The 71,892-nt window shown below is 40.5% G+C and overlaps 3 protein-coding genes across 4 annotated transcripts; 2 read left to right on the top strand and 1 right to left on the bottom strand.

Annotated features, from left to right (window-relative positions):
* Positions 1–19,771: 19,771 nt before the first annotated feature.
* On the top strand, positions 19,772–39,576 carry LOC134618855 (tyrosine-protein phosphatase non-receptor type 7-like). 2 transcript variants are annotated; one of them, XM_063464442.1, is made up of 11 exons: positions 19,772–19,875; positions 29,457–29,623; positions 29,808–29,988; positions 30,766–30,850; positions 30,942–31,021; positions 33,559–33,696; positions 34,524–34,724; positions 35,506–35,702; positions 37,569–37,682; positions 37,768–37,852; positions 38,918–39,576. In XM_063464442.1, exons 2-11 carry the CDS (start codon positions 29,517–29,519, stop codon positions 39,023–39,025), a joined length of 1,296 nt encoding a protein of 431 aa, XP_063320512.1. In that variant the 5' UTR covers positions 19,772–19,875; positions 29,457–29,516; the 3' UTR covers positions 39,026–39,576. The 2 variants fall into 2 exon arrangements, with proteins under 2 accessions (XP_063320512.1, XP_063320511.1); XM_063464441.1 differs by lacking the exon at positions 19,772–19,875 and adding an exon at positions 27,807–28,123.
* Positions 39,577–41,859: 2,283 nt separating this feature from the next.
* LOC134618375 (ADP-ribosylation factor-like protein 8A) lies at positions 41,860–53,236 on the top strand. Its single transcript, XM_063463742.1, has 7 exons — positions 41,860–42,261; positions 43,596–43,676; positions 44,965–45,038; positions 45,906–45,999; positions 46,348–46,415; positions 46,743–46,813; positions 48,377–53,236. The coding sequence occupies exons 1-7, from the start codon at positions 42,139–42,141 to the stop codon at positions 48,427–48,429; spliced, it is 564 nt and encodes a 187-aa protein (XP_063319812.1). The 5' UTR covers positions 41,860–42,138; the 3' UTR covers positions 48,430–53,236.
* An 8,491-nt stretch (positions 53,237–61,727) lies between these two features.
* LOC134618079 (G-protein coupled receptor 37-like 1) lies at positions 61,728–70,810 on the bottom strand. Its single transcript, XM_063463316.1, has 4 exons — positions 69,456–70,810; positions 66,758–67,066; positions 65,841–66,209; positions 61,728–65,617 (listed from the first exon to the last, which is right to left on the bottom strand). The coding sequence occupies exons 1-4, from the start codon at positions 70,155–70,157 to the stop codon at positions 65,444–65,446; spliced, it is 1,554 nt and encodes a 517-aa protein (XP_063319386.1). The 5' UTR covers positions 70,158–70,810; the 3' UTR covers positions 61,728–65,443.
* Positions 70,811–71,892: the final 1,082 nt, after the last annotated feature.

Below are 71,892 nucleotides of genomic sequence, written 5' to 3'. Positions count from 1 at the left end.
CTTCGCTCTCTCCAGGCACTTGGCCCAAGGCATTCCCAGGCCAGCCGAAAAACATTGTCCCTCCAGCATGTCCTGGTTGTTCTGGGTCTCTTCCTGGTGGGACGTGCCCAAAACACCTCACCAGGGAGGCATCCTAACCAGATGCTAGTATCTAATCTGTCCTTTTTGTATGTTCCCCTCAGGTTGTCATGGTAGCAGATACAGGGGGAACAAGTGTAGACGATGCCACAAGAAGGATGATGAAATTCCTCATATCACCTGAGCTGGCTGTGGAGTACAGTATGCTTGGCCGACATGGGAAAAAAAAGTTCAGAGATTTGCGTCTTTTTAATGTTGTGTATGGTAAGTTAGTTTCACTTGAGACATTTGAACTTTAGAAAACTAAACTTTTTTAATAAAGTATTTGAAAGTGTAATTGAGATTGGTTATCATGCAATTTATATATATTTTATTGAGGCAATAAAGTGAAATAAACATTGTTCTTTGCAAATCATCACCAAATTAAGTAAACTAAGATTAACTTTACTTTGGCTTGCCCATTTTTCTTCTTCATTTGCAGAGGCACTGAAGAAGAATTATTTAACATCAGAAGTCAACTTGCAAGAAGCAGAGAAGGCTCTGTCCAAGTGGTTCACTGGAGCTAAAGACAGAGGAGGACCGAGGGCTGCAAGGGTACAAAATAGACTTACGGCTCTGTAAAAAAACAAAAAAGAAACCCTGCTGATTCAAGATAAGCTTTTGAGTTTTCCATCTGACTTTTTCTCACTGTTGCAACAGTTCTGAATATCTAAGGAATTTTGATGTAGTTTGACATTTCTAGTTTTTTTAAAGTTTACGCACTTTGGAATACAGTTACGTAAAATCACAGTTGTTGGACAAAATAAATGTGAAAACTGTTATTTTGTGTACCCTCGTGATTTTTGAAATGGTTTTATTTACAAACTAGTTTTTGTTTGCGGTCAGCTTTAATGTATTTGGTGTCTTTGTGTCACAGAACCCATATTAGCCGTCTGAAAAATTGATTTTGTGACTGTTTTACTACATGGGGCCCATTCAGTGCCAGAAATTAGCCAATTCAAACTAGAAGTAAGATGCAACTACAGAACCCACTGATAATGCCATTCCAACTTTTTAGCTCATGTTTTCCTCATGTTGTACCCACTAAGAACTTGAAAAATGGGGCCCAGGTGGGTTTCTGTGTACTTTGCCCAGTTGGGGCACATTTAGTTCCCAGATTTTACCAATATAACACCGAGATGGGCATTTAATATGGGGCCATTATGGAACCCGCGGACAATCCCACTTGAAACCCACTTTTTAGCCTTTGTGGTACCCACATGGTACCCACAAAAACTTGAAAGATGGGGCCCGGGTGGGTTTCTGTGTACTTTGCCCAGTTGGGGCACATTTAGTTCCCAGATTTTACCAATATAACACCGAGATGGGCTTATAAAATGGGGCCATTATGGAACCCGCGGACAATCCCACTTAAAACCCACTTTTTAGCCTTTGTGGTACCCACATGGTACCCACAAAAACTTGAAAGATGGGGCCCAGGTGGGTTTCTGTGTACTTTGCCCAGTTGGGGCACATTTAGTTCCCAGATTTTACCAATATAACACCGAGATGGGCATTTAATATGGGGCCATTATGGAACCCGCGGACAATCCCACTTAAAACCCACTTTTTAGCCTTTGTGGTACCCACATGGTACCCACAAAAACTTGAAAGATGGGGCCCAGGTGGGTTTCTGTGTACTTTGCCCAGTTGGGGCACATTTAGTTCCCAGATTTTACCAATATAACACCGAGATGGGCTTATAAAATGGGGCCATTATGGAACCCGCAGACAATCCCACTTAAAACCCACTTTTTAGCCTTTGTGGTACCCACATGGTACCCACAAAAACTTGAAAGATGGGGCCCGGGTGGGTTTCTGTGTACTTTGCCCATTTGGGGCACATTTAGTTCCCAGATTTTACCAATATAACACCGAGATGGGCATTTAATATGGGGCCATTACGGAACCCGCGGACAATCCTATATGGGGCCCATTTTTCAGCCCATTTCCAAACCATATGGGCCCCACATATAAATGTTGGCTGGGATGTAACGAATCTTAGTGCACCCATTGATGTCTGTGTATAACTAGGGGTGTGCGCTGTGTGTGTCGCTTAGACAGGTGGAGAGAATACATCACTTGTTCGTAAATAAAGAGAGGGAGAGAGAGAAAAAATGTGTGGCGAGATGCTCCCTGAGTCTGACTATGTGTGTGCATATTTACTAATATGAGTACGCTTGGCTTAAGTGTGTGTATCCTATACGACTGTGTGCGCTGTCTGACTGATGTAAATGTGCTGCCGTTGAGCGCATGGCTGTGCGTGATCGTGCTGTGCGTATGTGTCCAAATAAAGGATGTTGTTTGTGGATGAGTGTGGAGGTGATCGAAGCAGTGAAAGAAAGAAAAAAAGAAAGAAACCAAGGACAAGGGTGAGCAGCATAAAAACAAGAGGGGGAAAAAGAGAGAAGAAAAAAACGAGAAGGAAAAAAACGGAAACATTCCAATCAAACCATTGACGGAGAGTGACGGTGTTAATTCTGCTATGAAATCACACTTAAGATGTGATTTGATACTTGTAAGTTAAACAGATGTTAATGCAAGTTAGTGTGAGTGGGTGGGGAAAGGGTGTAGCGGATTCTTATCTGGTGTGAAGTTAATACAGCCACGGAGTGATGTCGGGGTCGCGGTGGAGCTGTCCGTCCACGTACAGCCGGTCCACAGCGATGACAGCGCGGAAGACCTTCTGGATGAAGCTGCGTCGGATTGGGAAGAGGACCCTGCGTCGTTCCAGGATCTCTTTGGGGAACTGGTCGTTCACGCTGAAGTCCGTTCCTTTTAATTCCCTGCCGCGACTTTTCACCTGTTCCTTTTGTTTGAAGTGGCCGAATTTGGCCACAATAGGACGTGGTCTTCCGGTCGCAGCCCGCATGGGGCCGAGGTGATGTACCCTATCGAAGGTGATGTTCTTCACCGTGTCCTCCGGCAGCTTCAGGTGGGTTTTGATGAAGCTTTTCACCGTGGTCTCCGCGTCTTCTCCAGCGGCTTCTGGAATACCAGAAAATACCAGATTATCACGCATGCTACGAGCTTGTAGATCTATAACTGTTATTTTTTTATTTTCTCTATTTAGCTGGGCAACATTGTCTGTGAGATATTTCACCGACTCCCTTAGCGTGGCATTTTCAGCAGCGAGCATTTCCACTTGTTGCTGGCTGAACTCCAGGAATTCTCGCAAGGATTTAAATTCCCGGTGAAGAATCTCCACCAAGGACAGCCTTGCGTCGAAACTGGACAATCGTTTGTCGATTGACTCCAGTATGTCGGCAATATCTTTACCGGCTGGCGATGTTGTGCCGGGGGAATCTGCCGGGCGAAGTCTTTTCGATGACGGCATCTCAGATTTGGCCGGGGAAGATGCACTCTGAGCCTTCTTCATTACGAGATCCTGGAAGCACTGATCAATGTGTCAGGGTCCTGGGTCTGAGTGACCCTGGACCCTGAGCAGTTATGGACTTGTCTTGTATTGCATGTATATTTGGTGTTGCTGTCCCTCTTCTCCCTGTTTGCGGATGTGTGTATGTGTTTCTGCGGGCGCCTTCAGGCCTGGTGGGTGTGGCTCTGCTGGCGGACTGGCCACACCCGAAGCTCCTGCCACACACCTGCTGTTGATCAGGGCTCGTGGGGGAGCTATTTAGGAGAGTGTTGGAGCTCCCACTGGCGCAGGATCATTACGTTAGACTCCCAAGTCAGTGTGTGTGTTTAGGAAGTGCAGATCGTGTGTGTGTGCCCGCGGGGGTCAGTGTTTAACGGCTGCCTCTATTGTTTTCCTACAGGAGGAACGTGGAGAGGAAGGGCAGCACGCACAGGGTGTGCAGAAACACCGCCACTGCCTAACCCACAGCAGGTCCCGCTTGTTTTGCCGTCCTGCGGGTCGGCCGCCAGAACTGTGTTTGCTGCCACTGGACCGAGGGTTGGACTATTGAACTGTGTTTTTCTTTTGTTGTTTTGTGGTGGCTGTTTAGCGGAGAGCCACCACCAGCATATAATCCTCAATTTGGAACCCATCTACTGACTACCACATAGCAGCTGGGCCAGTCTCCAATGCAGGTCAGTCCACTGCTGCCACCTGTGGCCAAGTACCATAGCCTACTACTAGATTAACCTGTGACACACATCTGCACCTGCTGCTATGATCACATTGAGTAAAGGCTGAGTGGCTGCACTTACCCCTGGTACATCCAAATCTACCCACAAATATGTTGAAAGATGCAATGCCAGCAATGTGGATTGTTAACACTAAAAACAATCAGTAAGCAAAGACAACACGGATCAATTTTTTCTGTTCATTATCCAGCCAGATATACTTAGGACCAGCTGCAGATGTGTGTCATATCACCACGTTTGAATTTGTTTCCTGCACAATACATTTGTGATTGTCAATGTTGTCTTTTCTGTACCATAAACCATGCAACCACATGAAACACAATTGTGTATCCATTTACATCTCATCATACCATGAAGTTTTAGACATCACAACTCCTTTTGTTTATGTTATTACACAACAAAAATATGTACTTCACACATAGATTACATAGAAATATGTCATTAGTGTGCTCACAACACACCTTGTTAGAATAGTCTGCCTATTTCTTTACTGTGATTCTGTATATTTCAATTGTGCAACTGGAGTCACTTGAGGCAATCAAGTGGTGTTTGCTAGGAACACTGGTAGCCAATATAGGTAATTAAGCAGCACAGCTGGAGAGAATTGGTAGTTATATGCAGTCTATATAAGCATAGTGAGTACAACCAACATGTGTGGGTTTTGTGAGGCAATAGCAGTTAGTGAATTTACAGCAGTTAGACAGTGATTAGAAGGCAACTATAGCCAGTGTGGTTGAGAAGAGCTTGTGAGAGAGTGGACTTCTGAAAGTGAGTGACTGAGGTGTGTTAGTTGGTTTGTGGGGTGTGTCTTTGAGTCTGTGTGTTTGTGGTACAGTGGAGTAGGTAGATAGGTGGACAGGTGTAGGTGAGGGAAATGGATCCCAAAATTGTGAGGGAGCTTCTGGAGTTCAAACTCCACAATCACTATCCTGAAGGATCAACCAGCAGGGAAAGATATACAATCAAGAGAAGAGCTGAGACCTTCAGGATAAATGGTGAGTACAATGGATAATGTCATGTAAACCATCAGTGTAGTATTGTGCTGTAATGTGACCATTTCTTTTTTTTCTGTTTGTTCTTGTCTTGCCTTACATGCTTAATGTAGATGGAGACCTGTATTATGTATGCAGGCAGAAGAAGAACAAAACTGAGAACCTGGCGAAAGTGGTCTGCTCTGCCAAAGAGGCAAATGACATTTTTGAGGAATTTCATTCCAGCCACTTTGGTGGACACTGTGGATGGGAGAAGACCCACAGTGCTATCATGGCACGCTATTACTGGCCTGGCATGGAGGGGGACATTAAAAAATGGGTGAGCACATTTTGTCTGAATAAGCCTCAAACTCATTTTGAAAACCCAAACCCCCCCCCCCCCCTTTTTCTGTTTGTTTGTTTGTTTTTCTGTTGTTTGTTTTTGTCTTTTGTTTGTACTTTGTTGCTCCTGACTAACCCATATTACCTACAGCTCTAAGGCATTTTGCTGATTATTAGCATGTAATGTTACTTAATTTGTCAATAGGTTGCTCAGTGCCCACAATGCCAGTATAAGGGGCCAATATTAATGAAAAGAAAGGATACATTCCAATCGAGGTACAGTAACACAGGCAGAATATTTGATACTGTCCAAATACATCAAATGTAACATGTTCCTTTTTTCCCCCCTCACAGGTCACAGAGCCCTTTGAACTCATTAAAATGGATCTTGTTGGTAAACTGACCTTAACGGATGGTGGTAATCAGTATATTTGTGTAATGGTTGACTATTTCACCAAATGGGCAGAGGCCTACCCACTGAAAAACAAAACTGCAGATGAGGTCACTAGTTGTATTCTGGATTTTTTCTACAAATTTGGTGCACCTAAAAGACTGCTAACAGACAAGGGCTCAGAGTTCTGCAACAAGGTAAGGTATTAATAGCTCAAGCAGATATGTAATGTAAGCTTGGATGACTAATGTGATCACCTTTTCAAGGTCAACTATGGCTTGTGTAAAACCCTGGGCATCCAAAGAAGCCTCTGCTCACCATACCATCCCCAAACCAATGGCTTGGTGAAGAGATTAAATGGCACAATCCAGAGGTACAATACTGTCATTTATATTTTGTGCTGTAACTATGTCACAACGCTGGCTATTTAGTATATTGTTCCTATGCATTCACATTCCAGATCCCTCAATAAACTGGTGAGTGACGAGTCCAAGAACTGGGACACATTTCTGAAGTCCACCATGTTTGGACTGAGGACAAAAAAGCAGCTGACGACAAAATACAGCCCATATTTCCTCATGTTCGGCAGAGAGGCAAGGTATCCATCGGAGATCCCAAAGGAATACAAGGTAAAATGGTGTAATTTACAAGAGAGAAAATGTCTCAATCCTAATCCAGTTACTCAGTCATTCTATTTTGGCAGATTACAGAAGACATGGTCACTAAAATCATTTCAAATGAAGACGTGTGTGAGGGCCTACAATCCCAGGAGGTGGTATACGCTTGTTAATTTGGGTTGAACCCAGGACTGTATAGGTGTTGGCTGAATAGCAGTGGTGTTCACCTTGGGGTGTCGATCAGAACACACAGGACGCACAGATAAAGGTTGTACCGTCTTTACTGTGATTCCTTAGCTTAACAGCCCAGTACAGCAATACAGTAATGCAACCACAGGCTTACAGAGTGGTGAGGGGTGTGGGTGTGGTCTGTGAACAGAACATATACAGAATACTGAATGTAATAAACATCTAAGTCATGAATTATGATTCATCAGCTCTCTTCGAATCTCACCTGAACTACAAATGGGAATTCCTATATGAACATCTACATGCACAAGTTTCATACACTACTCCCAAACCCTTACAGTACATGACACTGACTGCCAATACACCCAACAACAATATATCACAAAACATCAAATGGGTTTAGCTTACAGCTAGCAAGTATGTAGCATAACAAGTAGCATTAGTAGCATGAACTAGCCACATAGCGAACAGGTCAATACACATTGTACTTCTACATCCACTAAATGTCTAAATGGCATAAAAGACTAAAACTGTCCTTTCCAGGCAGGGCTCCACAACTACTCACAATTCTTTAGTGACGCACACGACTCACACCGTGTGTAGACATCCCCTGCTAAATCAGTCTGCCAGGTGGCTTTTGCTCCGTGTTAGCTCAAAAACTCTGATCACTGGAACATGTGCTCAATAGTGCAGCTGTGCTCTCTCGCCACAAGGGGGCTCCCCCACACAGCCTTTCCAACATAGCCTTCCCATACCATGGAAAGGCTGTTTATACAGACGAGGGCTCCCCCACCTGGTCATCCTCATCCTTGATCGCCGGAAGCACAATCAGACGTCCTATAGGCCGGGTGTATGTTTTGTCACGTATCTTCACCTCTGCTGTTCGGTGTGGCCATCAGAACCAGTAAGATTCTTCGTCACTCTCCCAATCTGCCATGATGCTCTGGGTAGCTGTGGATCCACCAGCAGAACAACTGCTCCCTCTGTTATGTCCTCCATGGGTCTCTGCCACTTCATGCGAGTTTGGAGATTAGGCAAATAGTGTCTGATGAAAGATGCCCAGAATCTGTCCACCAGGATTTGCAAATGTCTCCATCTTCGCCTCCCTAGCGCTTCTTCTTCGGGATACACTACCTGAAGTAGGGAGCTGTCAGGCCGCCCCATGAGCAAGTAGTTAGGGGTCACTGGATCGATGTCAGCCACATCTGCAGAAACATAACCTAGGGGTTTGGCATTCAGGATACCCTCGATTTCTGTAAGAACGGTCCTGAGTACTTCCTCACTCACTGTTTGAGAGCCAACAGAGGTGTGTAAGGCGTTTTACTAAGTAAAGCTTACTTAAGCTGACTGTTAGGACAACTTATTCATTGCAAGTATGCAGTATTAAGAATAACTTGATATTTCTGACCGTACAATACTAATTGTTTACCTACTGACAAACATTTCAAGTTCAACTAAATGAAAAAAACAATTTGTGGTAATCTGAATATGATTAAAAATAATTAACTACACTTTTTGTAATGATGTTAAAATCAGCCCAACTTTTATTTTCAAACACAACATAAGTTGTGTATGTTTGGACTTGGGGGGGGGCAAGTACAGGCCATTTCACTGCAGGGCAACCTGCATGTAAATGGCCTGTATTTGTATACCGCTTTACTAGTCCCTAAAGAACCCAAAGCGCTTTACATATCCAGTCATCCACTCATTCACACACATTCACACACTGGTGATGGCAAGCTACATTGTAGCCACAGCCACCCTGGGGCGCGCTGACAGAGGCGAGTAAAGCCTTGATTGATTGATTGATTGATTGATATAGGACCACACAGGCTTTTTTCCCCCAATCATTGCTCATTTTGCCTTCTGTGAGTGCCGTATTGAGCACTAATGTACTTTCTTCAAGATAACCAGGCAGTTTTGATTAAACTGCACGGCAGTCACAGGTAGGCCGTATGTTTGTCCTCCTATCCATTTTCTAGATTTAAGCAGTATAGTAGCTTATTCGTGGTCCTGTCTGTGGAGTGGCCTTTTTTTTTTTTATTCCAACTGTTGTGGAGGGGCAGCAGCAGTACTACAGTTCCAACAGTTCTAAGATCTAAGTTCTAAAAGTTCTACTAGGGCTGGGTCTCTGATTTTTTTTTTTTTTTTAATTGATTCAATTTGATTCGAATCGGGGAAAATTTGCCTCAGGCAGTCAGAAATATAATTCTGATCACTTATCAGCAGAGATGGGCAGTAACGCGTTACTTGTAATCTGATTACTTTTTTCAGGTAACGGGTAAAGTAAGGGATTACTATTGCAAAAACGGTAATCAGATTACCGTTACTTTCCCGTAGGAATGCTGCGTTACTGCGTTACTAAAACCGTGATTTTTTTTGCGAGAATGTCTCATGACAGTGACGTAAGCAAGTGCGACGTTCGTGGCAACAGCTGTGTGCAGATCAACAGTGGATCATATATCGGTCGTGTCCAAATTCATGGGCTGCATCCTCCTGAGGACCGAGCCTTCGCAATCTAAGTGGGCCGGGTCCTCAGACGGTCGGGTAGGCCGGAAGTAAACGGCAGTGAAATTGGACGGTCCAGCCTTCTGATTAACGTCACCGCTGTCTCGGTGGAGTTTAATAAACTCGGCCGTCTGCTCCTTGCTATATAAAATATAACAGGACACTGGAGTAAATTCTCGACCGTCTCACACTTCTGTTTAATCAGTTTTCTGTTTGACGTTTAGTCAGCTGTATAAAAACCAAGGAGGAACCCACCCGATGGATTAATAAAGTTTTATTTTATCTAATCTAATCTAATAACTTTAATCTCAGCCAAACCGATTTACTCACGAACAAACAAAACACTGTAAAAGCCCAACAATAGCATTTTTAGGTTGTCTCAGGTACTTATATACTACGTTTAATCCGAGTAGCGAAAGTCCGCGGTGATCTGAAAATGATGTGCCGGGAGTTGTGCCGTTCTCGGCGGCTTCAGTGACCCTCGAGCTCCCGGCTCGCTATCGAGCTGGTGGGTAGCAGGCGTCTCCGAAACCGTCGAAGCACTTTTCCAAATATGCGATATCTTGATAAACCGAGCAGATATTTGATGTTTACACAGCTACTTTCTCGCCTGAAAATATGTTAAAAGTTTATTTTGTGACCCAGAAAAATTAATAAGAGTAATTTTAAAACGTAGTACCGGCCGCCATTACCGGAAACTAGAGTTTGGCTGGGCCGCGCTATGAATTCTGGGATATGGTGGGCAAAGAAGGGGCGTTTCTCAATATGCGTACTTGTGCGTACTTGCGTTCTCGTGTACTCGTGATACGTCATCAGTCGGAGACCAAGTACTGTTCCAATTTGAAGTACGCATCAAGCCGAGAACGCGAAAAAGTCCCGGATGTGTTCTCGCTCCGCCCGTTTTATCGAGCATGCATCGGTGTGGACTTGGTACAGCTAAATATCCCAGAATGCATTTCGTCCAGAACAGCGGACTCCCGGCACATCGTTTTCAACCCCCCCCCCGCGGTCTTTTCGCTACTCAGGTTAAAGAAACCCCAGCAGCTGTCTATTGTATTAAATGTCCACTAAAATAAAAATAAAAGCGTTCCAACATCTCACCTGCTTGTTTTTATTAAGGTATGTACACGTATGTACATGTACACTATTTTTATTAATAGAGGTTTCACTACTGAGGTTAAAAATGATATATAAGTCACTTAGATCACTTCTAAATTTTAATGTTTGGTTTATTTCAGTGTTTTATTTGTTCCTGAGTAAACCGGTTTGGCTGTGATTAAAGTTAAGCTTCATAACATGTTACTCACAGTTAAATTAAGAGGGGACGGCAGTAAAAACTCCGGACCTGTGACATCATCACGTACGCTGGTGTTCCAATTGTACAAATCACGAGTCCGTGCTCGCGTTCTCGGCGAGTCCGTACTCCCGTGCGTTCTTGGCCAGTATGTACTCGCCGAGAACGCGAGTACGTACTCGCGTACTTGAGAATTGAGAAACGGCCAAGGATACATCAGACCCATCCTCAAATTCGGAGAAAATGAGGACCCATTTGTCGGCTGCATTCGGAGCAGCCTATGAATTTGGACAGCCTTCGGCGCGTCGCTGTGACGTAATCGGTCTACAAATGCGGCCTCAGGAGGAGGCAGCCCATGAATTTGGACACGACCAAGTGCGGGAGAGAGTATGAGCGTGCAGCGTTTAAAGCTTGGAAGTACTTACCTTACTTTGAGTTTGATTCCATAAAAAGTGACAAAAACATTAGTGTCCATTGTGCGTGGGAAGAAAACTTCTTTTTACAGCGAAAAAAACCCCTAAACTTCCAAGCAAGCACCGGGAGTGCGCTACCACGTAATGGGAAACTCACAGAGAAACTCGCGGATTCTTCCACTGAACGCTGCGGCACACCTGCACCAGGGCAAACCTCCGCCTACTCCACTCCTGCTTTACAGGTGAAAATAGAGCAACAGGACCGCTGAGTCTTTGATTTTATTTATTTTCTGCTGTGTTTTACTTGCATCTATTTGAAAGACAGAGTGTAAACACCAAAAAACTATTTTATTTTATGTGCTGGAATGTGCAGAAAATAGGTTTAAATGTTAAACAAATTTCTTCCAGTCAGAGAATGTTGCATATAATTACATTTTTGCTTGATGCATAAAGTTAAAAGGTTAAAACTAATAAAAATGTTTTAAAAAGAGACCTTTCCACTTGATTACATTTTGTATGATGGATTATGCAGAAAAAGTAGAACTGGGCTGAAAGATCTATCGCTTTATCACCTATTCAGGTTGTAAATCGTGTTTTTAAAAAGTAACTAAGTAACTAAGTAATTAATTACTTTTGAAAATAAGTAATCAGTAAAGTAACGGGATTACTTTTTTGGGGAAGTAATCGGTAATTAGTTACTGATTACTTTTTTTCAAGTAACTTGACCAACACTGCTTATTGGTACATATCCATATTTATAGCAGTAAAAAGAAAGCTGATACTTGTGAGACTTCATCAGAGGTGTGAGCATCACAGCACATGCCTTTGTGCCTTTATTATCCATTGATTAAAGATCCCTGATCAATGGCCATGAGTGCCATTCAGAGAAATTTGGTTGAATGGCTGCAATCACAGCACTGTAACATAGCGAAAGATGTACCCTTAGGTCCCCTCAGGGAAACAAACAACCTCTGGCGAAGCGGATGGTACAACACAGAAGAGCTACCTCATCAGGCCAGGACTCTGCAGTCTATTTACACCTACAGGCCAGTGGACACTCTTTCAATGATGAGGATGTACACATCCTGGGACAGGGAAGAACGCTGGTTTGAGTCAAGGAGGCCATTTATGTGAAAAGGGAAAGACCATCTCTGAACTGATTGCAACCATTCCCCAACTCTCTGTGAAATGGTACTCATGGCCATTTATCAATGGTCTTGATCAATGATCTTTCATTAATGGTCTTTGATCAGTGGTTGTTGATCAATGGTCATGACAATTTGCATATTAATCATCAAGGAGCTGACCTCACAGCCCATTGTTCATTCAGTGGTGCTAGTTTCAGTTATTGTGCAAATGTTTATAAGATTGGGGAAACCTGCAGTCAGCTGAGACTGAAGAAGTTACTTATACATGGCGCAGATTTTTTGGGGGTTTAAAAGCCACAGAGACGCGGTGTTTAGACAAAATGCGTCTCAACTATCCCGATACTCCTGCCCCATAAGGGATCACTAAGGGTTTTGTTTAGTCAGCGGTTGTCCTTCTCTCCTGGATCGGCTGGAGCTTTCTTTAGGTGCCTTTCCAGCTTTGACAAAAAGTCCAGCCGGGATAACCACATTTACTCAGGGCCATGATGCCACAGTTATGCTTCACAGTACGAGAAACACACATTGAGAATTAGACTAAGACACGCAACTTGCCATGGGAAGACAATAGCACACACGGCAGACAAAGCCAAGAGACAGAGAGTGAGGGGGGGAACAACAGTGGCTGACACAAACAAAGAAAACAAACATGAGACAGCAAAGAAACAAAGAGAACTGACTGAGGACTGACTAAGTTAGACAATAACTGGGAACTAGAACTTAAGTTACAAAACTCAGAGGCAGCGAACATCAGAATCTCAATATTTTGCAAAAAATCACAACAAGCTTAACAAACTCAAAATGATGATGACCCAGGACCATGACAGACGTGGGAAGTAAGTAAGTAGCTAATGAATAATGTCTACTGTTCAGCAGACACTTTTGATTTCTGTACTATCCAGCTTTGTTTCATCAGATGCCCCTTAAAACACATGTTCAAGTGTAAGGTAGTGACTTGAATAGATCACAGGGTGTCACTCTTGACGTGCGTATGCACTGTAAAATTCGAGCAATTTTGGGCATTTGTCCCCACAGGACATGGTAGTTTCTCATTTGCGTGGGCGCCATCTTGACTCAGTGTGATTGCTTTGTAAGAAGGTAAGTACTGTTAGTGGCATCCCCCATGAGTTTTGTTTAAAATAAGTATTATACTTTGTAAAATGGCAATTTTCCAGTCAAATTATGCATAAACTGAGTGTATTCAGATGTTCATGTACTGTCTGATGAGAGTGTGAGGAGTTTGTGGTTTTATGTTTTATTTGGAAATATCTGCTGGGATTTTGTGCTATGTTTCCACGTGTTAACAGAGCACTCATTCATGCAAAGTAATACAAGACAAAGCATCAGCGCTTCAGCTACGGTTTGCTAGTAGTCTTTTTATGTTAATTTTGTCTCACACGTGCACCTGGACCCAGAGATTGTTGTAAACGTTCCTTAATTACATGATTATATTTCGAACAATTTGCTTTTTTGTTGCACTTAACTATATTTTAATTTTTAAGCAAGGTGTTTACTGTAATTGCTTTGCAAGGGCCAGCAGCAGAGATGAAGTGGTTTATGCCCTGGTGTCTAAATAAATGGCGCAATCCCAGCTACAAACTGAAAGCTTGTGTCCGACTGGTCTCTGTGCTGCACACACCAATCCAACACAATACAACACAATGCAGAGTTTGGAGTGCAGGAAGGCTGCTGCACTGGTAGGGTTACACAAGGTATTGTTGTAAAACAGTTTTAAATCCTGATCTCTGCCTCACTACAGTTTTATTAGTTCTACAACATGTTCATTACACTTCATGTCTCAGCCTATTGCCCTTATAGTGTAAAGAGTTTACATACTTTGCTGAAAACCCGCTGTAAAGATGCATTTTAATTATCTAAAGCCTAATTGACAAGACAACTAAAAAACATATGTAATGTAAATTGAGACCACTGGAGGTCACTGCTGTATCACTTTTTCTCTGTAACCTCTTGTTAGGTTGATATTTCCAGTTATTTTCCTTCAGTAGTTCTGTTCAGGCATTTCTTCTTTCTTTTTAATTTTCTTTTCTTTTTCTTTTTTGCTTCTACATCTACATGATGATAACCTTTGCTTAAGTTCACAGTGATTTCCCGGAGGACATTTCGCCATATCTGAGGTATCAGTGGTGGATGTTCATGTTCAAGTTTAAAGTTTCACTATATAAGCAATGCTTCTGAGTCAAAGCTCAAGAGATCCTAATATGGTCATCCCACGTGAGCACAGACACCCCACCCATCTGATGTTCAAGGCTTGTTGTGAGTGGTAGGCAATCAGAAGAAAGTTAATTTAAATGAAACCTGGTCTTAAGGAAGGAGGAGTTAAAACAGCTTGTTTTACACAGAGGATGAACTGAGGGGCTGCACCAAGGCCCGATTTAATATTAATAAAGATCATTCTTCTTAAACTGTGTATCATGCTAGAATAAAAATGTTGAGGTGGAAATGAACATTATAGAATCGTTTAAAGCTATAATATGTAATGTTGATTAAAAATAGTCTTCACAGAATTATATAATTTACATAATACACTCTCAAATTAGTAATGTATTATGATTCTAAAAATTTATAGCCAGGTATGGGCTGCCCATATAATACCACCCTGTACAAGATGAAACAGAGTCAGTGAAGTGTACAGTCAAAACCAACTTTACTGTCAATTCTGTTCAAATAATTCATAGGATCAAAATGTGTGCAATCAAAAGAGATGAGTTGTGAAAAAACAGAAAGCTGTTGAAGGATAACAATATGAGGTTCAGATAATGAAATGGAGTATGCAGGAATTATTAAATCATATACACATTGGTTGCAGTCTAATACAATCTGCCTCAACAGTAAAAACAGTAGCCTGCTTTCAATCATATCGTAGAATAGGCAACCAACAACTGGAGAGCAGAAAGGTCAGGGCTTGCTGTCATCCTACCACATTCTGCTGCACTTACATCCTTACATATCCTCATACACCATATACAGTCTGCGCTCACAGTATTCTCTCGCTGGAACACCTGCATCAGGTGAAGGCTGTGTCGCCCCAACAACCTGGGGTTGTGCAGCAGGCATCATGCATGTTAGTTGCTGGATGGTTTCTTTACTGTAGCGGTATCTAGTGGTCATAGTCATGTCATGATATCCATGTGCTGTAGAGATTAAAGATCACAAGGGATGGAAGTCACTGCAAAATAATCACAACTCCTTCTAAAGTAAGATATTTTACTTATTGTACCTTTAATTGAAAGTGCCAACCTGGTTTCAGATAACACTGGTTCATTTTAACCCCTGAATATAAGAGCTGACTGTGACCTTGACAATACCTACATTACCAGATAATCAATATTCTAAAAATCCAAGAATTAGATGTATTTGAAACTAGTATGACCTGCTATATGGGCACATCAGCTCAGTTTCAGGATAGTCTTGAAAAATCCAGATGATAGAACATTGTTCAAATTCTTAGTAACTTATCCTATAAATACACTATTTTGTTTGTAATGTGCTTCCTGAGATCCTGAGATAAGATGCATAAAACTGCTTCTATAAACCATCAGTGCACTGAGTTTGTTGTCCACTGAGCTCATTCTCCGAGTTCCTATAGAGCTGTATATATATTGATTAGGAGCTTGATATCATCCGTCCACTGATAAAGAATACAATAAGATACCCCGAAACTCTACATCTGTATCACCTGTGCAAACTACAGGATGCTAAACAATTAGATTCTTGTAAATAAAAAACTGCAAACATTTTAAACTTTGACTTAAAATCCAGGACTATGGTCCTCCACATAAGACATCCTTAAATAAATCTGATGTCTTCTTCATCTCGTTGACTTTTATCTCTGTAACATCTTCATCACCACTCTTTTTGTTGTCTCTTCTTTTAAATTGTCTTTTCTCCTCTTACTTACTACCTCTTACTTTAACAAATTTCCCACGTGTGGGACTAATAAAGGTTATCTTATCTTCCAGTCTAATCACAGCCCTCAGCTGCTCTTTCTATTTTCTGCATCCTTTCTGTCTCTCTTTTGTTTCTTCTCTCCATCTTCTCCCCATGTCCCATTATGACACAGATGACAGTATGAGCGCTCCCTGTGTCATTAAGTGAAAGAATTAAAGTATTTTACTTGTGAGCTGAATTGCTTTCCAGCGCTGTGCTGAATTACCATAGAAACTAATGAAACAACTTCACAGGGAGCCGCTGAAGTCAGGAGCGCTGTAGACTCCCCTGTCTGATTCATTCAGTCATTTTGCCTTTATTGTTCATAAGGGAAATTTGGTTTGCAGACAGGTTTTGGAGGTAAACGCACAGCAGCTAATCGTACAGCATGCAGAACATCAGCGAGGTAAACGATGGTGGATAAGAGCAGAGGGGAGAGCAGAGCAATAAGAAGCCACTGATGAAACAGAGAGCCGTTAGAGAGACCTGCGAGGCGGCATCACTGCATGTACAAATGAAGGCGAGTGATTGCAGCGGGGACAAACAAGCCCGGAAGTCTTTTACCAAACAACACGCATGTTTTCAGTCTTTACAGAGGAAAGTCTCTGAGGTGAATCTGATCTGAGCTTTTAGGCTATACAAATAAACTTGACCTCTGACCTGCATTCACGCAGGCTGAGACGTATGATGTGGAGACAGGACTGATGAGGACCAACGTGAAAAGAGCTAAAGGGAAACCAAAAATCCAGCATCTCCTGAGATTCTCGTATTTGAGTTGTTTGTTTAATATTTCTCTTCTTGGCATCTTATCAAATGAACGCTGCCTTAGTTTAACGTCAGCATAACAGGAAAAACCTGAAAAACCACCCGTTACTCTGCCTTCAGAGTAAAAACACTTTATTAAAGGTGGTCTCTGCAGACCTGTTACCAAGACATCTGTCTGCTGTAGTACAATACAAAGCAACATGTTAGCGTACTCAGATTACTTTTTTTGTTATAAACAGTAGCAAAATCATTAGTGTTCAAAAAATGTGTTGCTTTGTTACTTTTATAAATAAAAGGAAATCCCGTCTATATGCAGACAGTGTTCGTCAGGAGCTTCAGGGAACCAAGAACAATGCAAGGTTTTTTACACCAGTGAAGCGAACACTACTTCACTATTGAGCTATACTGGACCACCTTGGAAACATGGAAGCAGTGACTGGGGAGCTCAGTATCTGCACAGACTGCTACCCCTGTGGCTAAGACCCAGACAGACCAACTAGAAAACCAATGAACAGACGGATGAACGTGGCCTTAGAAAATAATTGTCAGGTCAATAAACTAATACAGATGTAACACATGACTATTGGTTGGCATGAAAACTCAAAACTGTAGCTCCACAGTGCCAAATGAGGCTGGCTCCAAAAGCATGTCAGTCCCCATCGACTGTGTTAAAATATCCAAGTTTACAGCATCACAAAGCATATTTACCGCGTGGTACACAAAAGTTTTTCCCCTCTATGTCTCTTCCATCTTTGGACTATTTCCTCCTTCGTAATATTTCAGAGTGATATGTTTTTTAAAAAAATAATTAATCCATCTGGATAATTGAGTTAGGGGCACAAACTGTGTTTGACGCAGGTAGCTAGTGTTGATCGGTTTATGTTAGGCCTCATCCACTAGTTCATGTTGTTAAACTTTTTCTACTGTTGGAACATTTTTGAGTATTTTTGATGAACTGAATAATAGTTTATGGTTTTTCAGGGTGATACAAACCACAAAAGAAGTTTGTGCATCTGGTTTGATGAGCAAAATTCTAGTATTTTAATGCATTAATTAGCACTAATTAATATGTGTGTATGTACCTAGCACCCATAGAGTTTAAAGCACCTGGAAGCGGCTGTTGTGATTTGGCCCTATAAAAATAAAACTGACATGAATATATGAATTCAGCTAGCTCATAAGGCTAACTAACATTAGCTGATAAATTAGCACCACATGCATATAAGGTTGCTAATGGCTCCAAGAAGCATAGCAGCAGTCAGAACACTAATGTCAAAAATTCATAAAGTAGTCCAAAACCACTGGGTGGCATCATGGTTACTACTTTTTAAGGCTACTTTCTATAATACAGCAAAGATTCAGTCTAAAAAGGTGGAGCCATGGAAAGTGACACATATTATTTTAAAATAGGCAGCTGTTAAAAGAGGAAAATAAGAATATAGAAAGACGGACGGGACAAAGTTCCTTTTATAGACACTTGAGGCTACAAAGGCAAGTCAGTGCCACAGACTCCCATGGTAAAATCTCCAGCTTTACAACTGATGATGTGATACTCATAATTTGGATGTTATTCAGGCTTAAAGTCAGCTGTGTGTCAGCTGACATGGGCAGAATCCTGCTAGGTTTTCCCTCTACTAACCTGAGTCGCTGAACTGGACCTCTCTGTGTGGTACAGAGCACTATTCATCAGACATGGAGGTTTGTGAAGTGATCAAGTTTGGGAGTGACTGAGATGGACAGCTCAGGTTGGAAAGTTTGGAGTGCAAGAGGCAAGACTGGGAATGATTTAGCCACATCAGAAGAAACATAATGGATATACTGGGAAAAGTGTGTCGAAACCTTAGCTGCTAAAGAGGAAGACAAAAAAAGGTTACCGGATGTATGAGAGAGGGCATGATGTGTACAGGGTGAGATGGAGGGAGATTATTCATTGTGGAGACCTCTAAAGGGAGCTGAAGAAGAAGGCCTGGGCACCCGTACAGCTTCCTAATCGAGTTGCTAGTTGATAACAGCACTGCGTCCTCGTGTCCAAATATGGTTACTTCTGGTTCCCAAAGATGGTTCCAGACTAAACACCAACACCAAGGCTTAAAAATGCAGAACCAAAACCAGTGAATGATATCGTAGTTGTTGCATAGCTAGCATATTAATGCTAGCGGCAAAGTGCCACAACCAGCTAAAATATGATTAGATATTTAGTTTAAATGCAACATTTGTTTGAGAAACTACAGCAACACATTTCATCAAGTCTGATTATCACTATTATAATTTCATGTTTTATAGGCCTTCTTGTTGTGACTGTGTTTCACTTTCCATTTTGTATTTGCTTCACACGATGACCACAAAAAATCGTTTGGTTGTGAAGTCGTCAGCTTTTTGTTTTTGTCTTTTTTTAATTGACAGTAAACAGCAGACCGCAGCAGCTAACAGCAAACACGGCCATCAGCTTTTCAAATTAGCTTTTTAGCTGCACATAAATGGCGCCTCAGCTCTGAAAAATAACCTACAGCCACATCGCCACATAACCGTCTCCTGATGTGAGAGTCGTGAACACCAGAGTCTGTTTCTGTTCATTTTATTTCTGTGGTGAGTGCTAATAAAGTTAGCGGGGTTAGCCTTCCCGGCTGTGTCCCAATAGGTTTTAATCCTGGTGCTGCTCATCTGACAGCTGGAGAGAAAAAAGATGTGGAAATCAGTTTGTACAGCCCCACTGTGAAACACTGCTGATAGCCTCAAACACACACACCAAATAAATACACAGACAGAGTTAAAGCCTGTGGCGTGCAGTCTAAGGGGGACCCATAACCTTGGACGAGGGGAATAGAAAGCGTATGTGTACGCAAAAAATGTGTGTGTGTGTGTGTGTGTGTGTGTGGTAATGAGTGAGTGGGTGGATGCAGAAAAGGAAGTGGCGGCGAAGGTAGAAGTAAAGAGAGAACAACAGAAAGCAACAGCAACAGATGAGAGAGACGGAAGAAGAGAACAGAGAAGAAGAAAGAAGAGGAGAGGAGGAGGAAGACCAGAAAGGCGGGAAGGAAGGATCGAAGGATACAGGGAATCTCAGAGAGGTGAGGAGGAGGAGGAGGGGGGTGAAAACTTGGCAACCTGAGTGTGGATGCAGTGTGAGATATTTGTGATGGACATACTTATAACAGGAATACAATATGAAAGACAAACTTTTATCATACAAAGTTTATGCAATCATTACTGCTGGATGCTAAAAACGAAGGTAAATCTGTTTCAGTCCACGTAAAGCACTAATATAATATTTTATACATAGATCTACTGAGAATAATATGTGAGTTCAGACTAAATATTACTTTTACATGTATATAAAAAAAAGATATAAATAGGATTCTTATATAAAAATTTTATTCCTATAAATATATTTTACATGCATTGTGGAAAAATCAAGATAATAAAATTAAATGTTATTGTTTATTGTAGATTTATAGAATGTTTAAACAAAACCTGGCAAAATATACTGCAAAAAAAGGTAAATGCATGAATTATTGTTATTATTTACATTGGTTAATTCAATCTGAACAAATTTGTGCCTTAATTTCTGGAACAGCTGTTTGTGAAAACCGTGAGCAGTGAAACTTTCACAAATATGCTTTAGATGTGAAGCGTCTTCTCCTCCCACTTTAAAGTAATTTCAAAATTTTTAATTGCAGGTTGTTTTACAGCAATACTGAGCCCGGCCACGACCGAGTGAATACATATTTCTGCTGATGTTAACTGTTTCAGATAACATGATAAAAATCATAACTGTGATCTCATTGCAAATATTGTTTTCATTGGTAAAATGTGAAGTTGATGGCATAAAGAAGTCACAAAATGTAAATAGATCACTCAAAACTCTTTACAAAAGCTACTGCAGTAAAGTACAGTCAACTACCTATACTAACTATAACTGCACCATTACTGTTTATTCCCAGCAGGCTGTTTTTTATAAATACTGAACAAAATAATATTACTGTATTAAGTGATGTTATCAATGTACCAGGAACCTTTCAAAACCCTTTATGGACCAATCTGGGTTCTAATTAGCTGTAAATAATCTTTCAGTGTTTTCACACTGAGTAAAGTGTTTTGATATTGGGGAGTGTTGCAGTTTGTGGGTGGTTAGTAAATGTGGGAGCATAATGACATGAATGACATGCACCGTGGGTTCAGTATTTGCCCGTGTGATGTGATTCTTGGCCACTCGGCTTTTTATGTCACCTGTAATAAATACAGATAAGTAGCGAAGGGAAAATCTGACCCTGTCCTAATGGGAGTATTCTCTTCCAGCATGTAAGGTGGGTGATTCTTACGCTTTATTCTTACGCTGGCTCTCAGTTACTAAATATCAACTCAAACCAACCTGACATATTAAACCCTGGAAGTCTTTTGGATGAGTTGCGTTCATTTGCTCTGGAAGCGCTCCAGAAACAGAATCATTAGTAAAACTCATTAACAGTTTTGTTTTCTATTGTCACTCATCTTTGTGTTTATTGCAGATTACTTGTTATTATTAAACTTCAGACTTCAGCCCAGTATTTTTTCCAGTAACACATGACTCAGAGTTTGTTGTATAGCACTCTTTCAAAAAACAAAATACTATCTTGTACCATTGGAGGTAAAGAAACTTCTGCTGTGAGACATTTCACACGGAGTATTTGTCGTTGTGAAAAGATAACAGCTGGAAACTGCTGGTGGAAATTTGTACGTTAATGTAACCTGACTTTTTTCTTTTTTTTTAAAATGATGCAAAACTAGAAAAATTTCAAATGGATGGTCATCAGTTTATCACTTTTACAGACTTGCTGACCAATCAGCTTTATTTATCTCACATCTCCACCTACAGCAACCACAAAGATAGATTTAAAGCCAGAACATTATCGCTGTGAGGCAACAGGAACTCATGGAGCTAATCTCTGCATCGCTGTGCTGCTAAAATACAAAACACGTCATTCAAACCTTTTTATATAATTCAAAGGAAGAAGCAGCAAAGTTTATATATTTTTTTAGTATTTGATTATAGACTGCCTTGAAAATTTGCACATTAGCACCCAGAAGAAATGCTGCAAATATTTACCTTTTGCTTCTTGGTAACATGAAGTTTTCAGACATCTAAGAGCAACTTAAAGCCCAGTTATTAATCCTCAGGGGTTCTCCTGTGTAGACTGTTCTCTTATTGTACCTCTGCTCCTGAGTAAGTATGATATGAATATAATATAACATGGCATAGAAATATGGATGGATGGTATAAGACAGTATGAAAATACATAGTGCTTAACTTCTCTTACCAAAACATGATTGAAATTGAGACGACAGTCTTGCATATTTTCATTAGCGCAGTGGTGACTGGCTGTGAGGATTTGGTAATGAAGTCCAGACTCCCCGAGCATTCACCCCTTTAACTTCACTTAAATTCCACTTAGTGAAAGTGAAATTCAAGTCCCTTTTTCTCAAAATTAGGATGAGCATCAGCCCCTATTAGTTAAATGGAAGAATGCATCCATCATTTCTGACGAAAATAAAAGCAGGCCATTTGTTTTTTTAGCCAAAAAGAGAAAAGTTGCTGGAAGCTAAAATGAACTCTTTGATCTGCAACCTACTGAAAAATCTCCAGATGAGTTTTACATGTTTCCAGGTGACTCAAATGTGGAGTTTATGGCTCCATAAATGATTTGAGTAAGATTACAATCGTTTCTGTTACTGTTTTTAATATCCTAATATAGAATATGTAAAGTAATACGGGCAAACTTCTCAGTCTTTGTTAGCAAGCGTGTAAAAGTTCAAGTAAATTTAGCTTCCACTTGTCTTTAGGCTCCAGTGACTATTTAGCCTGTCTGAATGCAGGTTTTAAACGCGTCTGTAAGATTAATGCTAGGTTTGTTTTGCTCTGTTAATTTCACAATATTTTCTAGAAAGCCTGACCTAACCCTTCTACTTGGATGTAGGAAGAATATCTTGAATATTACTAGAGATACAGTCAGGTCCATAAATATTGGGACATCGACACAATTCTAACATTTTTGGCTCTATACACCACCACAATGGATTCCAAATGAAACGAACAAGACATGCTTTAACTGCAGACTGTCTGCTTTTATTTGAGGGTATTTACATCCAAATCAGGTGAACGGTGTAGGAATTACAACAGTTTGCAAATGTGCCTCCCACTTCTTGAGGGACCAAAAGTAATGGGACAGAATAAGAACCATAAATCAAACATTCATTTTTTAATACTTGGTTGCAAATCCTTTACAGTCAATCACAGCCTGAAGTCTGGAACACATAGACATCACCAGACGCCGGGTTTCATCCCTGGTGATGCTCTGCCAGGCCTCTACTGCAACAGTCTTCAGTTCCTGCTTGTTCTTGGGGCATTTTCCCTTCAGTTTTGTCTTCAGCAAGTGAAATACATGCTCAATCGGATTCAGGTCAGGTGATTGACTTGGCCATTGCAAAACAGTCCACTTCTTTCCCTTCAAAAACTCTTTGGTTGCTTTTGCAGTATGCTTTGGGTCGCTGTCCACCTGCACTGTGAAGCGCCGTCCAATGAGTTTTGAAGCATTTGTCTGAATATGAGCAGATAATATTGCACGAAACACTTCAGAATTCATTGTGCTGCTTTTGTCAGCAGTCACATCATCAATAAATACAAGAGAACCAGTTCCACTGGCAGCCATACATGCCCACGCCATGACACTTCCACCCCAATGCTTCACTAATGAGGTGGTATGCTTAGGATCATGAGCAGTTCCTTTCCTTCTCCATATTCTTCTCTTCCCATCACTCTGGTACAAGTTGATGTTGGTCTCATCTGTCCATAGGATGTTGTTCCAGAACTGCGACGGCTTTTTCAGATGTCGTTTGGCAAACTCTAATCTGGCCTGCCTGTTTTTGGGGCTCACCAAAGGTTTACATCTTGTGGTGAACCCTCTGTATTCACACTGGTGGAGTCTTCTCTTGATTGTTGACTCTGACGCACATACACCTGCCTCCTAGAGAGTGTTCTTGATCTGGCCAACTGTTGTGAAGGGTGTTTTCTTCACCAGGGAAAGGATTCTTTGGTCATCCACCACAGTTGTGTCCCGTGGTCTTCCGGGTCTTTTGGTGTTGCTGAGCTCACCAGTGCGTTCCTTCTTTTTGGGAATGTTCTAAACAGTTGTTTTGGCCACGCCTGATGTTTTTGCAATCTCTCTGATGGGTTTGTTTTGTTTTTTTCAGCCTAATGATGGCTTGCTTCACTGGTAGTGACAGCTCTTTGGATCTCATCCTGGCAGTTGACAGCAACAGGTTCAAAAAGCAAACAGCACACTTGAAATGAACTCTGGACCTTTTATTTGTTCATTGTAATTGGGGTAATGAGGGAATAACACACACCTGGCCATGGAACAGCTGAGAAGCCAATTGTCCCATTACTTTTGGTCCCTTAAGAAGTGGGAGGCACATATACAAACTGTCATAATTCCTATACTGTTCACCTGATTTGGATGTAAATACCCTCAAATAAAAGCAGACAGTCTGCAGTTAAAGCACATCTTGTTCGTTTCATTTGGAATCCATTGTGGTTGTGTATAGAGCCAAAAATGTTAGAATTGTGTCGATGTCCCAATATTTATGGACCTGACTGTATATATTTCGGAAAGAAAATCAACATTTTTGTGCTGACTACAGTAAGTGTGGTGCAGCATAGATACATAATTGCTTTTGTAACAAAGCAAACAGTTGCTGCTGATTCCCCTCTGCACTGATCCAGTCCCACATGCTCTCCACTTCAACAGGTGGATTAAAATGCCTAGTATTACATTCTTTATTTCTCCAATTTAAAGTCATATTGAGATTAAAACGAATGACAGCAGCTCATAAGTACAGTGTGCTGCTCTTCGGAAGGCTTCCAGAAAGAGCCCAGTCAAAAGTGAGCTTTTAGGGAGATGGGAGATAAAACAGGTGGCTCAAGTGGAGTTTCACGATAAAACAAAATAAAAATGTTCTAAAGGAGCAGAATGTCCTTTAAACAAAGTCACACATTTGGGGTTCAAAGGTCCAAAGGACAGAATTTTCCATTGTTGAGCGACGAGTGAAAAACAGTGTGGAGGTGTGAGGTTGAGTCAGTGTTTTCTCATAAAAAGGGTTGACTTTTAAGTTTCCTCTGTGGTAAATAGCCATCAGTGTCAGGGGGTGCAGGCTAATATTCCTGTTTGTTATTTTGCTGTTTTATATGAATGCGTGTTATATTAGTGCATGTTCCTGTACTGCTGCTGTTAGCGATGTGCTGTGTGATTTGACATGAATGATTCATGAGCAGCTGTTGCTGGTGTGTTAATAATCAACGCCCGGAGCATTTCACTCTTCCTCTCTTTCATTATCTCTCCATCTCTTTTTTCTTCTTTTTCTTTCTGACTAATTTTCCCTCTCACTCTTTCTCTCTCTCTTTCTCTCTCTTCCCTCAGGTCTCTCTGCCTCTCCCTCTCTACCTGCACACCTTGAACCAAGGTAATAACAGCCAGAAAAACAGGACAAGTCTATTCCTGCTGCTTTTTCTCTCTCTTTTACCGAATGTTCTGTTTTTTCTCCCTCGTTTACTATCACTTTCCCTCTCTGTTCGCTTGTTTCTTCTTGCCCCCGGTGTGTCAGTAAGTAATCTGTTTCATTTGAGGAAGGTGGGAAAGAGAGAGAACAAATGGAGAGCGCCCATTTATTCCAGTGCTAGTTAGTGATTTGTTGAGCTGCTGGTTAGTTTATTAGTTGTGCGAGTAAAGTGAGCAGGAGCTTCAGTATCAGAGACGGATTTACATCTTACAGACCTGAATTACACAGAACATCATGGCTAAGAAACATCTGGTAAGCTTGATCAATTTAAGACATTCTTCTCTTCTTATCTCTGAAAACCTTCGATAACTCTTCGATAACTGTCCCATGTTTTATCTCATGGGACCTAAAAAGATGAGTACTTTTAACTATAAATATAATCCAGAGCAACAAATTGTTTTAAATTTGTTACATGAGTGTAATTAGAAGCTCGAGAGGACGCAGTGTTTCCAGGAAAATGTTGTGCACAACAAGCAACCTCCTGAAGATTTAGCGTTTGCTATGGCCAGGGGTGTGTCCAGGAGGGGAGGGGGGGTGTTCATGTGTGTGTGTGTGTGCATGTGTGTGTGGATTGTAGGACTAACAAACAATTAACCTTACAATCCTCGACATGATTGGATGACAGAATAGATAGGACCAGCAGAGGAATGTAATGTAATACATTAGCATCTTTATGTTATGGCGCGTTGCACTGTACTTCAAATATAAACAAAGTGCTTTGCACTCAATACCATTTATTTTAAAACTGCAGATTTTGAAATGTAAATCAACTCATATGTTATGCTGCATTCAAAATGTACCCAGAAATATGGAAGTAGTAAAATCACCTCCAGCTGCAACATTAATAAAGTTTTCTAGTTAGGTGACAGAAGAATTCCGATGTGTGCACGATTCAGCATAATAAGTTCATTTTGTCAGGAACCTGAAAATATGCAGTGCTGTGAAGTCGCCTCTCTGTTCCTGATTTCTTGCATATTTGTCACACTTACATGTTTCAGATGTTTCCTGACCTCTGTGACCTCGGTTCTTTAAACATTTATAAAAAGCACTTTGCGAGGAACAAACACGTGAATGCTGTCATCAAAGCTAGCTTCTTTCATCTCCAGCTACTCACAAAAATGAAATCTTTCTGCTGTTTCAGAGACTTTGAGAGCGTTACCTGTGCATTCATTTCACCTCGACTGTAAGAGTCTTTATTCAGGTGTCAGTCAGTCACTGCTTAGCCGACTGCAGCTGGTCCAAAACGCTGCGGGACAGTTATTAATTGTCAGATGCAAGCGAGACTAAATGTCCCCCATATTAGAGTTCCTCCACCAACTGCCAGAGTTTGCATGGGTTTGCACCGTCTTACCTCTGTGATCTTTTAAGTTTACACATTATGTCAAGATCCCTGAGGTCTGCCGAACAAATGCCCCCAACTGTCCCGAGGTCCAGATTAAAGCACAGAGGAACAAATAATTCCTCCCTAACATTAAACCCAATTTTTATATCCGTTATTTATTACTGATTATCCTTTATAGCTCTCTTTATTCTTGCCTTTAGATCAGAATGATTCACTTTTATTTGTGTTGTTTTTACTCAGTTTGTCCTCAGTTTCCTTTTCAGATTAATAAAGCAAACATGAACATCTTAACACATCTGGGCTTGATATCAAGTTACAATCAATGGTCACATATTTGAAGATTATCAGGAATTACTTAAACCATAACCAAAGAGATAAGGTGCCTCTGCAGCCAGATAGCGTTAATATGCTTTTTTTTTTATTGTCAGTTTGCACTCTGGGGTTCTTATGACATTTACTGTTTTCTAGGTAAAAGCCCAAATGAGCCGTGCACAAAAAGAAAACAAAAATTCATTACAGCAAGACGAGAATGTTTGACATCCATGAAAATCTGGTGAAACTCGATTGTCCATTTCCATCTAACTCCTATCTTGATTCTCTGTTAAACAGCACTTCTGAGAACTTAAACCAGTTCTGTGAATGCACAGATAATGTACGTGTTGATTTGTAATTCTGGTTTATTCCAGCCTGCTGTGTTTCCCATTAATGTGTCTATTGCGTCTCTGTGAATCATCCAAACTTTGCTAAGCTCGTGGTAGAGTTTTGACTCATGGATCGAGTTGCATAACAACAGCATCGAGCACAACCTCTCTACAGCTTTCTAAAGAAACACATTTTGTGAAGTTCAATTCAGTCTAAAAAATCAAAATAGTAATCTATGTAAGTCTGGCCTTTACGTTTGAGTCTATTGACTGAGGCGTGTGTTTGTATGAGTGTGTTGAGTAAGTGTGGGCGTGCTGACTTCCTGCTATGAGGAAACTCTTCCGATGGAGACACGCTGAAACGTTTCAGGTCCGAACTGATGTGGAAACACACTGAACAGTGACAACACACGCACACAAACACAGACACACTTATTTACACACACTTGTTTTCACTTCATCAGGGTTCAGGCAGGTTGAGTTTGCTACCAGCGCTCATCGGGTCTCGTCTGTCGGGTACTGATGACAGATCTGTGCTGCGTCTGACGAGAGCGCTGCCTCATCATCGCATTAATAATTTGTTCAGCATGTCAGATGACAACAACGAACTGTTGCGATCACGAGGGCTGTCAGCAGCGACACGTGGAGTGTGATCTTCTTATTTTGTTTGGAAACTCCTGAATGACAAAACAGAACAGAAATTTAAGTTAAAGTGAACCTGAGAAGCAACAGAGGAACAGAATGGTGAGTGCAAACACACTTTCTGTTTTTGGAAAACTGGCCAACAAAAAGGCTGAGACTAAAAAATGCAGGAAGTGTGAACTAAAAGAGACAAAAATCTCCAAATGCCGCTTTATTCAGTTTTTTGCACTGTAGCTTCTCTAATTTTATACAGTTAAGTCGTGCAGTTGCAGAGCCACATGTTTCAGCATGGGACTGTAACTGTCATTCATCTTATGCTGCCTGCATTCTGCTATAATAACAATGACAATACAGGTTCTCAGATATTATTGCATGATTTTTCATACAGTGCTTGCACTGTAGGCTGTTATAAAAAGCAGTGGGAAATATCTGTTGTACTACAGGCCCATGAGTCATATTCAGTCATATTCAGTATTTTTTCTCTTATGATGCATTCTGAGATACTGTGACCATAATTACATGATAAAAGCTGCTAATGTCTTCGTATTTCTTCCTGACGTGCCTAGACTTATGTTGTCACTCAACCAGGTTGGGCTAGAGGCAAAATTGACCTGAATCTTTGCCAGACTAGAGCCAAGAATAACTACTGCTGATCCAAAATGCACAGGAGCAGAACACTAACAGGAATACAACAGAAGCAGCACCAGAAGCATGATCATCTATTCAGAAATTCAATTAGTTATCAGGATGCATCAGTCTAATAGTAATAATGCACTAAGAGTGGATGTGAACTCACAGAAAGTCATTTATAAGGAAATTTATGTGAAAATGGGTTCACAGTTTGCATAAAAGTGTAAAAAAACAGCTGAAATTCCAGCAAGGTTTATCTCACTGAGGCTGGTAAAGAGAGCCTCTGTCTTCTTCTTCATGGTTTATATTCTGTGTCTCATATCAAAACAGGCCGTTTTTTCACGCCACGGTCGAAAACAGAGGTTAAAACACTTTGGTGTTGCTTTAAACGTAATTCCCAGTCAGCAATCTTTCTCAATCTTTCTTACGTGTGTTGGCAAGTCACTTAAGCCTGTTTTACATTTTTTGTAGATCTCACTGGCTGATTTTACACTTGAACGTCACCTTTATGACGTCTTAATTTTTTGTGAAGCAGTTTTACACATTTACAGAAAAAACAAGAAAAAACTTCCAAAATCATTTATCTACAGTTTAGACTGCAAATTAACTTCAGAAACAGTGTGTACTTCTTTTCCCAGAGTTCAGCAGACTTGGTGGGTGCAGTGACGCTTGAGCATAGTGGCTGCTGATTGGTCATCAGCAGCTCTGATTCACAGGATCACTCTGCCAGCCTATCCTGCTTCCTGGCTACTGAAAAACTAAATGATGTGGTGATATTAAAGCTCCTTCTCTCTCTGTACTGCAGCATGCTGTGGTGAGGAGCAGATAAGGAGGACCCAACCACTGAAATACACCTATACTCACCATGAGCATGTCAGCAGTGCACTCCGCCTCCCCTCCTGCTGAGGAACCAGTGACACCCCCACCCTTGACCACACCTCCTCGCAAAGCTTCAGTCCGGCTCCAGGAGAGGTGAGTATTAACTAAGCATAATCTTGCTTTCTAAAATCCTCAGTCCTCTAAAAATGTAATTTTTTTAATTTACACTTTTGTGACTAAAATGTGATTTTTAAAACTCTGAATATATGTTTTCTTTAGTTAGTTTAAAATTGCTATCAATCATCTTTTTTCTCTTGAATGTTTTCTTATTTTGCAGGCGGGGCTCTAATTTGTCTCTCCTTTTGGATGTGAACACTTTGGGGGTGGAGACTGTCTGTTCTGTCTCCACCCCAAAGGAGGTGTGGCTTCAGCTGCTTCACACCTCCTCACGACCACTCACACACAAGCTGCTGCAGGAAGCTGCCATTGACACAAATACGCTGAATGTAGAGTACCAGGTACACTCAAAACATTGCAAACATTCAACACATTAAAATTAAGCAAGAACAAAAGGAAAATATGAGGTGAAACAAACTAAATAACTGCAGGACTTTGAACTGTTCCTGCTGTGCATGTAACAGATGCCAGCAGTAACTGCTGATTCTGGATTGAACGTGTTTTTAGGTCTACCTTCAGTAGATTTGTGATTTGCTTCATGTCTTACAAGCAGCACTGTGTCAAAGTCTAAACTGGCCCAACTTTCATGTTGATGATTGTCACTGCTGATGGCAGCCTGTTCTGCAGAAACAAAGCACAGTCCAAATGGCAGAATATTAGTCTTCACTGTAAAAGATAAACACCGCAGATGGCTCATCAGCTCAGGATGATGGGGTTGCATTCTGAAACTAATGTTCAAGTTCAGGTTTTGACACAGTGGAGCATATTCACTTTGTGTTGCACTTTGTACTGTCATGGAGTATGGAAAACCTCTCAAATTGCTCATATTGTGAAGTCTTTATTGGAGTCTTTTGCTCAAAACAGTTGAAAACAAATGTCTATGAAATTTTTTACCTTCCTCCTGTCCTTCCTGTTTGTTTGACTGTATGTACCTGCAGTACAAAAGCAAAGCTAAGATATCTAGAAAACATCAGATCCACCAATTAACTTAAAATCCTGAACATTTACTCCAGAATTAGTGCTTTCTAGCAGGTATGGAATAGCCTTTCTGAGACTGTTAAACTCTCCAACTTTCAGGACAGTTTTAACATTCATTAATATTCCCGTCTCCCCAACAGAAGATCCCTCCGAACTTTGTGAACGCTGCTGACCTTGATGTTCCGGGACACATGATGAAAGACCGATACAAAACCATCCTCCCCAGTCAGTTCCTGTCTGTCTCACCTCAGTAGAAAAGCTCTTGATGTGTTTATTCCCATTTATCACCGTGCGTTATATGTATGTTTGTCTTTAGACCCTGAGAGCCGAGTGATCCTGAGGAACCCGGACGATGAACCTGGGCCTGATCGCTACATCAACGCCAACTACATCAGGGTAAGAGTCTAACATTATTTCTTACCAAGTCAACTAACCCCACAGATTTCTGTCATCTCACACTCTATGTCAGGTGGCCCTTTCCCAGCGACCACATCAGGTCTCTGTAATCTCCTTTTTTGTCTCAGCACAAATGAGCATGTTGTGCTTTTGTGGTTTTAGTTGCTAATTTTAATGGTTTAATGAAAAGTGTGATATATTTTCTGGAACTAATATATTTTGTATTTAAATAAAAATTGATAGTATACATTCATCAGCAAACATCTAAGCCAATCACAGGAAAGAAGCTCAAGGGATCTGGACATGTGGTCAAGATGATCTGGTGAAGTTCACTCTGAGCATCAGAATAGGGAAGAAAGGTCATTTAAGTGAATTTGAATATGGCAGCTATTTCAGGAACTGCTGAGAAATACTGGGATTTTCACACACAGAGTAAAAAAAGTCATAAAAAGAGAAAACATCCAGTGAGTGGAAGTTCTCAGGGTGAAAATCCCCCATTGATGCCAGAGGTCAAAGGTGAATGACCGGACTGGTTTGAGCTGATAGGAAGGCAACAGTAACTCAAATAACCACGTTTCAGCCAAGGTACGCAGAAGAGCATCAGGAAATGCACAACATGTGGAAACCTGAAGCAGGTGGGCTACAGCAGCAGAAGACCACGTTAAGTATTCTGGAAAGCAGAAGGTTGCCTGGTCTAACGAGACCGCCGACATGTTTTCTGCTGCAACAGTCGGATGGTGTGGTCAGAATTTGGCATAAAGAACATAAACATAAACATATTGTTGCTGACTATGTCCATCCTTTCCATCTTCCGATGGCTGCTTCCTATGAAATTTCCATGACTTATTTCCAGTGTTGTTCCTAAAAACAGAAAAAAAGACAGAAAGTGACGGTTAAGAAGCTTTTTAATTCAGGCTCATGGTGGTTTAAAAAAGACGTGTCAGAGGTCCTTATCACATTGATCCTTGCCGTACCGCAGCAGAGAGAAACTGAATCATTTCTCCTAACTCTAACATTATGATTAGGATGATTAGGAGCTTTTAAAGGCTTGCACTGTCAGAGTCTGGGCTGCCATCTTCAGGGCTGCTGCGTCTTCTATGAGTGTATATTTATTATCTATACTTGAAAAAATATACTGCAGATAAAGTTGTTTGAAAATAGCTATTGTCATTGAGATCACAGGTTCAGTAACAATGTCTTTTCTTTCATTTGAGCCGTTTCATTTTATTACTTAGTCCTGGATTAAATGAGTCAAGTGACAGTAAAGAAAATATGTTTCCTTCAGGGTTTTATTAAAAAGGAAACAAGCTGATAGAGTGTGTGACAGCGCTGTCACTCTGCGTGGGTGTCTTCTTGTTTGTGTGTGTCCGTGTGTGTGTGTGTGTGTGTGTGTGTGTGTGTGTGTGTGTGTGTGTGTGTGTGTGTGTGTGTGTGTGTGTGTGTGTGTGTTGGACAGCTAAACAAACAGAAACTCAGATATGAGCCGTCGGTTTGTCAGCGTGGGAGTTTGCAACCAGGAAAACCACAGGAAGTGAGGGAGGAAGTGACATGTCCCCGACTCCCCCTCCCCCTGTCTTCCCTTACGGCCCACGCATCCCTCACACTGTGCAGCCTCAGCTCAATTTGTGTGTGTTTGTGGAGTGTGTGCCTGTGTTGTTAATCACAAGCTTTTTGACAGTTTTCGTAAAGCACCTGCTGCCTCTGCTGATGTGCAACAACAAGTAAAAAGCAGCATTCATTCATTTGCCCGTTCAGTTAAACTCCGGTAATATTTGGTGGCGTGCTGGTTGGACACTTGACAGTTGTTATTGAATCTGAATCATTCACTTCCTGCCCTGTGAGGCCAGGGTGGTTTTAGAAGTCTAGGGCATATGATGAATGTATGTGACAAAAACAACAAGTGACATTTCTTAATCTGCATTTGCATCCATTTATACCAACCTGAGAAATGAAACAACACAAAGAAAACGGTCAGAGTGCATCCAGCTCTGCTGGAAAATACCTCATAGTTGATTTGTGCAAGCCTAAAGGTTTATTGCAAACAAATGAATAAAGAATATACCAAGCACCTCAAACCTGCTCCTGCAGCAGGTTGGAGAGAGAGCTGGTCTGGAAAGGCCCGGTCCACAAGTCAGCAAATGCGCTTGTCAGTCACCTAATCAGAGCTGAGATTGAAACAGAGAACACTAAAATAGAAATTAGGATGTAAAACATGCTTTAAACTGTGGCATCAAGGCTGGGTGAACTGTGCCTTGTCTCAAAGACACAACTGCTGCAGCTACGATGCTGAAAAGGTGTCCCCTAGATGTCGCTACCACAAGTACAGAACTCTGTGGACTTTCTTTTTATTTTATTTGACAACTAAAGTCTCAGTTTCCTCCAAAATATCATTAAATGTTTCTTTCCTATACTTCAATTTTTGACACTAGAACCTCCAGTGGTTCTAGTGTCCTGGTATTGACCTCAGAGTAAAGCATTAAACTGTGAGAAAGTTTACTGACTGATTGTTGTGAGATTTGATGCTCTTTATGTGGCAGGGCTACAAAGGGGCTCCCAGGGCCTACATTGCTACCCAGGGGCCCATGGTGCACACCGTGGGAGACTTCTGGGACATGGTGTGGCAGGAGAGGAGCAGTATCATCGTCATGGTTACGAGGCTGAAGGAGAACAACGAGGTGAGGAGACACAAGTGTTGTTTCCCTGTGTTCATTTCATCCTTTTGTGTAATAGCTGTGCTGCATCGCAAATTTATGGAATAACAATCTGAAGTAGTGACATTATGCAGCGACACACCCTCCTCTGCACTGCTGTCACTCTTGAGACACTCCCTGGTTGTGCTCACTTCATTGCATCTCCTCCATTGTGTCAAAACTTCAACCTGAACTTTATTTTGGGGGAACAGGATGACCTCACAGGGTACCAAATCTGGCAGGTAGGCTGAGTGATGAGCAGCCAAAATTGTTGTGGACTGTCAGTACACTGGGAGCCGTTGCATTCAAGATGGAGCACAGCAGTGCCTTTTCACCAATGTTGAGATTGATTAAAGTGACAACGTTAAATTAGAAGTCGCAGCTGAATTCGCTGTTGCACAACAACACAGATATCGCACAAAATAACAACCACAGTTCTAGTCATGCATGTTTACTCACGCAGCTTCCTCTGTATTAAGAAATTCTGCGTGGGTGATTGGCAGGCCAGCTTTCATCAGTAAACATGATGTTGGAGTTTTGCTGTTGTGACAGATGATTGCAGAATTCAGCGTTGACATTGTTGAGTGTGTAGTACAGAGTCCATTAAAGAAAACTGCTGCTAGCACCTGTTGCATGCTCATGGCCCTGCTGTGACCCCTTTCTGAACTTTTGTGTTTAAATATTTATATTGTATATTTTCTACTCCATTTAATGTGACTTTATTTTTGTATTCTACTGTGCATTGAGCTGTGCATTCATGCTACATCCATCTGATTATGGATCTGAACACTTGGCTGTTTGTCTGTTTGAAGAAATGTGAGGTGTACTGGCCACAGCCGAGAGACAGGACGAAGAGGGTAAAGGAGGAGGACGAAGACCAGGAGGAGAAGGACGGGCAGAGGGAGAAGGAAAATGAAGAGGAAGGAGAGTCGAGACAAATCGGCAGATTCCTTATCAGAGTGAAAGACAGCCGAGAGAAAGACGGATTCACGATCACAGATATGGAGATTCAGGTACAGTAGAGTTCGCAGATTTCACCTCCATGAGCCAGATGAAGCCATGTGTTAAATGTTTGTCATTTCTGAAGATCGCTGTCTAAATGGATGACTGACGTTATTGCAGTCCTGCTCTACAAAGCTGCACTGCTTAACTGCTTTGTGGTTAAACAAAGATTGAACCGATTAGACGTCTGCAGAGGTGTTTGGGGGTTTTTCTGGTGAAACCACTCTGATTACAGACTTATGAAATATTTCTTAAGCTTTTATCAGCTTCTTAAAGCTTCTAGAAGATGTTATTATATTTGTACATTTATAGCAGTGAGTGGAAGCAGCTGAGTGAACTAAAGCAGAACCACGATCAGTGAAAATAAAATTACTTTTGTCATTGCTGTGCGCTGGTTAGGCTTTCAACAAGTGGTACAAATACTAATTCAGAGCGGTGATTATTAAAAATCTTCAATATTAAAAGTACTTTTTCTAAAATGTCTCCACAAACAAAAGTGAAAAGCATCACATTCCTCTGGGTGAAATTTGAACTCTGAGTTTGAACTAATCTAACATTTCCTTGTCAGTCTAACAAAAAAATCTTTGTAACGAATAAAAAAAACAAGATTTATTTATTCACATTTTGCTGATAAGTTTAGTTTACTTAAGCAGGTTTAAAAACTTTTAAAATTTTAGGAAGAAATAAAATAGTGCTTTATTATAAATGCACATTTCCAAAATAAAACCAACAGCAACACCTGTGTCTGTGCACCTGGTTTTGTTTGGTAACTGTGTGTTTGTGTGCTTTCAGCTCCATTCAGAGCGTCGACACGTCAGACACTACTGGTTCACATCTTGGCCTGACCATCATATCCCACAATGCATAGCTCCATATCTAAGGCTGGTGGAAGAGGTGGAGACGTACAGCAAGTCCCTCGTGCCACCCTCTAGCTCTCAGGAAGTCTCTGCGCCCGCCTCCAGCCCTGGACCAATCATCGTCCACTGCAGGTCAGTTTTAGTTTTCCTTCAAAAAAATTGTAATTTCCCAAAATGGATAAAATTGGTTCTGGTTAGTTCACGTTAGCCTGACGAAACACAGACAGGTGTCATATCTTACTCAACTAAAGCGTTGCTTCTCTCGCTTCATTTTGCTCACAGCATTCAGAGAAATAAACAAGTTAGCCAAATAAATAAAATCTGCTGTCATGCTCCAGTGGTTACTACTCAATTCATTTGATTTTTATTTAGTATATAGCACCAAATCACAACAACAGTCCCCTCAAGGTGCTTTACATAGTAAAGTAAAGACTATTTAATAATAGAGTGCAAACTCCAACAATCATATGATCCCCTCCAAGCAAGCACAGTGGGAAGGAAAAACTCCCTTTAACAGGAAGAAACTTCCAGCGGAAACAGGCTCAGGGAGGGGCAGCCATCTGCTGTGACTGGTTAGCAATGAGTGGAGGAAGACAAGACAAAGACAGGCTGGGGAAGAGAGACAGAGATTTATAATCATTTATGATTAAATGCAGAGAGGTGTATAAACACATAGTGAGTGAAGAAGAATCACTCAAAGCATCATGGGAAACCCCAGCAGGTCTATCGCAGTGTAACTAAGGGAGGATTCAGGGTCATCTGATCCAGCCCTAACTATACGCTTCTTAAAAAAGGAAAGTTTTAAGTTTAATCTTTAAAGTAGAGATCGTGTCTGTCTCCTGAATCCAAACTGGGAGCTGGTTCCACAGAAAAGGCCACTGGCCAATTAAATCTCATTATGAAAAAGTCACAAGAGAACAGAACAGCTGTTTATGCTGTTTATGCATTAAAATGAAGAAGTTGATCATTGCACCATGTTTTTATAAACAACGTTGGTAAAAGAGAACTAAGTGCTAACCAGCTACAGTTTCATTTTTCTCCTGCCTGAAATAAACGCAACAAGTCACACCCTGGAAGGGCAAAAGAATTTTCTAAATAAAAGCTTGTGTGCAAAAAATTTTGCTTCAAATGAAGTCACAAAACATAACTGATTTACAAACTAATTTTACAAAAATAACTTTACGTTTACTTATGCTTGATGACAAGGCAGCTGTGTGACCATTCAGGAACATGTTTTTAAACTGAAGTATAGACGTCTTTGCACAAGAAGGTGCTTTGCAATAATCCAAAAAGAAAATAATACAGTAAAAATATAAAATACATTGTGTACATAAAGGAGAGTGAGGACCATAAACATAGTTAAAACATGCATAGCACAGTAACATCAATAAGCCACTTTTGAAATACATCCGCTGAGAGCAGTGTGATGGTTATGGGTGAACAGACTGCGATGTGTCAAACCAGAGCCGCGGCCGATGTGTCGAAAGCTGCTTCCTGCCTGAGAGCAGGGACGGCTGCCTTGACTGAGCAGCCGACCACAGCAGAGAGGACAGATAAAAGTTTAAAGCGATGGGGCTGCGGTGACCTGACACACGTCTTTGAGTACCAATATGCTGCTGCATGCCTGAAGCACACAGAAACCAGAGATTCTGAGCAAAGAGTAAATAAATCTGCTGTGACTGAGTTCAAAGAAAAGTCAGCACAAAGGTCATGGATCGTACCAACTTTTCTAGAAACTTTCCCTATCATTTCCTCCACATTAGCCGCTTTTTAGCTGAATATCGTAGGACTGTCACAAGACAGTCTTTGTAATTGTTCCTGTTCTCAAGTAAGAACTGCATCCAAAGGTGGAGCTCTAAAAACTTTGATTATTATTTGATTGATCAAGATTTTGTTCTTTGTGTTGATGAGACAGATGGATGAGTCGGATGAATACAATACTCATCCTAAATCTACACTGCTGTTCTCCTAACATCTCCCCTGTCCTCCCCTCTACAGTGCAGGTATCGGGCGGACAGGCTGTTTTATAGCCAGCACTATCGGCTGTCAGCAGCTCAGAGAAACTGGGCAAGCTGATGTCCTGGAGACAGTTTGTCAGCTTCGACTCGACAGGTGGGTGTTTTCCTCTCTCTTTCCTTTGCAGTCCGTCTTTAACATGCAGTTGCATGTTTAAAACCTGTGGTCTGCTCGTTTGCAGGGGCGGTATGATCCAGACCTCAGAGCAGTACCAGTTCTTGTACTCCACACTGGCCCAGTACAGCTCCCAGCTGCAGCAGAAACAGGTACACAGCAGCACCCTGCTGAGACTGCTGCCTGTGGCCTTCAGCTCTGAGCCCAGTGGTTTATACAAATGTCTAAAAACAACAAACAGATCATTCAAAAAGTCTAGTTTTCTGATTTTCCTTCTTTAAATGTGTTTGTAGATTTATTGCACATTGAGTGGCAGCAACTATAAATACTCTTTTTGGGGGTCCTGGTGTTGTTGTCGGGCATGTGCCCTATGCGACAAATCATAGACTGTATATAAAAGATGGAGTCAATCGTGGCGGTGTGACCCACTAGTTGTAGTGTGATGTCGTTAAAGGCCTCTGTGTTTTGGGCAGCGCAACGGTGGGTTTTTAGAGACAAACGTGAATGGGAGGGTAAAGAGCTAAATGAGAAGCTAAAGTTAGATTGGAAAGTTAATTTAGAAATTGTTCAGGGTGCAAAGGCACAGTTTTTTTAAACTAGACCTGGGGAGTGTGGCTGAATCTAAGCATGATACTGAGGGACACTATAGGCTCACAGGCTTGTCCATCACAAGCCTGTGAGCATACCCTACTGTGGCCTGTTTTTTAAGTGTAATTGCTACCACAAATTACATGATAAGTTGTACTGAGCTGTATTCAGTAAGTGCAAAGGGAGCCAAAGGGTGTTTTCCCATAGTCTTGTAAACAACCAGAAATGCAGCTTTAAGGCACTTCCACACTGACTCTGTTCATTCAGTCTGTGGGGATTGGCACACTGTTAGAGCCAGCCTCGAGTGGCCATTATTGGCGCTGCAGCCACAGGTTGCTGCCTAGTGTTAATATATGCAGTCATTGCTGCACAGCGCTTTGCACCAAAATAGTTAGAACTTGGTGGGGACTGTTTTCATCAACAGTTGGTGCTGTGGTGCATGTCTGTGGTGGCAGGATGATGTGGTTGGAACTGAATCCAAATAAACAACAGTTTGTGTGTTAGCAATGAAACATGTAACATCAGCCGCACCTTAATCACCTGAACCACAGCAGCCATCAGAGGACAGCTGCGTCTGTAATTTTTGGTTAGAGGTTGTAAACAGTGTACCAATTCTGAATATTTACCAGAACCAGCCTGCCACACTGCCTCAGAGCCAGCAGAGCCCAGAGGACCAGGTCAGCATACAGCTGCAGAACCTCGAGCTACACAGCAAACAGAACAGGAAGATCTCATAGAACCTGGATAACCAGCAGTGTCTTCAGAGAAGTCCAGGAGAAGCAAGGAGAAAGACGCCAGCAGCAGCAGCAGAACTTAAAGAACTGATGCACCAGCAGGGGGACGGCTGGGGGAACGAGGAGGATCCTACAGGGGCCCCAAAGAACTGGTGTTTGGCTCCAATTTGACTGAACAAGCAGAGAATAGGAATAATTAGAAGATCAAAAGCATCATGTTCATGACAGACTGAGACTGAATCAGACTAATTAAATAAAATAAGGCAGGAATATTCAATGGCTTGGCTGTGGTATTTTTCGAGCAGCTATTTACCACACACATTTATTTGTTTAACTCTAAATATGGCCTGCTAAGTATGAAGACATTTTTTAATAGTCAGAACATTTGAGGGTATCAAAACAAATCACATAGATCTCTTCATGAAATGCGACCAGGACAGTTTGTCACATCATGTTTGACAATCAGAAATCATTTGATCACCATGTTTCTCTCTTATTGTTTGACCCATTCTGTTAATTTATGAAACAAAAACACCTCTTGAGCCTTGTTGAAATCTGCTGTTTTTTTTATCTCCTTTAGAGACTAATGTGTATAAAACAACCAGATCAATAAATTATGAATATAAATACTTTTTCACTCAGCAATTTTTAAAGGACACATTCCGCCGACCAGCTCTGCATTAAATTTTTTCAGAAAGTTTAAATATTTTAATTCTATGTTTTAAGCTTCCAACAAAGTCCTGTGAATAAGTAAGTACACCCTATGGAAATATCTGGACAGCAGGTAAACATGTAAGGACCCTTGTGTCCAGAGATGAGGGTGGTATACTGAAGAAAAATGCTTCTTCAGCCCTTCGAGCAAAAATATTAAAAGATGTAACATTCTTCTGTTCAAAAAGTTCAAAAAGCGCACCTCCTGACATCAGAAATGATTTTTCGTTGGTGTTGCTGTCCATTCAAAGTTCCTTCAGCTGCCAGCTGTTCAAAGTGAATCATCAGAAAGCAGATCAAACATTCAGGGCGCTGGTGCTTGTTTCTGGTCCTCTGTGTCATGGACATGAAACTGGGGCAGCTTTGCCTGGAAACAATGATCTGTGCCGTGACCGATGTTCAAAGTCTGTTATAGAAAAAATGGTCTTTTAACAAAATGTGATTCTGGTTTCAGATTCTGCCACGTGTACTATTTGTCCAATTATTTTAGTTAAAAGCCTTAAGTCCTGCACTTGACATAATCAAGGCAAAACATGACCCACCCCATCTACTTTCAGTGCCTGTAAATGGGAAAACACTTTATTAAATTATGACTAATTCAGTCCAGGTTCAGGTTGAACTCTAAGATGAATGGCTTCATATTACTGGAATTATAACTAAGAGCCTACGATTTCACATGCAAGAAAGGAAACATACAATCATTTCAACATTAAATGTAAAAAAGATGAATGTTTAAAGTGTTACTAATAATGCATTTATTGCACAATCAATTATCAATAGCGTGAATATTGCAAAGAAAATTGCTAATAATGCAGACATGCACAGTGAGTAAGTGCTTCATATTAGCTTTAATTATTCCAGAAACAAAAACATTTATTTCATAGTGGTGACTGTCCTCACACATAATGTGAAATAACTTGTACATTGTGTGCAAGTTATTGCACAAAACACATTAAATCATATTTATATGATTTAACACAGAGCAATGAGAGAGAGAGATGGACGAGAGAAGCTGACAGAGAGGTAGGTCAGAAGAAGAGAGAGACACGGATCATCGATGTCTGCTGAGGCCCATCATTGTTATACATCTTAGATTAAAAATTTGTTGAAACCTGTTGTCCTTAATTAGATGGCCCCGTAGCAGCTGCCAGAGGGCAAGAGGTGAAACAGGTTAAATCGAGGATGCGAGGGGTCCTTCTAAACATTTTTGGCCTTCGCGAGGCAGCAAAGGTGTACAAGCCCTGCTGGGAGGGCAGAGAGCAGCCGACAGTCTTCTTTATAGAGGGGATGTAAAAGGTCACCAGCAGCTTTTGACTCAGGGTTTTCTTCCTGAGAACTCTCAGGATGTGCTTAGCAGCCACTGTGGAGTCAGTAGGCCAGGACAGGACATATAGAAAGTTAATGTAAAGGCACAAGGGCACATAAAACTATAAGAAAAACATATACAACAAAATACATATATCTGGTTTGCAGAAAGTCATTTCTAGAGATGTGCCTTAAAATTTGATCTGAAATGACTCGTTATTCGTCATTGATAAGATATTACAATATTTACTTCCCTTTACTGCCAAATGTGTTTCACGAATGACGCACCTCACGGTGTCCTCTAGTGGTGGCCCTAGTGCCATTCCCTAGTCAGTCCTTTATGAATTCATTTAAAGAAAGTGCTCCAAGTTAAATAATTACATAGCAAAGCAAACTTTTTTAAAATGAAAATGTGTGTTTTTCTAACATGATAAACTTCTATTATTATGAAGTTTAAACCAGAAAAAGGAGAAAAATCTGTGTATTTTTTTAGCGTGAACAGCCGAATGAGGGCAGTGTTTCATTCATACGTCTGACTCCTCTTTGCTTTGCTTTCTTCTTCATGTATCAGCCCCACCCAAACAGGAAGCAGCCCCGATAACCCCCTAACACGTTAACTAACGATTTAAACGTACCTAATGAAAATTAAAACTGTAGACTAAAACAGCTTTAATTTTATTTACTGTAGAGACCCTCTTGTATACATGTATACGTGCCCACGCTAAACGTTTGTTTAATTTAAGGTTTGAACATAAGTTTTTTCGTGTACTGTTTTATTTTGAAGGGTGCCACACCGGATGTGATGAGCTGCGTTACTTTCGTATTTGACATAGCTGTGAGTAAAAGGCGTAGCTAGTAAACACCACAGCAGACGTCCGAGGCTGAAAACACCAATTGATTAAACCCGTGCGCCGTTACATGTTAAGTCTACCGGTGTGTTTGGTTCTCTTGGTGCCGTCCGCGGTTGTCATAGTGACTGTCAGCCTCCAAAACAGCAGAACCGTCGGGGCGTTAGCCAGCCAGCTAACAAGCTAGCATAGCAATCAAGACGTAGCAGCATCAGCCGCAGCTAGCATTAGCATTAGCAGCAGAAGACAAAGATGATAGCGCTTATCAACAAGCTGCTGGACTGGTTCAAGGCGCTCTTCTGGAAGGAGGAGATGGAGCTGACCCTAGTTGGGCTGCAGTACTCGGGGAAGACGACCTTCGTTAATGTGATAGCGGTAAGGCTAATTTTTAACTGCTAGCAGATGTGCCAGCTGTCAGTTAGCATCTGGCTGCATCCATTGTTGTCCTGCAGCGGTGAGGTCAGCGTGTCTCCAACAGGAGTCGATAAGGTGGCTGTTAAATCAGTTTCTGCACAGAGCTGCAGCCCGACTTCATGCCCCCCCCCCGGTGATAGAAGCTGCTAACGCTTCGCATGAACCCCATGATCGAGCGATAATTTATGACAACTGCTTTTACATTTGCACCGGTGGGCTTTGGACAGAAGTGAAGGCCACCCTTTGGGACTGGACTGTCATGCTTAGTGCTGTTATCAGGGCCGCTGTTGAGACTTTCATGTCTAGTGATGATGGGCGCCCCCCCAGCCCAACCCGACCCTGCCCAGCTCATGTCAGAGTGACCTTCCCTGTCACACACTAGTCACCCCCCTGTCATACCTCATAAGCCTCCTGTGCTGCCCAGTAACATAGTTAATGATTGAGTGACCCACTAACATATATTGTCCTTAACTCGGTGAGGTTTCCTTGGTTGTGTTTTATTGATTTTGACACCATTATTGATTATTCTTATGGCTCAGATTCTTTTATTGATTCACCATCAGTTTTCTGTGTGACAGATATTAGATCTGCACAGGTTTTCACTTCTATTATCTTTGAGTCTGAAGATGCTTTATAAAATATGCTTTTTTTCTCATAAATGCTCTTCTTTCCCTTAAAAAAACTAGGAGAACAATGTTCTGTTAAGTTTATATTTACAATTTATAGATGTTCTATGTAGTTTCACTGTAGTTTTTTGTTTAGGTTTAGTGTTAGCTATGTTTGTTTGTTTGGGGGGGGGGGGTTCAACTTTTTGGAAGCCAACTTTTTGGCCTTCATGATTTCAGACTTTTCTGTGACCTGTCGATATTTTGCAGATTCAGATTTTCTTTCTACGAAACTATAACTGAAAACATATCAAAACAAAAATCAAGCTTCAATGGTGTTTTCATAACAACAAAAATGATTAAACTTTATAATGGCCATGCTGCTGTAGCTGGCTCTGAGCTGTGGATATCCTTATTTTTCATATATATAGGTTCAAAGTAAGTGTTAAAATACAAAAGTAACACTTAGGATACTTCCTGTATGTTTTATTTTAGTGAGAACTCAATATTGTTTTTGGCTTTTCCAAAAGTCTTATTTTTATTGTGGTTATCTGAACGGTTGATTCACACAAAGTGAGTAGCTAAACTTTCCAAATGAACTTTACCAGCCAGTGGATGATGTCAGAGTTACTCTCTGCACCTTTTATGATATAGTCTTTGTATAACTGTACGTTTCTTTGTGTTTTTCAGTCTGGTCAGTTCAGTGAAGACATGATTCCCACAGTCGGATTCAACATGAGGAAGATCACTAAAGGCAACGTCACCATCAAGGTCGGTAGCTCCGTTTGCTGCCTTTGTCATGTGTGCTTTGTGGATTCTTTTTTTTTTTTTTCAAATTATTTTGAAACAATAATCCATAAAACATGTATTTAGCATTATAAGGGATTAAATGAGATATTTAAGGTAATCTGTGGTTTACAATGCCAAAAATAATTTACATTAAAAAAGATTTTTATTTTTTTTTGCCGCCTGTCCCGTTTGGTTCTTTTGCCATCAGATTATTGTCTGAAGGCAAAGAGAGAAGCCCAATGGAATTACTTTACCAAGTGGACCATCCCTGCCTTGCCGTATTGGTCCATTTGATTGACCTTTGTTGTTATTATTTATTTTATTTTATTTTCAGTTGTTACAGACGGGACTGACATGACCGGGGGGAGGGAGGGGAACAAAGACAGCGGGGAAGAGGAATAGTGATGAAGGGCAAAGAAAAGGGGGGGGGGGGGCAAAAAAACCCCAACATATTTTTATATATATCACCTGGATCACCTGTTGAGAGAAAAAAAGAAAACAAGCAAACAAAAACAGCAATATAATAAACACAACACCATCGCGATACTCTATGTGTATATAGCAGTAAATATTAAATATTGAATATTATTATGCTGCATGTAAGCGCACAGTGTTCTTTGAGGTAGGAGCCAAAAAGGGTGTAGTTTGTGTGTGTGTGCACCCGTGTGTACACCTGTGAGCGTGAGCGCGCTTGTTTTTAAAAGGTTCCTTCATGTAATGATCTGCTAGAGGGTGTGGGGGGGCCGTAGCCCCATCCTCCAGGGCATGAAGCAGGTATGGAGGAGATCCAGGCCCCAGACATCCAGAGGCCCCCAGAGCACGAGAGACCAAGGAAGACCAACAGAGGGGCAGACGTGCCACTCTCCCGGAAAGAGCTGAGGAGAGCCCCAGATGAGGGGTCACTCAGCAGCCGCGGAGCAGAAGCCAGGGGGGGTTGCAGTGACGTGCCCGTGAGCTCCGCCGGCAGCCAGCTGTGCCTGAGTGACCGAGCCTTTAAAAAACCATTAAAACAATTTAAAAAAGATTTTACAAAACAGCTGGGGATTTTTGTTGTTTCTTTTGGGGGGGTTTCTTTTCTCCTCAATTTATAAATCATAGCAATCATTCTGGTACTTAGCATTATACACCTTTAAAAACAGCAATTTTAACAAAAATAATAATATTGGCATTATTTTTACTTTTTTATCAATATTATTGCTTTTGCCTTTTAATTTGTAGTTTATGTTAAATTTGTAGTTCTCACTTGGTTTCTTCTTCCTTGTGTTTGTAGCTGTGGGATATCGGCGGTCAGCCTCGGTTCAGGAGCATGTGGGAGCGTTACTGTCGAGGAGTCAGCGCTATCGTGTAAGTCCTGGTTTCATTAACTGAGATATTCCTGACTATAGAACCTCCTAAATGTAAAAAGAAAAAGTGCAAGCCCTGAGCTGTAAAACTGCTGTGGGTATGAGTGGTCAGATTAATGAACACATGTTAGAAAAACCCTTGAAACTGATCTTTAGAAATGCAGGCTTCTCATATTAACCCAGTTGTGTTGTTGAGATGTGACAGGAGCGCTGCAGTGAATGTGGGTCAGATTTATGTAACAAGAAGCACCAACGTTGGTTTGCAAATGCAGCTGAGATGCAGTAACAGTGATGCTGAAAGGCTCCCAAACATTTTCATCAACCTTGATATCTTAAAATGTGAAGTGAAGCAAATTTTATTTGTGAAGTTGATGACTTTTTACACAGGTTTTCCATATACTGTATATTAACCATGGACATTCTTAGCAATTAGTAGAGTGTTTTAGTGGCCGTGTTTAGATGAGACAATGGAGTTCTTAGTTACCAGCTAATGCAAGCAATACATAAACTGTCACATTTAACACAAAGATACCCGAGATGCCCGCTGTCCTGTATTATTAGCAGATCAATGAAATAATAGAATTACTGCTGAACAGATTTTTAGACGCTTAACTTCACATCAAGTCATGATATATGTCAAATAATTTCATTAAGGGCTGCTATAGGCACAGACTACAAAACATGGTCAAGAGGCTCATTTCAGTCATTGGAATCAGTTGAAGCCCCTAATTATTCTTTCTGGACCTTGATTTTCCTCTAGTGGACCTTAGAGGAACAAGAATTTTTCTCCCAATATTGTGTTGACTATTTTTCAGCCCTCGACCTTCCCACTTAATTTTGTCTTGCTTTTTGTTTTTTCCTGTTGCAGTTACATGGTGGATGCAGCAGACCCAGAGAAGATTGAAGCCTCCAAGAATGAACTCCACAACCTGCTGGACAAACCGCAGCTGCAGGGGATTCCTGTAAGAACAACAAACCCAACTGACCCAAGCAGAGCCGAGCTGTCCCACTGAGCCCGACTTACACAAACACAAAGCTGATAGCGACACATGACATTGATGCACAACATGAAATGGGAACCAGCTGAACCTAGCAGAAGCTAAACAGACAGAAGAGCAGTTATCAAGCCACTAGAGGAAATGAGGGGAGAGCACATTTAAGAAATAACCAGAGTTAACTGTTTGAATTAGATAAAGCTCAGGCCTTTTCCATATTTATGCAGATAGTCTGCTGTTTACAGCTGCCATTTAACAAGTAAAACTAAATATTGCAATATGTTCAGCTGATTTTTCTTCCACCTGCGTCTCCAGGTTTTGGTTCTGGGGAATAAGAGAGACCTACCAGGAGCTTTGGATGAGAAGGAGCTCATAGAGAGGATGTAAGTCAACGCCAACACGCTGAGTCTCACTTCTGACTCAGACCTGATGCTCCCCTGTGGAGTCGTTTGGTGCATGGGCTGTAGTATCATCACACTCAGTGTCCAAAATTAACTTTTTCACTGAATGCCTAAAAAACATCCAGTGAGCAAACATTTTTTTCTAAAGGCAAAACAACCTTTTGACGTCACATATTTTTTTCTATTTCTGTACACTTTCATACATCAATTTTTGATGAATTCTAGCTCGAAAAACGAAGTTAAATTCAAAATTCTTCTGAATGGAATACATTTTTCTTTGACCTTGTGTGTGTTTGTGTTTTTGATCAGGAATCTGTCGGCAATCCAGGACAGAGAGATCTGCTGCTACTCCATCTCCTGCAAAGAGAAAGACAACATTGGTACAACACAAACACACACACACGCTCATAAATTAAAAAAAATGTATGTTCTTTGTGCATTAAACTATAAAGTTATGTTCAGAACAGTATTGTTATTTTGTGGAAACAAAACAAACATATCGTTACATTTCCATGCCAAATTGAAGTTTCTGGCAAATAAGTTAAAACCAGCATAAACCTAAAAGTCAACCAGCAAAACACTCAGTGTCTGTTAAATTGCACAAACACGTGTACGTGTGTTTGGCTGATAACTTTTGTCTCTGCTGAACGCAGTGAAATCCCTGAGAAACATTAATGAGACCACAGAGACAGGAGGTTTGTTCAGATCTTTAACTTTGGTTTCCATTAAGACACGTGCTATGTATGCGTAAACCACAGAAACAAAGCTTGTGATGGTAAGTTGTTAAAAAATGTTTTCATTTTGTCACTTTAAATGAACGAGTAAATTTCATTCATCATTTAACATGAATTTATGTGGACATCAAAGGATGTTGCAGTTACTTTCATAGTGCTGTCGGGCTATTGAAAAAAAGCACTATGAAAGAGTTTGTATAGACAATTATTACCAAAAAAAAACTGTCAGTATTAATGAATATAATATATTAATTATAGATCTTCTTATTTATTTTATCCATCCATCAATCGCTTCTGTTACGTTTATCCAGTTCAGGGTCGCGGGGCCACTGGAGCCCATCTCAACTGTGTGAATGTGAGAAAAAGAAAGCTTTGACTTTTTATGAAAGCACATTGGGGACCTTATTTCTCACAGTCCCATTATCATCCCTGTAATATGTCTGGCACAAGTTTTTACATCTCAGTTATTAACTACGAAACATCAAGTGCTGAGAAGTATCATGAAACCAGTTATTTCTTACTCATTTTGTAAGTTATATAGCAGTTGATGATGAGTCTGTGTTTATCAGGCTAAGAGTCAAAACAACAAAAGAAAACACATGTAGGAAGAAAGCGACTGTGCAACAATGACATCAGTGACAAGACAGGAAAACTGGTGAACAGCACTCAGAGAGCACTGGTGACTTCAGGCTGTAGGTGTTCAAAGACTCCAATATATTATAATCAAATATAATATATATTTGCACATTACCATGTTCAGTACAAAGTTTGCCCCCTTTAACTTCAGATTAAACACCATTATAATCAAAAGAAGATTGATGGTCCCATCCACAGTCATGTATTTTTACCAGTATGGCTCATTTATGGGACATCCACACCCTTTCTAGCAACGGCCTGAATGGAGGAACTGGGGATGTAAAGTGGCTTGCAGATGAGCAGCTGTGGGCAGGCTGAAGCAGCTTAACCAGCTCACTCTGTATATGAGATTTGTCAGCTTAGAAGAGCTGAGCCATCAACAGTCTGAGCTTACATCATGGCCAGCCTGAAAAGTACACGGTTTTCAATTAGTGTTTACACATATAAAACATGTTAAAGAAACGAGCTTCAAGCCAAAAGCTAAGACTGAAAGTTGCTCTTTACTTTTTTTTTCTTCTCTGATTTCTGTTCACGCGCCTCTATGCAATGCTGACGTCACACCTCTCTCTGCAGACATCACTCTTCAGTGGTTGATCCAACACTCCAGGACTAAGAGGAGTTCCTGAGAAATGACACATTCCCAACAGTACAGGCCAAGCCCACCTACCCCAATACCCCCATCTATCCTCTCTGTCATCTACCCCTCTTAATACCGCCTAACCCCAGTTACCTGATCCCTCTACACCTTTGGATGCACTGATACCTCTTTGTTTTTTGATGAAGTATCATAGCAGGTTGAACACATAAGAAACCAAAGCAAAGCCATGGCTACAGAACTTCCCCGTGTGCACTGATGCAGCCAAAATCAGCACAAGCCCAAAATCAGCACTTGCCTGCATCTGCAGAAGGATCTAGATGGTCCATTTCTGGTTCTTCAAAGCATTATTCAAAGAAGCATTATGTAGAGTACCGACCTGTATTGTTCATGTATGAAGGCAGACACATTAAAACCTGTAAGTACTGTGCATGATTGCATGGTAAAAGACGACTGACAGCAGGAAAAGTGGTATCTGTGCATCTTTACAGATTCGCTCAACAGCCGCCATCATTACCTGATTTTAAACGATCAAATGTTTTTCAGCCATTTTTAGTCTTAATGATCAGGAGAAGCTGTTATTATTTTAGATTAATGGCCATAAAGACACATGTTAAGCATTATTAGCTGGTTAATGAGCGGCTGTTGTGTGCATCTTTCCTAAAGATTTCCCATGAGCCTTTTCAGCCCCCTCCAAATGCCATCACCACAAATCATTTATTTCTTCTCGTCTTTCTCCCATTTTCCCGTTCTACCTCCATATCTTCCATCCTTCATATAATCCTGAGAACCTCCTCTTCTTCCTCCTTCGTCTGTTGCAAACTGCTTCTCCTCCTCTGTATTCCCTCTCTGTTCCCTTTCTTTTCTTTTGGATGTTACCTTCGTTCTGTCCTTCCTTGTCACCAAGCCCCGCCCCTCGTCGTCTCCCTCTCTCTCTCTTGCGGAGCGAGGGGTTAAATACCTTTTTATTGCACTGTTAATTTTGTTTTTTGTAAGATATTAATAATGAGAATAATGTTAATAATCTTCTTATTGTGACATAACCTGATCTGTCCAGACTTAAGGAAATGGTACCTTAACTAAAGAAGTGTTTATGTTCATATCTCTGTAATAAGCTTTTTATTTTGTATTTGTTTTTTTTGCTTCTTCTTTTTTTTATTGTCGTTTTTTTGACTTCATAAGTCGAATATGGTTGTCTAACTAGACTTCAGTGTTTACTGCTCTGAAATGTCTGCTGATTGGACAGCGGGGGTCATGTGATCACATGCAGCTATCACGTCATGTTGGCCAAAATGACCATGTACCGTGTAGTTTGCTTGACTTGGAGAAACCCTCACGTATCAGATTTTTATACACATATTTATTCACCTTATTAATACCTCACATCAGATTTGACAACGTGTTATTTGTAATCACCACAAGATGGCATCATAAATATCTCCCATATTTGTTCATCTGACTACAAATATGGATTAAAAATTATTTGTCATTTTGTGCACAGAAAGGTCTGAAAATGATCAAATTCCATCGAATGAACATAAACAGAATTGAACTGAAATTGGAAAGAACTAAAGTTTTCACCAGAAACTGGACATAATTGCCAGTTTTTATTATTTTAAAATCAAAACAATATTCCTGTTCACTTTTTTAATATCATGTTCATAATTAGAATTAAGTCATTATACAAATGAACTAAAATCAGGACATGGTTAAGAAAGTTAAAAATTCAGTTTGCTCTTTATTTCCAAGTTTGGATTACATGTTTTGGAAATGAGTCTTTCACATTTACTTGCATAGTTATATTTAAGTGTTTTTGGTCATAGTTTTGCATATTAGGTCTTGAAATCGATGCTTTTTCTACAAATCATGCACACATAAATGCACACATCATTTCTTTTGACACTTGGGAGCCGTGAACGTCTACATAAACTCTCTACAGCAAACGTTTGTATATATATTGAAAACAACAAGAGGACTTTATTTTGGGTGTTGCTGGTATCAAAATGATGCTACACAGAGATATCACTTTACTCTTATTTGTATAATTTATATTTATATGTTCAGTTGGTGCTCAGTTAGCTGGACTTGACCTCCAGGCTAATGTTGAACCTTTAGGTGTCTAGGCACAGTGTTGACAACAAGTTATCATATAATTATGTCAGGTCGCAGAAGGTGGTTGGAAGGTCTCCCTCCCAAAATGGTTTCCATAACGTAGCACTGGAACACCCTTAACATTAATATTGTTTAGGCATGCCACGTCACCTGTTTGTCTCATTTGGATTTCATTTTGGTCAACTCCTGTTGGATCACATGACATCCTGGTCCTGGCAGCAGCTAATCAGACAGGAAAAGGAAGACGCATTACGTGTTTGTTCTGTAATTTGTTTGCTTTGCTTAAATGTGGTCAGACTGTCAGCAGTGCACACACTTACCTGCTTTACACTGTCGCGACAAATAAGGTTAGTCTGCCTTAAAATTTTAGGTAAAGCCTGTGTTCCTGTGACACAAACATATAGATCATTAAATATTGTTGAAATTGAAAAAAAAAACAGGATTCAAACAGCCCACTTTGCTAACATTTTCTTGGAAATCCAGCCAAACCTTTTTTTAGATACCCTGCTAACAACCAACAACACAAACTAATCTCAACACCTCTTGTGGCAGTGCAGTCACAGGAGGTCAAGTGGTTCTGTTAAAAGTGCTTGATTCGTCCAAACATCAGTTTTAATTCAAAATATTCAATTTACAGTCTTAAATATCACCTTAAATAGTGATTGTTAAGAATGCTGTTAGCCCAGCTGAAAATCTCTAAAATGGAAGTTCCAACAATAAAAGATTGTGCTTCCAAGGAACTCCACAGATCACAGATCATGTATGCTTCCGAGAGGTTTGCTTGGTAGACGTATGACACTGAACTCTTAAAAATGCCGACTCAGGAAATCGAGATTGAATGTCAGAGGGTGCAAGATACATGCTCCCACGCCAAAAAACAAAGACTGAACTCTAGTTTTTAGCAACTCTGTTCAAAAGCCCTGAGAAAATTAGCTAAGCGCTACCGCACTGGAGGCTTGAGACAGTGCAGCCCTTTGAAGTTGAAATCCAAGCAACTCCGTGCAAAACTTAGAAGAATGTGAGGTTAAAGTTATACAGATATTATTACCAGTGGTATCGCTAAATCTGCAGTTTGGCCTTCTTTATCCCGACAGTGAAAAGCTGCTTATTTCTTAACAACCGCCCAGAGCCAGCGATCTGAAGGAGCTGTGTTCGTGAGCTGGCAGCCCCAGTAGGTGCAGTATTTTCATAACCAACCAACAGTAAGCACAACCAGCGCTAGAAAAGAGAAAACTGAATCTCCCTCAGCCTCAGAAAGCTCTGTTTGCTCTCCAGCTGCTCCAGGTTTCAGGTTCTGGTGTTTTCTGAACCAGACAACAGTTTCTGACTTTGTCCACTCGAGATCTATCAAGCCAGCAAAGTCTTTTCTTCTTTTTTTTCGGTTTAGTTATTGGAGCCATCAGACAGACTTATCTGCAGAGGGGAATTTACAGTAGAGTCTCTCCGTCTTTTACTTTTTATTTGGGAAAATGGACAGTCTATACCTGAACAGTGGAGATTCATCGTTTCAGTTCCACCTCGGCTCGTAAACTCTGAGATTCACCAGCCACTTTGACTAGTTTACCAGCCTGCCAAGAGTCCATTAAGGCAGATCAGCACCATTCAACAACAGCTGTTGGTTCTTTTTTGTCCTTGTTATTCTGAATGTGTGAAACTTGAAATCCCCCTGCAGGTCTGCTCTGATTGGCTCTGGCCTCTTCTGTTTGCATGCTAAGGACAGGGATTATATATCTGTGGGACCTGATGATGTAAATGCATATTTTGGTGTAACTTTACCATAAAATGGCCTTAATCCAGTGTGTCAACTTGAGTATTACCGTCAGAAAAGTAATGCAAGTGCACAAGGGGAAATGAAGGTAAAACAGTGCAATAAAGTATTGACATGTGCTTAAATATTGTGTTTTTATGACTGAGGAGAATCACACAAAGCTTGCAGTGCTTTTCCTACAGGTGAATACACTGGAATATGGTCACTGGGATAGAAAGTTTGACCTGATTTTTGCTTTTTTGTTTTTTTTATATATGGCAGATAATCTAGTGAAGACCAGTGATCCTGCATGTGCAAAACAATTGTGCAGGATGTGTTGTAAAATGTTTCATGGTCATCCTGTGCGCTTACGTTCAGAAAGCTGTCAGGATTTTTGCATAAATCAGCAGCAAAAACCTGAAAAATCCACACCCTAAAACATGTAACTGGTAACAGTGTTGCACTTTTCAAACCAAGCTTTTTGTTAATCTTTCAAAAATTACTGCAGATACTCTCAATTTTTCATTACGTGTGCACCCAGTACTGCAAATCCTTTTCATCAGGTTTATAATTTTACATTTTTTTGTAACTTATTGATTTATTATAAGTGAAACAGCTTTTACACCACTTCAACCACTTTAAGAGTTAACATTGTAACCTTCAAGAAAGAGAAACGTACCAAAACAAAGTAAACTAAAATTCAGCGATGCCCTAAGGTTTTGGTTTTAAGTGAAGCCGACTCTAAAGAACAAAACCCGAAGCGTCTTAGACTCTGCTCTGATGCTGACTGGATTCTTTGTGCTCATGCTGCTGATGCTGTTGTTTTGTGTGTCAGAGTTTGCACATGCAGGATGATCACAGTGAGACAGCCTGTCATTTTGAACCTGTTTGTACATTATTGGTTAATTAAGTTGATATAATGTGTTTTAATAGAAACATGCTTGTGTATGATACTAATTAAAAACTATGGCGAAACATGTGATACATTGCTTATTTTTTTTTTAACCAGATTTTATTATATTTGTTTGTAGATAGATAGATCCAACTATAAATAAGTATCCATAGAATAAGTAATCCTCTAGGTCTGCCTTGAGTTTCCTCACAGTGTAATCAGACATTGTCTGAGCTAAGGTAATTAAATATCCAGCTTTAAGGGAAGCATTACTTTTTTCTTTATTTTGTAATTATTTATTAGCCTAAACAGGTACAAAGTACGGCGTAACTGTAAAATTAAAAAACTTTTACTACACAGTTGACTGAGAGCTTCAGACTATAAACAAACTGTCAAATCCAGAACTGACTGAGCCAATCAGGGAGCAGTATTGTCTGTGACATGTTGGAAGAAACCAGTATATCTGATGGAAAATCGATATGAAATTGAGTTGCAGTATTACTGATGAGACAGCAGGGGGCAGTGTGTCCTGTCAGTTAATGTGTCTGAAGAGAGTGTGTGTGTGTGTGTGTGTGTGTGTGTGTGTTAGGTCAGCTTTCGGGTCAAATTCAGACTAATTTGTCACTTGAGCAGCAGCAGCTGAGCTCAGCAGTTCAGCTGCTCTATGACAAGCATGATTGCAGTGAGACTGAAGGCTGTGGGCTGCTCTGAGGCTGCAGACCACAGAGAAACAACCGAAAACAGCAGTCAGACAGCAGATGTTGGCACAACTGATGTGAAATGTATCTGCTGCTGTATTTTTACACTGAGACAGTTCCCACGATAAAATAAATGACTTGTGGTCAACACTCATTATAATTCCCAACACATTACAGGGCTGACATACTGGAGGTATCGGAGATTTATAGCAGTTAAGATCTGAAATGATTAAAAAGACATTAATGATTAATCCAGAGGAAAAATGTGATATGGTGTAACTGCCAGAAGATGTTTTGTAGGTTTGCTGTAGTACCCTCTACTGCCACTAGGTGATGCCACTTACTGTTTAATAAGAGGGCATTCCAGGTGTATAAAGGGAATTTTACTGGTAAATAGCTGCTGTCAATGGCAAGCTAAGAAGTTAAACATCTTTATTTTTCTCTGTTTTGGACTTCTCTTTTTTACTTTAGTTTTGAATGATCGAAACTAACTGAAAGTCACTCACTTGACTTTCAGTGGACTAATGACAGCTAACGCTAGCTTTCACATTAGAGCAGATACATTCCTAAATATCTTATGTAGAAAATTCCTGTGTTAAGAGCACAGACAACATAAAACATCTGGGTTGGAAAAATGAAGCCAACGAGGAAGTGCCTTAAACTTGCTTTCTATCCTTAACACTGCATTCTCTGTGATGGCCAGCAGAGGGCGACTCCCCTGGTTGCAGACAGAGTTTTATAGACGTCTATGCTCATTGTCCTAAATAAACACTTTCCTTGCGAGATTATGGGTTCCAGCTCTAGTTTGAACGTGAAGTTCATTTTATAAATTATTGTATGATGGATGGACATTCAACAAAGCTCTTAGTTTGAAGCATGTCGAATCCCTCCAGCACGGCCTCCCGAGGAATGTATGGTTGCATCACGCCAGCAACTCTCTTACCATTCAGGGTTTTATTTTGGTGGGTAAGTGACAGTTTAGAGGAGAGAAAAAGCAGTGTGGAGCTCCGTTTTCTCAGCGATTCAAAAGCAGACGGACAAAAAAAGCAGAAGAAAAGAAGCTGAAAGGGAAAAAAGGAAAACGCTGGTCATTTGGTCATTTGGTTGTGACGTGATCGCACTGATAAAAACTCCCAACTAAGTCTAACCTTATCCTCATTTCTCCTTCTCTGCATCCATCCATTCCTCTCTCCGCAGACCCTCCCTCCATTTTTTTCTCTGAGCTACTTGTCGACAAGTGGGCAAAACTTCTCTTTCATAGTGTGAAGTGTGTGTGTGTGTGTGTGTGTGTGTGTGTGTGTGTGTGTGTGTGTGTGTGTGTAACTACTTTTATACCAATCGACAAAGAAGCAGGCCTCACAGTTTCCTGTCTGCAGTACAAGGTGGTCCCACCAGTGTGTGTGTGTGTATGTGCATGTATTTGTTTCCAGTGAGAGTCAACCTAGCTCTCCATCGGGGGACCCCGTCCTTGTAGCCATGGCAACGGTATCCCCCTCCTCCTCTTAACTCCTTTCCTCATCAGTTTTCCCACAGAACAAAACCAACATTGTGCTCCTGGTTTTCTGTGTGTGTGTGTGTGTGTGTGTGTTTGTGTGTGTGCATGAGACATTCAGGTCAGATTAGTTTGTGTTCATTGAGCTTGGACTCGAAGACACACAAATGCACGCACACATCCTCACACATACACACTTGTTGCTCTTCATTCACTCGGCCTCATCTTGGCGATAAGAGGGCCAAGATTCACACACACTTTTCCAGAGAAGTTCTCCATATCAGTGGATTTCACACGGGGAGCGCGGGGTTGCCTTTTCAGATGCAAAGTAATGAGGACTATAGAGAAACCTTTTTATGTTACAGGCACCAAACCGATCGAGTGTCAAAAAGCATTTTTTGTGTTTGTTTCCAAAACTCTAAATTTATGAGCCAGCTCAATACCTGAGAGTGATTAGTGACCAATAATGAACTGCAGGACATTTATCCTATCATGTGGAGCTTCTGAATTCTGCTGCAAACACTTACTTCACATCAACTGGAATAAAACCTTAATGTTTATGCTGTTTAAAAGGTCCACATGTGAGGGCTCAGAGCTTTATCATAAGCCGTATACACTGCTGGGCCAGAAAAAAAAGCATTGATATTTTATTGGCATGCATTCATGTTGGCATTGTTTAAATAAGCTCATGCAATGTCACAATATTTAATTCTGTCCAGTGTTTCTTTCATTTTTCACTGAGAGCTTGTATTGATAATAGCAGGGGTCAGATCACTGCTTCAAGTTTCTCCAGCGCGTCTCAAAGATTGTCAGCAGGGCTACGGTTACTCTGTCGACTGGTGGCCAGTCACTGTGTAAAAAAACTGATATCTTACTAGCTGTGATAGATGCATCACTTCACCAGTGTTTCTTCTTCTTATCCAAGGATGCCCATCACTCTGGAAGAGAGTAAATCTTATTCATCAGACCTGGTGACCCTTCTGAATTACTCCAGAGTTCAGTCTTTATGCTCCCTGACAAGTCAAAGCCATTTTTTTTTATCATTAGCCATTCTTTGTCACATTATGTGTGAAAATGCTTTTATTTTCACTTTGAGACAGAGCTGTGAGTTCTACTGTTGATTTGTTATCATCTGATTTTCCTCATCCTTCCAGGTTTTAATAATGCTTTGGACCATTCTTAACCCAGCGTTACTAGTGTCAACCATCTGCTTAGTTTTTTACTTTGTGAATAATTTTATGCTCACAAAACACAGTAGCATCTTTTCTGACACCACAAGATGTCTTCCAGCACAGGAAATTAGACGCCTTCAATGGAGTGATGAATTTTGTTGTTTTGGTTTGGATTCATTTAAAATAAATGTGGCCAAGCTAATGGGAGCCTTTGTTTTTGGATTAGAAGACTAAACATTAAGATATAAAGTACCAGGTGTGTGTGTGTGTGTGTGTGTGTGTGTGTGTGTGTGTGTGTGTGTGTGTGTGTGTGTGTGTGTGTGTGTGTGTGTGTGTGTGTGTGTGTGTGGCCCCAACAGTGCTAGCACAGTTGAGAGGTCCAGTTTGGTGGAGCTGAGCCCAGCAGACACTGATCTGCTAAAACTCCCCATCTCAACATCTGGCAACCAAAGAGAACTAATTCCTAACGCCATCATCCAGATGAGTGCGATACAGGAAACCTCCCACAGTTGTTATAAAGAAGGAAACTAGCCATAGTTTTTTAACACTGTAAAGTTGGGTGTGTTGACATGATCTGTGGGGTCAAGGTCTCCCAATGAGTTTTATCCTTAGGATCTGTGTTTAAAGCAGTTTGAATTTGAATTTATTTATTTAAAAGGGACAGTGCAGTTTAACATAGTCCAAGTACAAAACATGAAACTGATGTAACGCACATAAGTTTATAGCTATTGCTAATTTTCAACAATTGTCCCTTGTTGGGCTTACAATCAAAATGGATACATTTTACAATAAAACATACATTTTCATAAAACCAAAATACATCATAAATACAATTAATAGACAATAAATTAAAATAAAATTAAAAATCATTAGTTAAAATGACTACATCTCTGATTTCCCTTTAACCAAACTTTAACCTTCAATGTAAAGGATCTGATATCTGTAATCAATTTGATTTCAGTTGGAAGTGTGTTCCATGGATGGCAGGCCTTTATGGAAAAAGCTGACTGACCGAATGTAGATCTGCGATATAATATCTTGCAGTTGCCGTTCACCTTACTCCTAGTAATACGATTACTATCTTGTCTCTGGATGTATCTATTGAGACAATCTGGGGCCATCCTATTTATACATTTAAAAACTAATTTAAGAAAACACAAATGATTAAAATTAAGTAGATGATATTTCTTTAAAATGTGACAGTGATGCCAACGAACAGATTTTTTATCCATTATTTTTAAAGATTGGTTATATAAGGATACCACAGGCTGAATTGTAGATGGTGCTGCTTGGGTCCAAACTGTCATACAATATGAAAAATGAGAGAATATCATGGAATGCATAAATAACTGAGCTGCTGAAGTGGGTATATAGTGCCGAATTAACTTAAAACAATTCAGATTAGCCTTGACCGTCTTAGAAATCTTCTTTACGTGCTTGTCAAATTTAAGATGTGAATCTAAAATTATTCCTAAAAACTCAAAATCTTTGATCTCCTTTATTTCTTCGTTCCTTAACTTGATTTTAAAATCATCAGATGAACTTCGTTTCCTAATAGAAAAACACATAGAAACTGTTTTGGTTTTTTTAATTCAATACAAGATGATTATGTTCCAGCCATTGTTGGACATCATTTAGATGTGCCGTTAAGGTGTCTGCTGCCTCGCCAGGTGACTTAGCTGGTACATGTATAACTGCATCATCTGCACAAAGCTGGCAGCTAGCTTTTGGACAACTGGCAGGCAAATCATTTATAAACAAACTAAACAGCAATGGGCCAAGAACAGATCCTTGGGGAATACCCATTCTGTTTTCCAACATGGATGACTTTTCTTTATCAACCCTCACACACTGCTCTCTTTTGTAGAGATAGGACTCAAACCAGTCAACTGCTTGCTTTGAAAAGTCAAATTTTATCAACTTGGAAAGAAGTATGTCATGGCTGACAGTGTCAAAAGCCTTTTTTAGGTCACTGCACCCACAACATTACCATTATCCAGATTACACTTAATATTTTCAACAAAATAGCAATTTGCCATTTCTGTGGAAAATTTTGGTCTAAAACCAAACTGCATTGGATGAATGAGCTGATTAGTCTCTAAGTAATCAATTAACTGTGCTGCCACAACCTTCTCAAGCACCTTGGAAACAATAAATGATCATAGTAATTGTTAGCATTACTAGTATGACACATAATACAAACACAAAATAAGCATTGGCAAAAAAATAATAATTTATGATCAAAAACCAGATTACCTCATGAAGATGTGCAGAAATCGGTATTTGTCTCTGGTGGTTGGATGGGTGCTAATGTCATTAAATGTTAAAAAAAAAATAATTGTAAAAGTCTTAGATATTCTTTTCCACTCGTATTTATTTACTTATGTTTTGTGGTGTTAATTCTTCCAAAACCCAAAGATGTATTATTTATAATGACATAATCTTTACATTTTACAGCTAATCCTAGTTTGTTTGTTTTTCTGTGCTTTCTTTGAAAAATAATAACAGTTATTAAACTGATGGCAGGCTAATCATAATACACATGTAAGAGTATTATTGTCTCTGCTTGTCCACCATTGTGCTGCTAAAGCAATAGAAAAGTTATTACATTACAACTAAAACTGTGAACATGACGTTACAGTCATGAAATCCCAAACTTTAGTTTAATCATATAAAAGAAAAAGAGGTTATAAACTGCATTTAGAAATGTAGCAGGAAATACACACCAACCTCGACTACCGATGTGGGGCTCGAACCTGTGACCTTCCTGTTATGCAACTGCAGCCAGTAGTTGGTTCCCATCCAGTCTGTCCCAGCGACACTTTCGCATGACCAATGGAGGTCTAGTCGCCCCTGTGTGTGCGTTCATTAGCGAACAGAGGCGGTTTGTTCACCAGTTTGGATCACAGAGGCGAGCTCTCATCACTGCTAATGAGAACAACATCTCCAGCCTCCTGAAACACTCTGTTCCTCCAACTCTGACTCAGTCTCTCACTCTCCCTGTTTCTCCACCTCGTTCCACTCTTTCATCTACGATTCATAAGCAGATTTTAGAGGCGCTCAAATTACATAAACGTACCAAATTACATAAAGTTCAGCACCTCAAGTCTCTTTTTTTATCGGTTGCGTCCGATAATTGGATCAGATATTGGTCCAGTCCGGACTCAGAAAGCTGGACTGGGTGCTTACGATCCTAATCAACAGTTTTGTAATTTACACATACATGTGATGAACTGTTATTTTTAGAAGCATTCCCCCTTTACATATTAAATAGAGTTCACAGCCAATATTTAATCCAACTTTAAAAAGCTTTGAAAAAAGAAAATATATTTTAAAAATTACAGCTTCTTTTGTAATGAAAATAATTAATTGGTGGTGATAATCCATCAGTTGGGACTATGATGACTATGGATGATGTGTGTCCTTACATATAGCCTATTTTTTTTTTGGGGGGGGGTTTATCCTCCGTCTTCGTGTCCGTTTGTCCGTCTACAGGACGTTTACATTTTTAAATAACCTTCATTGGTTGCTCGGAGTAACCAGGCAAGGACAGGGCAGGAAAGACGCTCACACAGATTACAAAAGTTTGAGTTTCGAGATTAACAGAACTGTGTGTGTGTGCGTGTGTGTGCATGCGTGTGTGTGTGTGTGTGTGTGTGTGTGTGTGTGTGTGTGTGTGTGTGTGTGTGTGTGTGTGTGTGTGTGTGCGTGCGTGTGTGTGTGTGTGAGGGAGAATTTGGGCTTGTATCCCATGGAGACAGGACAGTAGTGAGGTCATTGACATGCAGAGCAGCAGCGGCTCTGCTGAAGGAAAATCCTCCTCACTATTAGACTCTTCTCAGAGAGAGGATCCCTGTACTCCATTTAAAACAGCATGTTGGACAAATGCTTTAAAAGCTTTAATGAGATCCTCAAACCAAGAACTCAGAGAGGAACCAAGAAGCTACAACTGGGACCTTTAAATTCTCCACAGAGTGAAATTCATACCTGTTTCATTAATTTATATTTACCAAAATACGAAGATTTTCTATGAAAACCAATCAAAGAATGCATGAATGATTTGACACATACATAAATGTATTACTAATTTGAGCTAAAGTGATGAGTCATTTCACTTTTTACTTGATTATTTGGCTGTTCCAGTGCATATATGGGATTTGTTGCTTTTATTTACTTCACATTGTATAAATTTTAATGTTTAGTTAAAAGAAAATCCTAAATTTAGAAGGACTTGAGTTTTTTCAGTGTTGAAATTTTAAAACAGCTGTTGAATCCCAACAAGAATGAAAAACAGGTTCACTGACTAAACGCTAAATTTAAGAATTCTACAGCCGTTACATATCGTGATCTTCAACAGACCTGTGAATATTACATGTAAGTTGATGTTTCTGAAATTTAGCATCACAAAAAAACACCTCGACCAGTCAGGGTATGTGGAACCAACAGCATGTTGCAACAAAAAGGACACGGTTAAAAAGGGAAGTGAGAAGGACCTCAAACAGTCCTTCTGACAACTGTGGAAACAACCTGATGGATTTTCAGCTGCTGGACGAGGCTCTGGAAACTACCTCTCTTTTTTTAATCTTCTCAGGACCTTATAGTTGTAGTTGTAGTTCTCAGGACCTTATATATAAGAGATATACAGCAGGGGAAGAACAGTACATTTGTATTTTGTAAAGTCCTGTTTTAAAAGCTTTGTTGCCCTGTCGGCAGTAATGTTGTCATTCCACTTGTTCCCAGATCTTACAGTTTCTCCAGTGTGTTCACACTTATTTAATTGCTCTATGCCTCATCTTATTGAGTTTACGGGACAGCAAACCTTGTATAATATAAAACGCAATCTACAGCAGTTTAAAGTTTACATTTTTGTGGTTTTGGTTAGATATAATATGTCAAATGAACTGAAGTCAATATGGAAAATCACATTTATTTTTACAACATGAAGAATGAGTCTATGAAAGAACAAGTGGTGGTACTGTCACTCCAAAAAGAAACCTGCAGCACCCACCAGGTGGTGTTTTAGTCTGTTTCCTATAGTGTGACATATTTAAAAAGCACTGGCTAAATTACCAGACTTTGCTTTCCAGCTGCACGGATTCAAAAGTTCAAACAAACTGTGAGAGATAAACTCTTGTAGCATAACTGTTGTTCCACCTGCTGTTGGTTAGCCCTCTTGGCAAAGTTGTATTTTACAGATTCATGAAACAGACTTGAGGAATTTTTCAATTCAGTTTTATTTATATAACACCAAATCACGACAACAGTCACCTCAAGGAGCTTTATATTGTAAGTTAAAGACCCTGCAATGATACAGAGAAATTTCCAAAAGAAATTCTAATTTACATGCAGGTGGCTGCAGGAAGCAAACCTGTGAGTTTCTATTGGTAAAGTTGCTTATTGTGATTTTATTTTTTGAAAGGATTCCAGTCTCCATTTCATGGCATCACAAGAACAAACTAAGTGTAGATTTAGATTCTCTCTAACAAACATAAAGTACAAACAACTAAAATAATTTCTTGAAACGACCACGGTAAAGTTTAAACTCCTGGATGCAGCTGAATTTCATCATCCTCTCACTGCTTAGCCAACCCTTGGTGAATCCAAAACTTTCGTTTATCAAAAAAACATGACTCCAACAACTGCTCATCAGTAGCACAAAGACATGGGAAAAGACCAAAAAGAAGTATAAATGTATTTAATCTTTCACTTTATCTTACTTTATCATTTCAATTTTTGATGTGGTGCAACAGTTTCTACCTTTGTTTCTAATGTTCATCCACATTTCTCTTCTGTTCTAACAGATAACACAAAATTATGGCACCAAATATCAAATCCCAGAGCTTGGACCGAGGTATTGAAACAAACTGTCAGCTTGGAGATGTTTTGAGGATAAGAATACATACATTTAGCAATTTAAATGTTGAGTTCGAAACTCTTTGTAACATAGTTTGGTAACAATCCGATAGCAGTCATACTACTCAGGAGTCAAAACATTATCACCACCTGCCTAGCTGCACTCCACAGATGGAGTTATACTCTGTTACAGACATGAGTCCATGAAATCACAGACAAAAAATGGTAGGCATGTAGAGCTTCTCCCACTCTGTATCTGAAGACAACCTTTACGTCATTTAGACCCAAGCAGATTGTCGTATACTTTTTTATGCTTCTTCCTACAAGGTTTCAATGACTCTCCAACTCATCTGTGCGACCATGGTAATTTCGGTCTTGTCAGAGTTTCTTCCACATCAAATGTGTAGTAACATCTTTTTACCACATATTAGACCTTGTTACCACAAAATCAACTTGATTAACATCATCGGTGTCAACAATTTTGAGTTGTAGCCGATCTTTTTTTTTTCCTCCAGGTTTAATTTGCAGATTTGAAATAGTGACTAAAAAGCACTTGTTTAAAGGCTGTTCTGCAAATCTTAAAATAAGGCAGTCAACATTTTGCAAAGTTAGTATGACTAGTTTTTACTGGCACTTTGTTGTTTCAGACACTTAGAGCCCTTTTCCACTAGTACGGATCTGCTCGGTTCAGTTGAACTCGGTTTTTAGGGTTTCCCCTGGCATGTGGTATTAACAAGTACCAGGTATTTTTTAGTATCTACTTGGCTGCCGTTCCAAGTCCAATCCAAGAAACGTGATGTCAACAGACTGTACCCCACCAATTGGCTAGTCAATGCCGTCACTCAGTGAGTCATGAGAGTGACTCATTCACGAAAATCAAAACTGCCATTTTTGAAACCTGGCAACGAGGGAAATGGCTCCACAGAAAACAACACCATGGTCCTGGAGTCTGACAACAACTTTTAAACTGAGCAGCAGGTATACCATCGCCTCAACACCCTGTTTGTTTCACATCCAAGTGTCATCACGGGACTTTTGACCGCATTGCTATACAGACCCTACGCACACTAGGGAGTACTCAATTGTAATGGAAAATAACCAAAAACCGAGTCGAGTTGAGTAGGTATTAGTGGAAAAGGGCTGTTACAGTCAGAGCTCTGGGCAGGGAAACAATAAGGTACCATCTGCTGAGCAAATATTACAAATGCATTCTTGTGACATACAAAAAACTAATAACTCATTTCCTGCCATACAAATATGTAATTAGTTACACATCTAGCATTAAAAATAAGCTACATTCATGATTCTCTTTCTTCTTTTGTTCTAGTTGTTTGAGATTGACGGTCTGAGTGAAAGCACTGTGTTAAATACAGATTACGTCTCTTAAAACTACACAGTAGAACTTCCTGTACAAACAGAGCACCTCAGTATTGAGAGGGTGAGAGTCCTGTTCAAAAACTCTTCAGATATCCTCCCGTCCCCGTTTCACCACTTTCTTCATCTTATTGCTTCAGGATGGGTTTGTGGCCTCACGAAGCACCACATCCTTTCCCAAAAACAGAACCCATAGAAATAACTTTAAACACATCCTGATTTTCCTTCCACAGGTGCATATTATGCATATATGAGCTGCACAGTTCAATAAAATTCTTCCCTGGTTGTTGCTGAACAGATGCTGCAAACATTGCTGAAAGGCAGCACTGCACTGGAGGCAGAAATAATCTAACCCCAACCCTTTCTTTAAATTGTAGATGATGCAAAAATGTTGACGCAAAAACTCTCAAGATAAATGGTAAATGTTTGTTGTCAACTTTTAGGAATTTCCATTGATTTCCATCAAAGTTCTTGGAATTTTCTGGTTTTCAAAGAAAAATAGTTTTAAGGTCTAAACTTATTTACTTTTGGTTGAAATGTTCAAACATTTCTAAAAGCATTTTTAAACACTTACTCTGTACACAAAGAGCAAAATTATGTGAATATGAGCAGCTCATCATCCCACCCATAAACGAACTGTTCCAAAGTTTGTTTGGGACCAGAATAAAACCACCTGTAAAGGTCCTTGTTGTGTTTGTTCATCACTGCAGTCACACCCAGATAATTCATATTGAGAATCAGATTTAACTGAATTAAAAAGTGCAGGTGTGAGTGCACTCTAAATTAAATTTGGGAAGCTAAAGTTAACCTTCTGTACATTAGCATTATTTTTCCACTGGAGAAACTAACATGCAAACACAAACTAGTTCATAGCCAGAAACTTTTGATAAAGAAAAAGTAAAATGTACATCCTGCAGTGACCAGGATAACTTGTATCCCATTTTACAGAAAAGGATTTCACAGGATTATTTCTGCCTCAACAGCAACATTTGTTTAACTAATGTGAAGCTGTTTCGGGCTGGTCTGTGTCAATCAAATGTTTCAGTTCAATCAGTTCCAGAAGTGTGTTTTTTTTTAACTATTTTGTTCCAAAAAGTTTTTCATTTTATATTTAAGCAGATCAAATGTTTATATTAAAATGTCATACTAATTTCAAATTTATGCTCAGCCCTCTATAGAGTTCACCTCTTATCACAGCAGGAAACTTCTATGCTTTGCACCAAACTAATGTTGCATATAAATGAGTTTAAATTAATGTTCCAAAACAACACAACAAACTCGAGCCTCACAGCATCGATCTAAGGAGTGTAACCAAGGAAGACTTTCAAGACATTTCCATATATTGTGCAGCAGGAGGCCAGAGAGATGAGTTCTTTCAGAGTCCTGAAACAGGCTCCTGCATTTATAACAACTGGTTGTGCAAGTACACCATCTTCTAATCTTGCTACAGATTAAACATTACTTCCTGCACTGACAGGAAGCTGAAGGGGGTAACTCTGAGTCCACATGGGAGTATCATACAAACGATATTCCGGTAGAACAAAAGAGAACAGACAGAGAGTTGAAAAATATTTTCAAAATAGGGAAAAATGGAAAGAACGTGTAGAAGGAGATGATGGGTATACAGGTAATGTTGTAGAAAGGAGCAAAGGAGGAAAACTAAGAGAAGAAGAGATGATCTACAGTCAGAGACAGACTTGTTGCTCTAGCTAGAGATGGACAAAATGGCTGACGTGTCTTTAGCCTTATCAAAGAAGATGGACGTCTCATTGGCCCCCTTGAGTTTGACCTGGGGAGGTCCTGGAGAGCCTTGGGCTCCGGTTGGCTGACACTCCTGACAGCAGCAGCAGCAGCAGTCCATAAAGGCTTGGCCAAGAGCCTGAAATGCAGACGATGCACAGCTTTGGTAAATGACAACTATACGTACAAAATCAAACACAATACTCCAGTGGACCAATATGCAATGAATTAAACCTTTTCAACCCATCTGCCATTTCTCTAAATGGGTAATGGACAGCAGGTGGTGAATTCTCTGCTTGGAAAAAGGCTTCAGTTGTACAGAAGTCTTTGGGAAAACACCTTATAGCTCGGTGGCAACCTACCTTACACAGGCACAGCAGCAGCACCGGCGTCACTGATGACTTGAAGAACAACAGGAAGTGATGTAACAGCACCAGCATGGTGGCAGTGTCTTCGGAGATGGTGATGTGCGTGTAGGCCAGCGTGATGTTGCAGACATGCTCGGGGAGAGCACACACGCCATACACAACAGCTAGAGCTAGTAGAGTGCAGTTCAGCTGTCGCTCCAAGGTTTGGTGTTGTTGACGCTTCTGGTTGGAGCGTTCGTCGAGGTTACGCTGCTTTTGGGTGGCGCTGGAGTCGCTGTTGACATTCCGGGTGGCCATTTGGCAAAGGATGGTGAAGAGGACAGGGAGGCAGAAGTAGCAGCCAAAACACCACCACATACGACCCTGAAGCAGAGAGGTTAAAACAGTAAAAGCTGAAAGAGGAGAACTTTCTGTAGTTTGGGAACATTCTGGTTTTGTCTGGGCAAAAAAAAAAGTCACAACAGCTTTTCTCCACACCTAAATAGCCCTTTCAGGAACTCAGATCTTACTGCTTTTCTACCTAAAATGTTCTGGACAGAAAACTGATTGTGGTTTCATTTACGACCTCTCAGCCAACCTGTGTGATGGCTGAAGCTGCTCCTCTGAGACAAACCCATGATATCTCTGTCCTTACTAAATCCTTACTCATTAATTCAATAAACCAGAAAAGAAACAGAAATGCTTCATGTTTTTTACTTTCATTTGAGCTCCTACTGGTGCTCTTTTGACGGTGTCCAGTTGGTGTCCATTTCTTCAGTGCTAGTGTACACAACATGTGGACGGCCACCAGTTAAAGGGAGAAGCACCATTATATAAGATCTAGGTCCAGATTTACATGTTCCATGTCACCTAATCAACACACGGCTACTATGTGTTGGTCAGTTCAGTGCGTATGTCTGCTTTGGTCTCACCTGGTGATACCTGAGCAGCAGGGAGTGAAGGGAATCAGGCAGGTAGAGGGACAGAGGAGAGGAGGGCGTGATGGTGCAAGAGTCGACCAGCCGGCCGGTGGATGGAGACACGGCCTGGCTGAGCTGCCATAGGAAGATTTCAGGGCTGGACAGCAGCAGAGCAGAGAGCCACACCAGCACCATCTTCATCAGCACTGAGCGACAGCGCTCCACCCGCCGAGCCTTTGGCTGGGAGGACGAGGTGGCAGCGTGGAAGCGATCGATACCCAGAGCACACAAAGTGAAGGAGGTGATGCCCAGTGACACAACCTGCAGGAAAGAGGAGGGTAACAACAGCAGTAAGTCAATGTGGCCATTCTCATCAGAGAAGGAAACTGTGCCAAAAAGTAAAAGTTAAACAGTTTACAGTAAAACTGCTAAAAACTCTTTTATTGAGTTCATGTTGCTATTTCTGAAATCAGTCTATTACCTTATCTCACGTAGCTCACCTGATGAAAAAGATTCAGTATGTCACATGTTCAAGTCCATATCATAAATATATATGATGAGAGGCATGGTTACTATGACATCACCAATAGGCTATGAAGCCTCAAGCTGAGCGTTTTGATTGTCTCCATCCTGGTGCTTTGCAAACAAGCTAACTGGGCCTAATGTTGAAACAGAGGACAATGCATGCTCAGTGGCTAATGACTTCTCATGGAGCATAACCAACAGATCATCTCTTCTAAATCTAACACTGATCATAATGAACAGCATCAGTATTATGTTTTATTTAGTCACCCTGGAATTGTCAATAGACCCCATTAAGTCATATGGAAAATGTTTACTGAGGTCAAAGTGTAAGACAGCTGAGGATTGTTTTCCCATATGCTTCTATACAAAATAGTCTTTTTATTAATGTTATACTGTTAATATATCATAATATATTAACAGTTCATATATCTGTGTGTAGTTTGCATGTTCTCCCCGTGTTTGCGGTGGTTCTCTTCGGGTACTCTGGCTTCCTCCCACAGTCCAAAGACATGCAGCTATTGGGGTCAATTGGTGATTTTAAACTGCCCATAGATGTAAATGTGAGTGTCAGTGTCTGTATGTGTCATTTTTAAAAACTGAAGAAAAAAAGTTCGGTGATTTGTTAGATTTTTCAGATGGAAACGCAATGGCATCTCTGTGCCTCTGTGATGTGAGTAGCATGGATTTGAACAATGAGTGTACCTACAACAGCAATCAGTACCTCCAAAGCTGCTTGATTCTATAGACGATGGACAGAGAGCCAACAGTGTCGGCCATAGGAAGGCACTTAATCATACAAACACATTTTCATCTCCTTTTTTTTTTCTTTTTTTTTTGTTTAACTGCAAGCTGTAGCAGCTATGACCATTCCAACCATTTTCTGTGTGATGGACCAAAAAACTGATACTCTAGTAGTGTAATATATGTAATATGCAGTTGTTTGGGTATTTCAAAGAGCCAGCGAGCACATTTCAGTGTGGCTGTCCTGCAGCACCATCTTTAATTAACAAATCATTAATAAAGCTGCCAGTAAACTAATCTAGTAACAGACTTACATTTTGGACAATCAGTAACAAAATAACATAAAAACATTAATCAATAACAAGGTCTTAAATAATCAGGCCCCATCTTATCTTAATGACCTTGTAGTACCATATCACCCTATTAGAGCACTTCGCTCTCACACTGCAGGCTTACTTGTTGTTCCCTAGAGTTTCTAAAAGTAGAACAAATGGCAGAGCCTTCAGTTTTCAGGCCCCTCTTCTGTGGAACCAGCTTCCAGTTTGGATTCAGGAGAAGACACTATCTCTACTTTTAAGATTAGGCTTCAAACTTTCCTTTTTGCTAAAGCATATAGTTAGGGCTGGACCAGGTGACCCTGAATCCTCCCTTAGTTATGCTGCAATAGACGTAGGCTGCTGGGGGACTCCCATGATTCAATGAGTTTTTCCTTTTCAGTCACCTTTCTCACTCATTATGTATTAATAGACCTCTCTGCACTGAATCATACTTGTTATTAACCTCTGTCTCTCTTCCACAGCATGTCTTTATCCCGTCTTCCTTTTCTCACCCCAACCGGTCACAGCAGATGGCCCCGCCCCTCCCTGAGTCTGGTTCTGCTGGAGGTTTCTTCCTGTTTAAAGGGAGTTTTTCCTTCCCACTGTCGCCAAAGTGCTCATAGGGGCTCATATGATTGTTGGGTATTTTCTCTGTATGTATTATTGTAGGGTCTACCCTACAATATAAAGCGCCTTGAGGTGACTGTTGTTGTGATTTGGCGCTATATAAATTAAATTGAATTGAATTAATCATCATTTCTTCTTTAATACTATCTACAGCTGTTAGTCTCATTATGATTAGAAATGTAAAATAATAAAATTAAGGTCAGTTGCCGCTATTATAATGATTATTACAGAACTAGCACATACCTGTAATTTTGGAAAGTTTTTTTTTATATTTGTTGTCATTTTACACAAGTAGTTGTAAAGGGAACCTTAATCTTTGGATCTGCTGACTTTTTCTACATCAGCAGTTTGGATAAAATTTCTGCTTCACATTTGTATTTATACAGTTTGCTGTTCAACAGCAGATGTATACTCCTTTAAGACTTCATAGGACAAAAAAAAGAAAAACAAATTATGTCATTACACTGACTTCCTGCTTTTTTAACATAAGCCACACCCACCTCCATATAAGGCACCATGCGACAGGTGATGTCACCTAGGATCCTCCTATGGGATAGCTGGTTGAGGACCACCACAGGAAGGCACAGAACCAGAACCAGGAAGTCCCAAAATGCCATGCTGGCCAGCAGGTAGTTCCAGGCTGACCTCATGTAATAGTTGTTCCAGACAATGCACATGACTGCCATGTTTCCTACTACGCCCACTGCCAGCACCAGGCCGGCCAGGAACAGGATGGCGTAGGCTGCATATGAGCTCTCCATTAGGGGGTAAAAGGGGTTGAAAAGTCCTGGAGCATCATGGTCAGTGTTGGAGCTGTTTGTGTGGAGGTTATCATCTTCATGAACCACGTTTCCTGCCACTGTAGTCGTTTTATTGCTGAACTCAGTAACTTGAGGCGCTGTAACCCATTCATTTTCAAAGGAAACACCAAAGGTGGACTGTTGCTCCTCCTCATCCGCACCACGGGCTTGGCGGCGGTTACGGTCAAGGTCCAGGTCCAGCACCTCGGGTAGGGGGAGGCTCTTGTCAAGGACGTAAGATTCATCCTGGGTTTTGACCGGTTTGCCAATCCAAAGGGGCTTTGGTTCGACAGGGGAGGAAGGCTTATCATTATTGCTGTGCTGCCCGTCATGTTGCCCAACACTCTTTGCATCAGTAACCAGCAGCGACAGACACAGCCACAGACCGACTGACAGAGCCATGATGCAAAACGTAATATGACAGTTTCCTTTTAAACTCAAACCAGAAGAGTTCAGGACTACCTGTTGCTACGAAATCTGTAAATAATTCAGTAAAAATCCAGAAATGTTCCCAGAAATGTCCAATCCACTGAAAACAACAATTTGTATGTTGGCAAAGTTTCCAATAAATTTCAGTTAGATTGAGCAAGTCCAGAAATCCATAAAATTGTGTGTGGGGGGACGGGGGATGCTGTTTGTTTGTCAAAGTCAAAAATCAACTAGAAAGAAATGCTAAGATTACTTCGAAATTGTTTCATAAAACTCTGCCCAGTTTAAAAATATTTCCAGTTATAGAAAAAGCCTGTTTCTGAAGATAGCCAGTCAGTTTTTGTACAAGTTTGAGGTCCAGGATAGAGGGGTCCTCTGTTATCTCTTCTCTTCAAACTGCAAACACCCCCAATTTACTCACTTTAAAACTTCCCTCTGTTTTTCCCATCCATTAATAATCCAAACAGGTGTTGAGGCTCCAGGAGAAGCGGGATGGTGGGGGCAGCAGCAGGGTGTGTGTCCGTGTCTGGGCTGCTGTGTCTTGGCTGCAGGCAGCGCAGAGACTGGGCGTCCTGGAGCTCTGAGGATCTCTGGGAACGAGCAGCCCTCTGCAGCACGGCTGGATGGAGCCTTTGTCGGGACACACAAGCATACAAACAAGGCTGGCACACACACAAATACACACATTTGTCTGCACGATCATGCACGCATACTTTCTTTTGCTCTTTTTGTCTCTCACCTTCTCTCACACACGCATTTTTAACAAATTCTCAATTCTGCTGCCCCCTGGTGGTGGTGGGTGTACTTGGGACCTAAAAGCAGGTGAGTTGACTAAGAAAGAGAACTGAGTGTTGATGAAACTGCTTCTCTTTTTGAGTTTGTACTTGTCTAACCTTAACAATATCATCAAAGTCTGACTGTATGATTCTAAATTGACACTTTCTATCCGGCTAAAGCGGTTTTTTTTTTCTCTTTTACCTGGTCGAGCTCCCACAGTTACACCAGTTAATACATCCATTATTTCATCTAGACTAGCAGCTATCATCTAGTAGCTATTTTTAAACATTTCAGGATATGTGTTTGTTCAGTCCTGCAGCATTGTCTAAGCTGGTCATCTGTCAAATCTGATAGAAAACCTCTTTAAAAATTGACTTTGTCCAAGAATAAAGTTTTATAAACGTTTTTTTCTACTGGAAGTTGTACTTCTACTGCTATCATTGATTTCAATGTAAAATTCTTTCTCTGCCATGTTTTTATGGAGGGCTATACTCTCGTGTCGCCTGTGCACACCTATAAACAGTGACTTAGCTGTGAGTGATCTCCCCACTGACAGCCATTGTACGTACAACATACAAGTGCATGCGTCCATGCACATATTAACTTAACTGGATGAAAAAGGTATTCTCTAATAAGACTAAATATCTTATGATGCTTTATTTTATTTTCAGTTATTATATATTTATTAATTGTAAGCCCTGCATTTTCCCATTTGATTTGATCACTGAAAGAGTAAACTGTGTGTCCTGTAAGAAATGACAAAACCAAAACTTAAGTTACAACTTCAGCACTCCGTAGGTGTAGGTAGGCAAAACTATTTTCTTGTTTTCAGTTTAAAAAAACATTATCTAAAAAAAATCAATAGAAAGCATAAATGTATGCAAGCAGGACAGACCTCCATCCATCCATCCATCCATTTTCTTCCGCTTAT

Source organism: Pelmatolapia mariae, linkage group LG20, assembly GCF_036321145.2.
Source record: "Pelmatolapia mariae isolate MD_Pm_ZW linkage group LG20, Pm_UMD_F_2, whole genome shotgun sequence".
NCBI lineage: Eukaryota > Metazoa > Chordata > Actinopteri > Cichliformes > Cichlidae > Pelmatolapia > Pelmatolapia mariae.
Note: the sequence above shows the minus strand (reverse complement) of the source record. Positions and strands in the feature narration are given on the sequence as shown.

Excerpts from the sequence above, each read along its gene's own strand:
- LOC134618855 (XM_063464442.1), top strand. The coding sequence starts at position 29,517 with ATGAGCATGTCAGCAGTGCACTCCGCCTCCCCTCCTGCTGAGGAACCA. Across the intron at positions 30,851-30,941 it reads ATACAAAACCATCCTCCCCA|ACCCTGAGAGCCGAGTGATC; the intron begins GTCAGTTCCTGT and ends GTTTGTCTTTAG. Across the intron at positions 35,703-37,568 it reads CCAATCATCGTCCACTGCAG|TGCAGGTATCGGGCGGACAG; the intron begins GTCAGTTTTAGT and ends TCCCCTCTACAG.
- LOC134618375 (XM_063463742.1), top strand. The coding sequence starts at position 42,139 with ATGATAGCGCTTATCAACAAGCTGCTGGACTGGTTCAAGGCGCTCTTC. Across the intron at positions 43,677-44,964 it reads AAGGCAACGTCACCATCAAG|CTGTGGGATATCGGCGGTCA; the intron begins GTCGGTAGCTCC and ends TTGTGTTTGTAG. Across the intron at positions 46,416-46,742 it reads AAGGAGCTCATAGAGAGGAT|GAATCTGTCGGCAATCCAGG; the intron begins GTAAGTCAACGC and ends GTTTTTGATCAG.
- LOC134618079 (XM_063463316.1), bottom strand. The coding sequence starts at position 70,157 with ATGGCTCTGTCAGTCGGTCTGTGGCTGTGTCTGTCGCTGCTGGTTACT. Across the intron at positions 67,067-69,455 it reads GCATGGTGCCTTATATGGAG|GTTGTGTCACTGGGCATCAC; the intron begins GTGGGTGTGGCT and ends TCTTTCCTGCAG. Across the intron at positions 65,618-65,840 it reads TGCTGCTGTGCCTGTGTAAG|GCTCTTGGCCAAGCCTTTAT; the intron begins GTAGGTTGCCAC and ends TCTGCATTTCAG.